Below are 70762 nucleotides of genomic sequence, written 5' to 3'. Positions count from 1 at the left end.
TGGCTACTTTTTATAAACTCACACAAAGCATATCACCACATTTTACGCTTTTTGATGCAAGAGTTTTTTTTTTTTAACAAACAAATAAATAAAGATAATCCATAGGAAACGGTTATTTGATACACTTTGTGGGTCCCATCGACATTAAATAGGTCGTTGGATCCATATCAAAGTCGTGTTTTGTATAGGAAAAGGATTTATATAAGGGAAGGAGCCTCTAGAAGTCAACACAAGGGTAGAAGCATTTTGCTCAATTCGAAAATAGATAATGCATTCAAAAATATATATATAATTTTGTTAGCATTCACTTCAAAAATACCAAAAAATAAATGCAATTTACATTACCCAAAAGAAAAGTCATTTTATTTATTTTATAAAATCACTTTAATATAAATTTCGATTAGTTCAACTAGAAAAAATCAGAATCCATTAGTTAAATTTCCATTGTATTTATTTTCTTTATAAAAAAAAAAAATCACTTTAACATGTCTAACATCTCTTCCTAAAAAAAAATAGTCTAATATCTCTTTTTTTTTTTTTCAATCCATTAGATTATTATTTTTTTTTAATTTCATGTCTTATGGAAAAAATCAACCAACCACCACCATCCTTTGTGATCATCCCATCACAAAATTAGACCAACTAATCAACACAAAATCCAAATTGCAACCCAAACTCAAAATCAAATCAAATCACTCAAATCCACAAGACTTGCAGCGGCAACACGATAGCCCACCGGTCTTCAAGACCCAAATTAACCCAAATCAACAACCCACCAATCTTTAAGAGATTTGACATGCAAGGGCCAGTACCACAAGCTGAGATGTTTTTTTTTTTTTTCTTATATGAGTGACATGAGATGGGCAGTGCTTGGCGGTGGTTGAGTAGTTAGAGAAATCTAATGTGGGAGAGAGACCGAAGAATGAGATTGAATAAAATATGCATTTTAATATTTACATGTTGTTAATTACAATGATCATCTATATTTAGATAATACAATTATAATGTGTATAAATTTGAATAGTAATTAAGCACCGCATGCGGTTGTAAATATATTTTTTTGGGCTACAATATGATGCTCAGAAGCACAATTTTTGGGCAACTTGTTAGATTGATTTGTTGTAATTAAATTAATACCATTTTTATACGAATCATCATTGAAATATTTTTATTAAAAAACTCATGTATATCACGTTGTTAAATTTTTCTGTCAAAGGCTATATAGTTGAATTGGCATTTTTTTATGCATAAAGTGCGGAGTTAACAGCATGTTGTAACTATCTCTAAAAAAAATTAAAATTTTCTTTTTGTTTGCTAAAATATAGGGTCTTTAATGCAAATTTATTGACCCCATATTTCACAACAGCAATAAATAATATCAATTATACCACTGTAGCCTTTGATAGAGCTATTATTACATTGATACAAAGTCGTTGGACTTATTAATAGGCAAATTAAGATGTTGCATTACCTGTATGTTTTATTTTACCGGATTATAGGCTTTTGATTTAAAGGAATATGGGATGGGAATCATGGGATTCTTTTTTTTAATGTTTTTTCTTCTAGGAGCGGGGGTTGTTGAAAATTGAAGGCATATCAGAGAAGGTTTGCTCAAGACGTATTTTCCTTGAATGTTTCAACATTTTCGACAGAAGTAGCACGAATCCAGCTTTTGCTTTTGCCTCTTTCACAGGCCTGACTCGTATTATGGCTTGTTGGAACAATAAATGAAAGTTCTCAGTGGCGGTGACACCGTGACAGTGGCAGTCTTGAAACATGTCAAAAACATTGCTTTCAAATCTTTTTTTTGTCAGCTAAAAACAGTACACTTTTACGTTTAGCTAGGAGAGATAGAGCTGGCAATATCTTGTGGAAAAACCAAATGGACCCCCCATATTAGTCTCTGAAAAGATATTAATCTAAATCAGGAAAAATATTTTAAGCCACAAGTAGAAAAATAGAAGGAAAAAAAAAAAGATTCTTTACTATACCCTTGTCATCATTTCGATTCATCATGTATGGGTCGTTGCAGTACAAAAAAAAATTATCTGATGCCAAAGACCCAGAAAAAGCAAAACAAAACCAAACAAAGGACACCATCATGACAGTACATGTTTCCATCAGCATGTGTGTACTGTGTACTTCTCAAAAAATAAAGTAAAATTTGCCTAATCCACCTTTGCTTTTTTTTTTTCTTTTTTCTTTCATTGTTTGGTGCTTTTTCTTGTTAGATCAAGAATACCTCCATGCTATGTTCCTTTACAGCATTGCATACGGGACAAGAACCAAGAAAAGCTTCACAGTAATTGCACGAACAGAGGTGTCTGCAAGGTAAAAAGAGAACACAAGAGCGCCGAGAGAAGCAGCTTTTACAAGTCATGTTGTTTTTTTTGCTACTACTTCTTTTCACCACCACCTTTTCTCGTGCAATGTTACTTTCATCATCAGCATCATGATCTCTCTCACTTGAACCACAAAACGACGCTGTATCTTCGGCTGTATTGCTGGCTAAGACCACTCTCTCTTTGACTTGCTCAAGCGTGTTGTTTAGATCTATGACCATGGCTTCGTTGGATTTTGCTAGTCTTTGCCACGTTTCCCTTTCTATCTCTGCTTTTTTCAAGCATTCTTGGAGCTCCAATGTCCTCATTGATGCTCGTGCCAAGTCTTCTTCTTTCTGCCTTAATAAACTCAACGTTTTGGATTCTACATTACTCAATAGAACTGCGAGCTCTTGCTTCCTTTGCTCTTGCAATGCTATTCTCAACCTTTCATTCTGCCAAGAAAAAAAAAAGAAAAGAAAAAAGCAGTAAGAGAGAGACCCCCAAAAAATAAAAGCACATAAATATTGAACCTCTACGCCAAAAGACAAAAACACAAGCTCTAAAAAATTAATTTGAAGAAAACCCATACGAGATTATACAATAATATTAAAGATTTTTACCTGTAATTGAAGAATGCAGTTTATCTCATGGCGGTGCAACTCAAACTGAGCATCCAAAGATTGTAAAAACGCCATGGGATGAAAGCTATTGCAAGTGGAAGATGATGAAAACGAAACCCCTTCGTTGTAATCAAGCGCCAACTTTTGAGTGCTTTGAGGAAGATGAAAGTGAGTGGTGGCTTGTTGGGGATATTGAAAGCTAAAACGAAGATCATCAACAACTCCAAAAGCAGGATCCTGTAAGCCACACATAGGCAAACCGATATTCTCTGAATAAAACTGTGCCTGAACAGCCATGTTTAACCACTACCAGAAATTTAAAAGCTTTTGACACCCAAAACGTTCCCTTCTCCTTCACGTATTTGATGGGCTACATTAATAAGAAACGAGAACTGAAACGAAATGGGGTAGGTTTGAAACAAGAAGAGGGTTCATGTTCCTGTTATATCAGAAAAAATGCATGACCTTTTCTCTCTCTTTCTCTCTTTATGCTCTCTTTATTGGGCATAAGCATAAACTTTGCCTCCTTTGTTGCTGTGGTTTCTGGTTTAACTGAAAAAGACCAATTTATTAAAAAGACACCCGTGGTTTGGTTTATTTATAGTGGACAAAAAAAAAAAAAAAAAACTGACTTGTACCTTAATACAAGCAATTATAAATAACAAATGAGGTTTTATGAATAATAATTTGATTGCACCGGCTTAATTAGGAAACTAAAAAAATGAGAGTACAACAAAACAGTAAGAAAAAAAAAGGGGGGTTAGAGTTTTTGTTTTTCATTCTATCTTAATTTTTGTGAAATCCCAAAAGGGCTTCATAACCAACAAAGTAGCATTTATGAGACGGAGATAAGAGGGTGGCGCGAAAACGACGACGTACACATGCAGATTTTGTGACAGAAGTCACAGAACTCTCGGGTCAGAGTGATTTTTTATCAGAGAGAGAGAGAGAGAGAGAGTGTGTAAAAGCTAAAGAAATGTAGGTGAAAGAGGAATTCACTCAATTGAGGCGTGAATACTGAATATAGGGGTCAGACATTATGGAACGAAATTCAGAGAATGGAGAAATATTGTTGTCAGTTTTTGTCATTGGGAAAGGCTGAAGAATAGCAAATTTGTTTTTATTATTTTGAGAAAAGTTTGAATCCTATTTCCACGTTAACTCTCAATAAATACAAATTTTCCTTGTATCCGTTTCAAAAAAACGACAAAACTTTTCACGTAAGACTCTACTATTTGCTGCATTGTAAATTGTACAAGTGGATTTGATATGTGTTCCCTCCTGTCGGTGCCACGTGGATGCTTTTTAGCCCTCTGGTTAAATGCTAATCAAATAATGTCTCTTAATATTTTTTCAAATTATTTTATTTTATTTTTTTTTTTTGAGAAAAATATTTTTTCAAATTAAAATCAGCAGTAACTTACATGTAAATATAAATGCATTTGTATAGGTTCATATAAAAGTTCATATCTATTTTAATATAAGGATATATTTTTTTTATTTTATACACTTACTTTAATCTCATATTAGATTATATCTATTTTACATGGTACTTTATTAAAATATCATTTTTTTCATATTTTTTTAAAATCATTTCTTTTTTTTACACATAATGATTATAATTTATTATCTTCCTTTATTCTCAATAATAAAATAAAATAAACAACTAAATACAAAATAAATAAATAATATAAATATAAATTTACAAGCCAGGTGCAATATCCATGTGAACGAAAAGCTTTTTAGGTAAATCGGTCAATATTACTGCGGGCTAATAGTTAACTCAATGAGTTAATCAGAGCCCCCATGTCCATGTCCATGTCCATGTCCTGTCATTAGTGGGGTGGGCTCTAGAGTCCAGACAGTAGAGGAGCTGGAACCACATTTGTGGGTTCAGAAATCAGGCTTAATTAAGCTTAGCTCACTAGGACCACTAGGTGCTATGATAGGCATTGATAATAGAGACTTTTGTGATCCATTAATGGGGGTTGTGTTCATACTTCGTAAGGATAAGCATGGCCACAACTCAGGGAAGGATTTTTTGGGTAGGTGGGTGGGTCGATGGCTCTGCCAACACAGTTACTACATGCAAAGCTGATTACACCTGGAGAGTGGAGAGTCTGAACACTGGAGACACACATCATGGGAATAATAAAGTACGAGACGCTCAAAGAGTCATAGTTTAGCTTAGTTTTAATCTTTTTTTTTTCTTTTTTCTTTTTTATGGGAAGTTTTAATCTTTTTTTTTTTGAGATAAATAAATTAAACATATTACACCTTTTAATATTGACTAATGTACTAATGTAGTCCTCTTGTTCTTGTCAGTATCCGTTCAAACTGTACTGTTTATGACCCCAAAAAGAATTGATTTTGTAAATTTAGTATTTCTCAATACTGAAAAATGGCCTAAAATTTGTTCTCCCAGAATTAAAAAAATGAAGAATTATGGGTAAGAACCTTTTTCAGATCACTAAAATCAAAGACATTGTTGAGTGTACTTAATTTCAAAAGCCACAAAAATTGTTTTCCTTGCCTTGTTCGTCTATTCAGGACGGAGCAGGCAGCTCACATACATGAAGAGAGGAAGAAAGGGGGGATTCCTTGAGATTAAGGTGTCAAGGCAGTCAAAGAAGGCCACAAGTGGAAGGAACCGATGCTTTGATCATTCAGTTGACTCCTTGCTGCCAATCCTGAATAGGGATGACCATACCCATTGGGTAATGGATATCCAACCCTACCCGATCCAAATGTTTTGGGTAATACTCGATTCTTAATGGGTAGAGTTTAACCGGACAGGGTATAGATATTATCCAAACCCGACCAGTAAAAAAAAAAAAGACTAATTTAATATGCTCCACTAACTAAGGAGTGCCCCATCAGTAAGGACAAGGAGTAGAAAGATTCTTGAGAGAAATTGAGGCATATTCCATTCCCAAACTTACGGTTAAGACTTCCTCAAATCAAAATTCCCACGAATACAAATCCAGAAGCCATTTTACAAGTCATCATGGACCCCTCAACGTAACCACAACACACAGAGTTCTAAAGCAAATAAGATGGAAATCTTTTTAGTGCTTCTTGGACACCATTGAGGGCCATTTGTGAGAATCCAGGTGGAAAGAAAAAAAGCCCAATAACAAGGGCAACAGAGAATTGACAAAACAAACAGCAAAACCATTAGGCTCAAGCGGCAGGAATAATGGATCACAGGCCCAAGAAATAAACAAATGGGTCTTAAAGAGAAGAGGCAAGTGGGCTTAAAAAAGCCCGGAAAGAGAGAAATAGCATCCCATGGGCAGTGTATGAGGTAGAAAAGCGAGAAAGGGCCGTCGCAGGTCCAAAGTAATGCAAACTAAGAAAGTAAGGGGTTTATAAGGATGAGAATAAGGTTATTGGGTCAGGGAAGCCCAATGAAGTTAGTAAAAAAGCCATGGGAATGTAGAATTAGCAAAAGGGCCGAGGAAGCCCAGAAAGCAAACGGGCCGAGGATGCCTAAGGAAAAGCCAAAAGGGACATAAGAGCCCATAAATAAAAGCAAACCAGTGGCCATGCCAAGCCACTGAGAGAAGGAATAAACGGCTGACCTAAAAGAGGCCCAGCAGGATTAAGTTATTACAGCAGAAATAACAGAACGACATTGCAAGAAATAAAGGAAACCAAGGAATGGGCCAAAGAAATGTAAGACTCATCATCAAATAAAGCCTAGCTCCTGAGAGGAGCGAGAAAACAAAAAGCAGCCCACATAAGAGGTCAAAAAATACGAACGGCGAGCCTCCAGACCACGGCAAACGAATAGGCAGCAGGCAAGTTTTGGACACATATGGAATGAAGGCACGCGCAAGGCCTAGGCACCACCAACCTATACCCAGCCAATACAGAGCATGGTGAGGTCGAGGGGTTAGAGGATCAGAGGGCATGGTTTGGTGGTGGGGAGAGGAGAAAAATCTATTTTGATGGTTCCGGTTTAGGCTCTTTCGGGGAGGTGTCCTGCTGGGATGGCTTACTACCCAAAAGAGGCAAGCTGAGTTGGAACCATTAGGTGTATGCCATGAGGGATAGGAAGAGAGAAATAACCTAGATCGTAACAGGAAAGGGTGCTACGGTAGACTAGCAAACAAAATACTCTTCCTTATCTGGCGATGGGAGTGCGACACACAGACGGAATAGTAATGGTCGGCCAGTATACCCAGACCAGACAAAAGGAGTTAAGGATTAAAACAGTAAAATCGGGTCACGACAGGCACTATAAAAAGAGGGTCTTGTCGTGAACAGAAAAGGGGAGGAATAACGAGAACTTTGACTAAGAAATAGAAAACTTAAAAGAAATAGCAAAGAAAACGAAATGAGAAGAAAGAAAGAAATAGTGAGAATTAGAAAGGTGGGCATGCACCAGTAGATTGATCCCTTTTTTCCCTCATGAAATCCGGCCCTCTGTAAGAAAACTCAAGAGCATCTACGCAGAAAACCACTCAGACCCGTTTCCCTCAGGGTGGTTAACATCTACGACATGACTCTTTTCTAAGAGATTGATTGCTTTGAGGAGGAACGTTCTTCCCTTTGTGGTTCTGCTCCTGCAGATTGGATTTCCGGTCGATTTCCTCTAATATTCCGACTAACCCATGCTTATTAACATTTGATGTCCTCTGTTATGCTTTTTTTTTTTTTTTTTTCCTCTTTTGTAAAAAAGAAAACAACTAGTATTGCTGCTGTAATTGATTTTAGGGGCTATTTGGTCAATTCCCCATTAAGTGGCTAGATATTTTCTATTTATTTTATTATTATTATGTCTGCCTGCCACGATTTGTCTAAAACAGTTTCGCCTGCCGTGAACACGTCCCTGGCAGATTTGGCCTAGTTTGCGCACAAGCCAGACCAACTTAAACTGAAGCTGGGCCGGTCCTGACTCTCTTATCCATAAAACTTAGGTTTAGTGCAGCAAGAGGCAGCCCAACACCACTAGCACAGCCCACCCCCTTACAGACACATGCACTGTAATTTTCTTGAAAATTTTATTTCTGGGTCTAACCTATTTAAGAAAAAACTTGGATCAACACTGTAATTTGGATCTTCCGCAAGCCCAGATCCATGTTTACCAATTAGCAAAAGCCCAATTCAATCTCAAAATATTAAAAGAGTCCCATCCCCCTAGGAGAGGTAGCAAAGCATAGCACAAAAAATTTAACATATCTGAAGATTCTTTTAGAGAAAAATTTGAGCCTACCCAAGCCAAGAAATTTGCACTTTAAAGGGCTCTAAGCCCAATTCAACTCTTCCTCAAATCAAATTCCATGGATCTTCACGCCATTGTGTTGGCAACCATTTTTTGCCAAGTCATCGTGGACCCTCATTCTCCAAGGTCTAGTAGTTTTGAAATTATTAAAAAAAATAAATAAATGGGTTTCGGGTAGGGTATGGATATCCATGGATAATATATTCAGGTAAGATTCGGGTATGGATATTAACGAGTATTGATAATCGGGTATTCATGAGTAAGCTTTTCGGGTCAGGTATGGGTATACCCGATCCGTACCCTACGCATGGCCATCCCTAGTCCTGAAGAAAGAAAAACTCTTAGATCCACAATAATCTAGAGCTCAAAAAAATTTGTGAATGACCTAAGGGGTCTTGGATATGACCTGTTAATGATGTATCTAATGCTTGAACTAGTTTACTAATAATAACAATAACTACCAATTTATCTAAAAAAAACTAATTATCTATCTAATTATTTATTGGTAAAAAATAATTATAAAGATTTATTTTTATATTTTTAAACATTGATAATTTGGATGGTGAAAGATTTAAACTTTGGATGTCTCTATTAGAAACACCAAAAGATGTATTGGATGGCAAAACCATTGGTGGACCAATTAAATTCAAGCATTAAGTTGGCAATCATTAATTCATACTAATTATATATTCCCCCCAAAAAAAACTAATTAGATAAGAGAAGATAATCCTTAGCATTCTAAGGATTATCTTTTATTAAAGTAGCTCACATTCTAACTCGATATACTTTACATATTTCAAATTTTGCTACGTGGATGGAGGATGTTCTACCACAAGTTTCTCATGTACTCTAGGCTGATTTAGCTAATTACTTTCAATAATAAAAAGACTGAAAAGTCTTGTTTCTAAATAAATAAAAGGTTTGTTGAGTTAGAATTATTGCATATGGTGACAACGCTCTTTCTTTGCACATCAATGATGTGGTTGTAACTTTGCATCATAATTGGTTATAAATCTATGTCGAAACTTTGGTTGAGGTTCGAAGACTCTGTGGCATCAAATCTGATGTTTGTGGAGGTTAAAACCGGTAGTAAGCGAGAGAGATTGCTGTTTAATTTTTACTTATGAGCACAACAATATCTAATAAAACTTTCACAATAACCTTATTTGAGTTTGAGGGTTAAAGTGTAATCTTTATTTTATTTTATTTTGACTTGCGATGAACTAGACAATTCAGTTTATTGCGAAAATTTGAGATTTTGTTGTTTCGATAGAAAGACTCATATGTTTTGAGTGACACATCAACTTGTTGACTTGGTATGAATGTGTTCTTCTTAATTTTTTAACACTATATCATTGGTCTATTGTAGGAATTATACATTCTGTATGTAGGTGATATCTTCCATGAAAATTGAAATAGTATTTAGAATGTTTATATGTACTTAAAAAATTCTTAATAAAAAGGGTGTACTTAGAACGTAAAGTTCACATTTTTACGTGGATTGGGAAAACTGATTAGTAAGCAACATCAACTTTTAAAAAAATAAAAAAAATAAATTGGAGACAACTTGAACACATTATTTGTTGCTTTTAATTATATCAACTAGTATGTAACCCGTGCTCACGCATGTGATTGATGAATTGTAATAGTGTTATTAATGTTAACTTGAGTTATTAAACATATATGATATAGTTTGACCAGGATATTTAGAGGTATTAAAATAGTTTTTCCTTGCAATTTTCATTAAAATATTTAGAGGTATTAAAATAGTTTGACTAGGATAATTTTGAAAATCACTATTGGATACTATATATGCAATATCAATTCATAATTATTACTTGTGAAATTCTATTAAATACAACACAAAATAAAATAATAAATTGATCAAATAGTATCTCCTAAATTGAATGGGGATACGTACTGAGATCGTTCAGCTCAATTACAGTTTGTTATGTTCAATAACTTTGCATACAAAATATCTGAATAAAAACTGTATAAAAAATATGCTCATTAGTTCAGAGAAAAAATAACAATAAAAACCTAAACAATTTAATTTGTATGGAAAGCTAACAAAAGAAAAATCCAATTTTGATTCTAATTGAATTTTTTCTAAACTTTGGTGTGTGTGTATATATATATATAACCCAATTAGTAATGGACCATAAACTAGCATGTAACTCATGCAAACATATGGATGTATTTAAAATTAAACACAATTTTTATCATAAAAATATAAATATTTAGTCAATTTTTTTTTAAAAAAAATAAATGTAATTACTCACATAGTAAAACTCTTACTTAAATTTAATGCTAATTATGATCATTTTTTTTCTAATTTTTAACAAGACAAACATGTAGTGATCTTTGTTGTGTGATGATTTTTATTGAGTGTATGTGATTGGTTTTTTTATAATTATTATTTTTATAGTTCATTAATATTAGATTCTTAGTATTTTGCATTCATTAACTCGCTTGGTACAAAGATTAAAAAACTTAAGTGAACATATGACACAAACTTAAGTAGATAATTATGGTGTAGTCCCCACATAAATTTACACATGACACAAAATTGAATTCTAATTCAAATTCTAATTGAATTTTTTCTAAGTTTTACCTATTAATATGTATTGTGAGGGCCAGTTAGCTAGAATGTACTATTAAAATTATACGAATTAGGCCTATGGCCCAATCCAAGGAGATTAACTAATCTGAGGATGGTCAAATAAGGTTATTATGGAAATTGTATAAGAAGAAAAAATAAGGATTGTATATGATAGTCCAAAATATGTCCAAGGAGAAAAGTCATCTCGGAAACAAAGATCCGAGATTAGTAAGAATGTCTTATCATCCTGGACATCCTTCAAAGTTGCATTACGATTAAAAGTCGGACATTGGATAAGGGAGGCAACAAATATCTTCAAAAGCTGCTACCTCCACATTAAATGTATCCCAACTAATTCTCTGCCTACATTAATGTGGAGGTGATATCTGAACAGTGGTTAAGCAGTCTTACAGCTGCTAGTTGAAGGTTCTGGGAGGTGTTGGATGGGACAATAAGGAGTTCCTAGAAACTAACCTATACGTGTATGGTGGGGATGATATCAAAATTATTGTATATAGCATGGAGAGGTGGCCTAAAAAAAGGAGATCGAGAAGTCAAGAAATCTTTGTAATAATCCTTTGAACTCTTGTAACATTGATCATCAACTGGATATTAAAATATAGCTCCTCGGACTGTGCCGAGGACAAATTTTCTCATTTCACTTGTGTTTGATTCTCTTAAATAAACAACTGTTATTGTCTTTCTTACCAAATAGAACTAGTTCTTTTATCCACGCTCTACAAATTCATTGTTTTGGGCTTATTGGGCTAAAACTCAATCCTATATTGGGTCTAATCCAAATTCAGTCCTTACATGTATATATATATATATGATTTATAATCTAATTGGTCTAGACTCTTCGGTTTTTGCACCCAATAATTTACTTGCCACAAAAATTTAAAAATTAGATGAGACACATCATACAAAATTGAACTTCAATTAAAATTCAATTTAGAATCTAATTGAAATTAGACTTTTTGGTTTTTGCACCTAATAATTCACTTGACACGTAAATTTAAAAATTAGATGAGACACGTGGCACAAAATTAGATATGATTTAGAATTTAATTAGATCTAGATTTTTTGGTTTTTGCATCTAATAATTCACTTGCTACAAAAATTAAAAAATTAGATGGGACACATGGCATAAAATTGAACTTTAATTAAAATTCAATTTAGAATCTAATTGAATTTAGACTCTTTCTTTTTTGCATCTAATAATTCATTTGACACACAAATTTAAAAATTAGATAAAACACATGGCGCAAAATTAGACGCAAATTTAGAATTTAATTGAATTTTCTTTCAGTTTTGGTTATTAATAAATATATAGATGACTTATAAATTTGAATTGTTTTTAGTTGCATGATTAGATTTTTTTTTTTTTGGTTTATTTATATAGAACTCATATTTTATACTAAATTAACTCATTTGGTATAAAAATTAAAAAACTTAAATTAAATGGGACACATGGTGCAAAATTAAATTTTAATTGAAATCCAATTTTTACACTAAATTAACTTACTTGGCACAAAAAATTTAAATTTAGATTAGATGGAACACATGACACAAAATTAGACTCTAATTGAATTCAAATTTGAAACCTAATTGGATTTTTTTTTTCTCTCTCTCTCTCTATATATATATATGTATATTATTTTTTAGATCTTACCTAAAAAAAGGTCATAAAATGAGATATTAGTTATATTAATAAAATCTTACCTAAAAAAGAAAAGAAAAGAAAAAGAGATTTCAAGAAAAAATGTTTTTTTTTTTTTTTGTTTTTTGTTTTTTTTGAGATCACCGTACGATGACATTGAATGATCAAGGATGTGAGAGTTGTCTATTTTTTTTAAAACTAAAATCGAATATCAATTCTTTCTTATAGCAGAAGAGTAGTATTTAGAAGGAAAGAAAAAGTCCACAGCCAAAAAAAAAAAAAAAAAAAAAAAAAAAAAAAAAAAAAGAAGAAGAAGAAGAAGAAGAAGAAGAAGAGAGAGAGGAAAGAAAAGGTTATCTCAGAAATTACTCTACTTGGGGCAAAACTCTTGTATGCAAATGAGATACCGTCTCCTAGATGGTTGTACCTCCAATGAACCAGAAAAATAACTATTAGTTTTATCATCATATTCGTATAGAGATGGTTCCATTTTGTTTTAACTTGTCTTTATATCTTTTTTCCCTCCTTAATAAGTGAGCTTTGACCTCAAGAGAGAAAGGAAGAGAACCGAACTTGTCTTGTTTTAAGTTAATTATATAAACATTATTTACCTGTTAGGAGGTGTTCATTAGATAGGATTTTGGAACAACTACATTTTCATGAGTTCTATAAACTGGAGTTATTCGTAAAAGAAAATATTATGAGAAGATATGTGAAGCATATGTGTATTGCTCCTACTTTAATGGCCTATTTGGAAGTTTAGAGGGAGGAGAGTAGAGGGAAATGGTTATCCTCCACATTGTTTGGATGTTTTTAAAATTAGTAAGGGGGAAGAGAGTAATTAATTCTTTCTCTTGTTTGGATGTTTTTAAAATTATGATGGAAATGAGAGGAAATGATTTATGTGGGACCAGAGAATTTGTGGTCCCGGCCCACTTTCCATTAGGGCCCAAGGCCCTCGCTGAGAAGAATGGTTGCTGAGGACAAGTAGTGAAAGTTCAAATGGCTTAGAGATGCAGCCGAGGATGACCCTGTCCTCGGCATCCCGAGAATTAAAAGGGAATAACGACACGTCATCAAAGGCAGCCTCCAAAGCGCTTCCAGAAGAAAAGACGAGTGGAATGGGACTCGCACGGGGGTACGGTGTGGGAATGGTTCAAGGAAAAGACGTTACCTCCACATTGAATCCGCCAACAAACTCCTAGCCACATTGATGGAAAAAGACCCCTGAACAGTGTGATTTCGGTTATTGCAACTAACAAAAAGTGGGGGGAGGCGACTGATGGGATAGGCACTCGAGTAGTTACCTACCTGATTGACAGATGGAAGGTCAGGATCAACTGAAGAGGGCTATATAATGTAAGGATTCATGCACCAAAGGAGGGAGGGGGAAATAATTGTACCCAGAAAGTGAAAGGAATAATAAAAACAGTAAGTTCAACGGACAAGGTCCATGGACAAACTTAGTTCACCCCTGTGCGTCCACCATGAACACCATGATTTGTCACTGTCCGACGACCAAGGCCTAGCCTTTCAACCCACGCTCTACAAATTTTATTGTTTGGGCCTTTAACGCACAAACCCAATATCATTTTGGGATCCTTACAAATTGAGTCCTTACAATTTAAATAAACAAATTTACCCCTATTTGAAATTTTTTTTTAATCTAATTAATAAAGCAAATTTTTTTTTTTTTAATTTGTTCTTTCGTTGTTTGGATGCCAAGAAAATGCCATCCCATACCTGCACCACATTTCACCATTCCCTTCAATTTCCACATTTCAACAAAAACTCAGCTGAGCATAAAAACTCAATTTCCGATAACATTCTACGTAAATATTAATTCAAGTTATCAGTTTTTTTCTTAAGAAAATTTGTACAGTTTCCATCAAACCAAACAGAAACGAATCAAAAGAAAAAAAAAATAAAAATAGACCTGCTCTCCAACATCATGTTAGAGGTGACAACGAAACCAATCAACAGTGCGTGAAATGGCTAGAGATGAAAAACAATGAGACAAAAAATAGTGTTGTGGAAATTTTCAAGCTCTGTGAGAGTGAAAATATTCCTGAGATGTTTCACCAAAAATTGGCTTATTTATATATAGGAGAGAGCAATGTAACATTGAGTGGTTGGTGAGTTGGCCAACGGGTTAGTTGAAAATTTTCGACGGAGAGATTGTTGTAGAAATCGATTAGACTGACGATCAAACCAATCAAAAAGCACAACAGCCATTTGATAAATATGTACTGGAAAACCTGCACTTTGCCATTTCATAAATATGACTTGGACCTGGGGCTGTGTTTGATTCTTGAGAATATGCTTTGATAAGTTTTCAAAGTCAAATAATTGATTGTCAGTTTGATTACTGAGGAAAATAATTTTTTAATTAGTAGTTACTGAGAAAAAGAAAAGAAAAGAAGGATCTATGTTAATTTTTTGGTTTGTAATTTTGTTAGTCTAGAAAGGGTAAATTAGAGAATTCATTTGGCCAATAATTTATCTACTCTATTCTCCCTTCAAATTTCTCCAATTTGGGAGAATTAAAAATGAGGGGTTAGAGGTAGTTGAAACCCCTCCCCCTCCCCCCCTTCTCCTTAAAAAATTTTCAAATAAGGTAATTAAATTATTCACCCTTCCTTTATTCGACTCCCCCTCCTTTTTTAAACATCCAAACAGGCCATAAGAGTTAAGACAATAAAACATATAATGTAATATTTGCGGCAGCACAAGCATCATTGCCCTCCAAAGGGGTTTGAGTAACCTGAGAATTTTGTGAACTCATCCTGATACCCTAGCTATATTTTCCATGCACACCTGCCTTTTAACCTCTAGGCTACTATCAATCTGTTTTGTGTACACATTTTCAAAGAAGCAAAGTTTCTCCCTAAATTAGTTTGGAGAGAAACTTTTCAAACTTATCATATATTTCTATTTTGGATGTGAATTTTGAAAATCTAACCGTTGAATTTCATGTTCATTATGTTCTTAACATACATATCAAATTTCGTTCAAATTGGATATTATTTACAATTTGATCAATTAACTTATTTTTTACATTAGATCATAAAAACTTGAAATTATAACATTTATTTGATGATATAGCAATTGATTTTTGATTTTCTTGAAATTTTGTAAGCATTAAGAATGTAATAAGAATATGCAATCTAGCGATTAAATTTTCAAAATTCATCCTCAATATAAAGATATATATGATGAGTTTGTAGGGTTTCTTTGAAAATGTGTACACAAAACAGATTGATAGTAGCCTAGTAGGTTGAAAGGCAGGTGTGCATGGCAAATATGGCCAGGGTAGCGGGATGAGTTCACAGAATTCTCAGGTTACTCAAACCCTTTTGGAGGGCAGCGATGCTTGTGCTGCCGCAAATATTACATTATATGTTTTCCTGTCTTAACTCTTAAAGTAGGAGCAACACATATATGTTTCACATATCTTCTCATAATATTTTCTTTTACGAATAACTCCAGTTTATAGAACTCATGAAAATGTAAATATGTACTGTAACTAGTTTGGAGAGAAATTTCAAAGCGCTAGTTCAAACATAAGGAAGATCTTTCTCAAGTAAATATGTACTGTAGCTACCAAAAACAGAAAGTAACAATATGGCCACAACTTGTTCACAACACCAGATATTAAACCTCTGCCTGTCTATTGAAAAAGAGTTTTCATTTTACTTCAGAATTTCCTGTAATAATAGTTTACTAGTTGCATATCAACTTAAGATTTATTCAACAAACCCGATGGCTGAAGCAGATAGCAAAGTCCAACCAATTAACAAACCTTTTCTTTTCTACTTATGCCTTGATTCTAGAAGATTCTCCTACTACGCTTTCCATTCCAGTATACCAATCACCAATCCGTGTATGCTGCACCATATCTTTGCCAGACTTGAGGTGTCGGATGGGCCTCAGAACACCAAAGACAGCAAGATCAGCTAAATTAGGATTTGACCCCCCTGTTCAAGTTGAGAAATATCAAAGTTAATTCTAAAAAATACCATATTCTGTTAATTTAACCACATCATGCTGTCAGTTAAACATACCAAGAAATTTCCGGCCCTTCAGAGCATCCACCCATGTTTCAGCAGCTTCATACAATGCTGCACGCTCATTTGTGATGTTGTGTTTCTTCTTTAAGTTTTTTGCCACAAAATACATAGCTGCTGCTCCAGCATACTTTGCTATTATCCTCTCAGTGAAACTGAAATTGCCTGCATAATCATTGTGAATTATGGTCATTCGCTAAAGTTAACATCGACTCTTTTTTACCACCGCATACCCTTGGTGTGATGGTCACTCTACAAGTATAAGTGCTTGTGGGGTGTGAGGGGCAAGGGTTGGAAGTCTCCAAGAGGGAGCTTCATACACATGCACTAAAGATTAAGCTAGACGAATTTCTATTTTGTAAAAAAAAAAAAAAACACACACACACACACACACATCAACTCTTTTTTTGATTGGTTAAATTTGACACCAACTTAAACAAGAGAATGCAGGAAACAGCAAGTCAGAACTGAGTGAAGAGTGCCCTGCCCTAGTAAGCACCTACTCCTATCAAAATGACATAGTCACTGTAATCAATCAGGATTCAGGAACCTTTACTAGGAAAACGTATAGGCCTTTTCTAGCTTGTTAATTTCTTCACATGCTTTCACTTGCCGAACAGAGGCAAAAGTAGGCCATGGTGATTTGGGAGTCCCGTATGGAAGGGCTCTTGCTCAATCAATCATAGGGACACTGGGGATAACAGTTTGACGACTTCCAAGAGCTCTCACCAACAGAGTTGTTTGGCACCTTGATGTCGACTCATCACATCCTTGGGTGAAGAAGGTCCCAGGGGCTAGGTTTGCAGATTCAAATGGTACGTAAATTGTGTTTAGAATTCAATTCTCAAATCCTATCTACTGTTGGTGTTCAAAGAAGAACTGCGTGGAGCCAACCCTAGTAAAAGTCAACTAGGTTGAGTGCTAGATTTCAGTCTAACATTAACTTAATCAATTTTAGGGTTTAAAACAAGATGATACGTTTCAACAAATTTTGGTTAAAAATTAAGCACACTGGAACAAAAATCAAGTAGATATTGCTCCAAAATTATAAATGCTCTAGATGAGGAATGACAAATCATATAAAGCAATGTTAGTTTTAAATTAAGCCCACCATCCCATTTGGGTTTATTCACTTCCCTTTTTTGGGATATTCATAGTGACATCCTAAATGAGACTGAGATTGAGAAAATCAACAGAATGCAAATTGAATTGCTGTGGTTACCAGCAAGAGAAGGGCAATGGTGATGCATATATGGAGAGGAATGACATGGCATGATGACACATGGAACTAATGACATGGCAGCATGTGCCACGTGGAATATGTGGAATGGCCTGGGATGACAAAATTTGACACATGCCATATGGCTATTGTAGCTAAATCTACATGTGCCAAGTTTGAAGTAGTATTTGAAAATTGGAAGGAAAATTAGTTAGAGGCACATGCACATGCTAGATTTTAAGAAGTTAGAAAATAGAAGTAGAATCAGTGTGCTTTATTATATCTAGCATGTGATTAAATGTTACAAATGTATTCTAACATGTGATAAATGTGGGCTAGTTAAAGAAGCCATACGCTATAAATATCCATGCACATGCATTGTAATTAATAGATTGATTTAGTAGATTTCAGAATTTTTTGAGTTTAGATTAAGTTGTGAATTCCCTCTCTCTCTTTAGAATCTTTCTCTCTCTAGAAAATGCAAATGTTACTTTTCTTGCATCAAATGGGCTTTCCAGCATGAAAGCCTGATTGGATTTTTCTATGGTTTCTTGAAAGTAGTTAATTCGTGTCCTACATTGGATTCAGGAAGTTTTATCTGCAGAGGTTATCAGTGAGGTTAATAACTTGGACTTTGATATATATATATATATATATATATAAGACAACAATCAAAATATAGTAAAACAGTGAAAACTCCTTCATACATTCTATAGCATGGACTTGAAAGGATAGACAAGCGGGATGGATAAAGATTTATCCAAACAATCGAGAGTAGACCTGGCTTGATGAACAGAAATGTGCAAAAAGCAGCAGCTAGTCAGATGACTAACATGAGTGCCCTTCTTCCAGACTTCAAGCCTTGGAGAGAAATTTCATTGGTTGCAGATGTTCTCTCTAGTCTAATAGAGTGAATTGATCTCTTTGCCTAAGATCTCCTTTAGTCTTAAAGGACCATGTAATTTTACTTTACAGAGGACTGGAAAAAAATATAACCAAATAAACAAGGTCATTAGGAAACCAACCTCTAATGATCATGAAGGTTGATGCAAAACTTGAGATAATCCATGATAGACTTTGTCTAAATCAGATTCAACGGCCACAGGACGCCCCCAATATCATGTATGGCAGAGTGAATAAACCCCTGAGCTATGTGCGTAGCAGTAGTCCATAGACCTTCGTTGTTAAATTGGGTTGAGGGTATGAGCTCAATTACAGAGGGTGTAATTGTGTTGGCCAAAGCTTAGGTAAGGATATCCTACAGAGCATTGAAAGTCCCTAGGGCAAAACTGAGTCAGGAGATCAGGTAAAAATCGGTGGAGAAGGTATAAGAGACATGCGCAGAACTTTTTCCTTATTCAAAAGCTCACCAATCCAAATAAATATGTTAAAATTCATTTCTTCTGGAAACTAGCCTTTCTATATAGCAACTTCATGCCTGAATAAATCAAGCACTATTACTTTTTTACTCATACCAAGGCAAAGAAATATTTGATTGGAGCAGGCATAAGTAGGAAAACCCTAACAAGTGCAAAATTTTTACTGCAACATAATAGAAAGGTTTCTCCGAATTATAGTGAGATTTGTGCCTTTTCTTATCTGGGTGGAGTATTGAAAAAGCATAGAATTGTATTGCAATTCCTAAAATGGGTCTAAGATTTCAAGTCTTAGCAAAACCTGGTTCCTACTTCCTAGTAAATTGAATTTAATGTGGAAAATAAACCAATGCTGATTGTAACTAAAATTTGCTTGTTTAAGTAGAGGGGTGCTTTCAAAAGATGCTTTAAGATGATACATCAGAATATTCATAATACCAATTTCTAGTCTCCTCACTTGTTATATTTACTAATATTAAGACGTACAAACACTTAACTAATTCTCATATGAATTGCTTTTGGGTGGCCCTTACAAATGATGCATCACCCTCCTCCTCTAGCTAGGTCAATGTTTAAATCATAGTGCAACAAATTCAGTCCTGACACTGACAAATACCATATTCAGTTAGTTTAACACAGCAAAATCATGTAAAAAGGCTAACTCACTACTGTGAGCAACTTAAGTCTAAACAAATTCAAAACAATTCCCACATTGGACTAAGATGAAAATTTCCAACAAGTAATGAGTAAATTGCAAGTTAACTCGTTACATAAAATTAATGATTTTGAGAGAGAGAGAAGGAACCAAACATCACAGTCAATGTTTGCTTTTGGTGTCCAAATAAATTAACAACTACAAAACTAATTTAACACAATTTCTATGTGATAGAATAGAAGTGTTAAAGAAAATATCTATGATGGATCACAAGCAGCAAACTACCATGCTTTCTGGTGTAATATTACATATTAAGAGGGGAAAAAAGGGAGGGTGGGGGTTGATGGAACCATAAGTTGAATTAATGTGAGATGTGAGATTAATCTGGTAACATACCGTGAGTGGTGATATAGTCAAATGATTCGATAGCTTCAGAAGTAGTTCGATATATGTTTGGAGATAAAACATGTACCAAGTGATTATCCACCCACCTAACATTTTCAATAACAGCATGTCATCAATTCATCTATGTCAAAGGCTATTTGCACTACAAAAAAAAATGACTTTAGATACAGCAACATTTAGAATAACAGTAGCACACAATTCATATAAGAATTAAGAACTCAATTACGCAAAACTCTTTCTTATAGCACCTACAAATCGGTCCTCAGCTCTGAAATTTATTACAAAGTAATTTACATAAGAAATTCAAAAGATAAACCACCATACCCACGCCACTTTGTTTCTTCATCACCACTTGCAACAGGATTATCAGGATGAAGTTTTTGGAACAGTTTATCAATTATGTCTGCACAAGTAAAACAAGCTAAATTAACAAAAACAACCACAAGATATAAGAAAGGAACTTGGGTGATAGCCTTAAATTTGCACTTAAATCGCAAACAATATAAAAAGGAAATCAAGCAAGACCTGAAGAATCAACCATCTGTTCACCATCAACCTTGAGTATAGGCACTTTCTTGTAATCAGACCACTTGATCTCCTTTTTGTTGATGGGATTAACCTCCACTACTCCGTATGGAATTTTGTAATAATCCAAGAACGCTGAAAGAATACCAAACTCCAAATAAATAAATATATAAAAAGTACAAAAATATCAAAGTGCATTGTTTCAAAATTACATTGCTAATCATTTGTCCATCCATTCTCAATTTCCTGAAAACCATACTAACATACCATTTTTTTTTTTTTTTGCTGAGGGTTCCATTATTTTATTATTTAAGTGCATTTCTATCAACAAACAACCATATCAGCTGTATTTTTAGCTAGAAAAGATCATCAAATGGAATGTTTTCTGCATTTTCTAGTAGTTTGTCCACGCACAAGTAAACGGAAAACATTTTCTAAGTGTTTCCAACAGAGACGTAAAATACCGAATTAAACTTATTGTATAAAGACCGAAACCAAAGTTCATTTCACACCAAAAAGCAAATAACAAATACTCATTTTCTCAGCTAATCAATAATAATACTTATAGAGCAACATTGATTGTTTCTACAAAGATGTGAAATTAAACTACTACTAGTAATCAAAACGCACCGTATAACCGGCAAATTGAATTTTGATTTATACCTTTAACTTTGTTGCAGAAAGGGCAGGCTTCGTACTGGTAAAGAACCACGTCTTTGGGTGAGAACTTGTGCGCGTGTGCGTGTGCGTGCGCGTGGTCCTGAGCCAGAGACGTGGCCGCCGCAGAGAAGAACTTTGTCCCTGCGACACAATCGTTTGTGACAGAGGGAGGAGCAGACCGTGACGACAGGCCAAAGCGCTCGGAGTTGAAATTTGAGCACGTGCCGTACAGCGCCGCTTGAAGGACTCGATGCCGATTGGCTGACGCGGCGGTGGCTCCGCCTCCGATTGCTTGGCCAACGAGGACGGCGACTCCGTTAACGTTAACCCTTCTCATTTTCACTCTCAAGTTACGTGGGAATAGGAGGGACTCTCCTTGTTTGATCACGTCGTTAGGCTTGAGCTTGAGTTCATGACTATAGGGTTCAGGGTTTTGGGCCTTTTTAGCTGCGTTTAATACCCGATTCTTTTTTTTTTTTGTTTTTTTTTGAGAAAGATACCCGATTCTTTAATTACTTTACTTTAACAATTATTTCTCTATATACAGACCAAAATTATATAATAAATTAATAATTAACAAATTTTCGCAAAGAAAATAAACTAAATTATAATTTCAAAGTTTGGAGTAATTTTTATTTTGTTCTCTAAAACATACCTATAGGGACACAATTTGCAGCCCAAGCCCGAAATGTATGAATCTTAGTTCAATGAGCTCAATACAACAAATTTGTTGAGAATGAGTTGAAGAATTAGGCCTTAATGAATTTAACAACAGCTAGTAGGGATTTGAAAGGTAATCGAGCAAGAACAAAGAAAATAAAGCTGAAACACTTCACTATCTGAGGAGGTTACACTTATATAAATTGATCACAATGGGGTTCTATAACCATTTAGATTGCTACAGTGTTCTCTATCTCTTTTTCTCATTCCCTTTACTCATGGAAGATCTCTAAACGCTATGACAAAGAACCGACAGCTCACGAGGGAAGAGGAGGCCGAGTTATCCAGAAGCACAAAAAAGGTCAAGGACATCCATCACGCTGGTTTCAAGGATGGCTCAGGTGAAAGTGGACAATCTTATGACTATCAGAATACATGGGGTGCTTCTAAGAGAACGTTCAAAGAGAAGCTGGTGGGGGAGATTCCAGGAGCCTATGCCGAAGCTTTTGATTTTTTGAACCTTTTGGACAAGGAGGCAGAGTCAGATGACGAGGTAGAAGAACTTCGCGAGGGACTAGCAGCGGTGAAGCTAACCAGGGAAACAAAACTCCGGATTAGGAAGCCTTGGGCAAATGCTTTGATTATCAAGTTGTATGGCAGAGGAGTTGGGTTTAACTTTCTTCAAAGCAAACTAAACCTCCTTTGGAAGTCGACTGGAAGGATTGATTTTGTAGACCTTGGAAAAGACTTCTACTCAGTTAAATTCTCGACGAAGGAAGACATGAATACAGTCCTTAAAAATGGTCCGTGGTTTGTTGGAGGACACTTTCTATCTATTCGTCCATGGGAGCCATTTTTCAAGCCGGACTGTGCAAGTGTTTCATCCATAGCAGTCTGGGTTCGTTTTCATGCGTTATCGGTGGAGCTGTATGAGTTTGAAGTTTTAAAGCAGATAGGAGAATCCATTGGCAAAGTGCTCAGGATTGAAACCCACACAGCCATGGAGGCCAAAGGGAGGTATGCGAGACTTTGTATTCAAGTGGATTTAAACAAGCCGTTAATTGATACCATTCTTATAGGGAGGTTCGAACAACCTGTGTCATACGAAGGCCTCCATAAGTTGTGTTTTTCATGTGGAAGAATAGGGCACAAGGTTGAAACATGCCAATACACCATTAAATGTCCAGAGATGCCGGCGGGTGGAAGTCCGGTAAAAGCAGGGGTGGATACTGCTTCAGACCAGAGTACCAATCCGCGTGGGGTGCATGATTTGTCTAGTACGTCCTCAGGTAGTGGCACAACAAATGTCAGGGAGCCAAGTGTGGAAGACGACAGATATGGGCCTTGGATGCTAGTATCACATAGGAAGCCTGGGAATAATAGGACAAAAAATGCCGTTACTCCTGGAGAGTCATCAAATCCTAGAATGCGCCAATCTTCGTTGGGACATGGGCTGGGTTCTTTCAAGGGATTTATGGGATGGGCTGGAACAAAGTCTAGCGTGGAGAAAATTGGGTTTATGAAAACGAATAGGAGTGTTGAGGGAAGTGGGCTTGTGAGGGTTGGCCTAGAGACAAAATTCGCTAAAGGAGGAGTTGAGGAAGGCCCAGGTAAGACTTCCAGCCCATCGGTCAAGGGAAAAAAAGATATTGCTAGGAAGAAGATTGTTAAGATGTTGACTAAGTCAGACTTAGCTGGGAAGCATTTGCACAACACTGAGAACTCCTTTCTCTCTCGGAGCACAAAGGGCAAAAGAGACCATGATCTCTTCCAGTTCAAGGCGGATGACCGAGCTGTCTCATACCAGCATTCTTGATGCTCGGGTTATGGCGATCTTGAAGCAGACCGGCGTGTTGAGCAAGGTGAGGTCCTAGCTGCCGGCGACCAATACAAAGAGGACGAACCCACCATGGATGTCACTGCTCAACGACATGGTTATGGAGGTGAAAGTATGGTCACTGATCAACCTTATGGTGATGGAAGTGGGAGTATGTTGGGCTTGGAGGAGTTTGATTCTTCTGCCCAAGGAGAAAAGGGCACTAAGATTAAGGGGGACTTGGCGCTTCACCAAGGTTTTAAATATGTCCAAAACACCTCTAGAAACCAGCACCAAGGCCACGGCGAAGGAGCTGAGTTTGGAAGTGCTGGAGCTTACTCTGGTTCGGCCTTAAAGGAAGGGGAAGTTCAGGTAATTGCTGGTAACATTGGTGATGATAGGATGGAGCTTGAGGAAGGCAGTAGAGCTTCTGGTCATTCCTGTTGAGTGTTTCTTCCCCCTTTTATCATCCAATTATGAATATTGTAGTCTAGAACTGTAGGGGTGCTCTGAAGCCCAATTTTCAGAGTCATGTTAGGGAGTTAGCTAGGAACCATAATCCTGATATTTTGGTGGTCTTGGAAACACGTATTGGGGGAGTTAGAGCCAGGGAGATTATTGGCCGGCTTCCTTTTGATGGTGCTATTCACACGGAGACGATTGGTTTTTCTGGGGGCATTTGGCTTCTGTGGAATTCAGACAGGGTGGAGGTGATTCAGTTCGCTACCACGGAGCAGGAGATTCACGTCGAAGTGAAGGTACTCCCTTATAACCTGTCTTGGATTTTTTCTGTTGTTTATGCTAGTCCTAGATACACTGAAAGGCAATTTTTGTGGGAAAATTTGTCTAAAACTGCTGACCTTCATAATAAACCCTGGATTATAGCTGGGGATTTTAATGAACCTCTTGCTGATGAGGATAAGTTTGGGGGTAGGTCGGTGAGTATCAATAGATCATTGCTTTTCAAAGAATGTCTAGATAATTGTAACATGGTGGATATGGGTTTCAATGGTCCAAAGTTCACCTGGACTAATAGAAGGGAGATTAGTAGCCTTATTCAAGAAAGGATAGATAGGTTCTTCATGAACCCCAGCTGGTGTCTATTGTATCCGGATGCAAAAGTGACACATTTAACTAGGTGCCACTCGGATCACTGGCCCGTGCTGATGGAAACCAATCCCTGTAGACCCATGCAGATGAATAGGCCTTTCAAATTCCAATCATTTTGGTTGTCCGACCCTTCCTTTCCATCTGTTGTAAATCAGGCGTGGAGACATCCTAGAAACCTTAGGGAAGCTAGATATCTTCGCAACTCAAGCCAACATGTGGAATAAGAATCACTTTGGCAATATCTTTCATAAAAAAAAAAAAAAAGAGAATCATGGCTCGTTTGAATGGGGTGCAAAAGGCTATGGCCAACCAGCCGTCATCCTCTTTAGTCTTGCTGGAAAATCAACTTTTGAAGGAGCTGGAGGTAATCCTAGAGCAAGAAAGGGATTTGTAGGCCCTTAAATCCAGAATTAACTGGATGATTTTAGGGGATAGAAAACTTCCTTTTACCATGTCTCTACGCTTGCTCGTAGGAAAAGAAACTATATTTCTAGAATTAAGAATGAGGTGGGGGAATGGCTGTCTGAAGAAAGGGAAGTGGCCAACCATATCAGAGAAGGGTTTTTGAAGCTTTATACTACTTCCCAGGAGGCAGCAACCTGGGAAATAAGTCACAACCAACACTGGCAAACCAAGCTGTCTAATGAAGAGAGGGATAGTATAAGGCATATGGGTTCAGATGAGGAAATTTGTAATGCCCTTTGGTCTCTAAAAGCTTTTAAAGCTCCTGGGCCTGATGGTCTTCATGCGGGTTTCTTCCAAAGGTTTTGGCTCACTGTGGGGGGATCGGTCAGAGAAGAGGTAGCTTCGGTGTTCAGGGAGAAAAAAATTCCAGACTATCTTAACAAAACCAACATTGTTCTCATTTCGAAAATTCAGGGTCCAGAGACTATTGGTAACTATCGGCCTATAAGTCTTTGTAATGCTGTGTACAAGATAGTTTCCAAGATCATAGTGGGTAGAATTAGACCTTTTCTAGACCAACTCATCTCTCCTTGTCAGGCAGCGTTTGTTCCAGGGCGTATGGGGTGAATAATGCGATCATTGTTCAGGAGATTATTCACACTATGGGAAAAGCTAGGGGTAATTGTGGTTATATGGCACTAAAGATTGATTTAGAGAAGGCGTACGACAAACTTGAATGGAGCTTCATTAAGGGTATGTTGAGTAGGTTTAATTTTCCTGAAAACCTCTCTGAGCTCATCATGAGCTGCATATCATCAGTGTCAACTTCTCTTTTGTTTAATGGGGGGAGCCTTGAACCTTTCCGGCATTCGAGAGGCATAAGGCAAGGAGATCCCCTATCCCCGTACATCTTTATATTATGTATGGAGTTGTTAGGTCAGCTCATCCAAGAAAAATGTGAGGCTAAAGTTTGGTGCCCGGTTAAAGCCTCGAGGAGTGGACCAGCTTTTTCCCACCTCTTCTTCGCCGATGATTTAGTTCTCTTTGCTAAAGCCAATGTAGAGAATTGTGTTGCTATAAGGGAGGTTCTTGATACTTTTTGCAATCTCTCTGGGCAAACAGTGAGTGAAGCTAAATCCAGGGTCTATTTCTCCCTGAATGTAGATCAAGATGATAAGGAAGCTTTTAGTGACATTCTTGGTTTCCTTCAGACAGAGTGCTTGGGGAAGTATTTAGGCTTTCCTATTAAACATCGTGGAGATCGGGATTTTGGGTTTGTGTTGGATAGAGTCAAGAACAAGCTTGCGGGTTGGAAAGCTAGTCTTTTATCTATGGCAGGGAAGAAAGTGTTGATTCAAGCTTCTTCATCAGCTATTCTGGCATATGTCATGCAAAGTAACTTGTTGCCTAACAAGGTTTTGGATGGTATTGACAGGGTGAACAAAAATTTCCTGTGGGGTTCAGTTGAAAACAAGAGGAAAATGCATTGGGTGGGCTGAAATAAGATAACTAAACCCAAAGAAGAAGGGGGTTTGGGTTTGCAAATAGCTAAAGGTAGGAATACAGCACTCCTAGCCAAGCTAAATTGGAGATTTCACACGGAGGACAAGGCCCCATGGGCGAAGGTGTTAAGGCTGAAGTACTGTAATCACCAGAGGCTAAATTCAAGAAATGTGGATAAGCTTCCTAGCTCTAGAACTTGGAAAGGGTTGGTGAAAGGGGAGGAAACCTTTAGGAAAGGGACCAAATGGCTACCAGGTTTCGAAAGCAAGATGGCTTTTTGGTATGATAATTGGTCTAACCTTGTTCCCTTGAGAAATATCATTCAAGGGCCTTTGACTATGGAATCAACTAAGCTGAAATCAAAGATGTGGCAGATTACACAGGTAGCTGGAATTGGTATGTTCTTCAAATGGAACTCCCGGAGGAGATCATTTGTGAGCTTAAAGCCACTCCCATTCCCCTCTCTAGTAGGTTGGAAGATAGATTGTTCTGGAAGTGGTCTCCCAAAGGTGCCTTTGATCTTAAAAGCGCTTATGGGTTAGCCTTTGAACCCATGAGGGTTATTCCCTTTAAAGGCTGCTGGATTTGGAAGTTGAAAATCTTGCCAAGAATTCAAGCTTTCGTGTGGAAGTGTATGCATCACAGCATAGGGGTCAATCAATGCCTTTTGGCTAGAGGAATGCAAGTCAATCCTAACTGTTTCCGTTGTCATAGTGAGGCGGAGTCTATTTTACATGCTTTGCGTGATTGTCCTTTGAGTAAGAGTGTTTGGGTTCAGCTAGGGAGGCGGACATCAGATCCTCCTTTCTTTAACCAGAATCTGCATGACTGGTTGAATACCAATGCTACTTCCGGTTAGCAATATACAACAGGTCAGATCCCTTGGAACCTTGTTTTTCTCTTTGGAATTTGGCTTCTTTGGAAAGGTAGGAATCAGCTCCTTTTTAATAACAAAAACCAGAATCCAAATTTGGCAAAGGAAATTGTTGACCGTGCTGCAGAGTATCATTTCTGTGCAAACATTTCTTTAGAGAAAAGGCTGGTTTTGAAGAGTGTCAAATGGGAAAAACCGGGGTATGGTTGGGTAACTTTGAACACAGATGGTTCGGTTGCAGGAAACTTTGGGGTAGCTGGAGGAGGAGGTTTGATTAGAGATACCAATGGTGAGTGGGTCACGGGTTTTGCAAGAAAGATTGGGAAAACTTCTAGCTTCTAGGTAGAATTATAGGCTCTTCGTGATGGGCTTCACCTTTGCTTACAAAACCAAGCCTAAGTTGTGCTTATTGATTTGGATTCGAAAACCTTTGTGGATGCCTTGAATTCACAAGACTACTCAAACTCTATTGTCTCTTCTATTATGGAGGATTGCAAATACATGATTAGCCGGATTCCCCAAACTCGTTGTAGACATGTTTATAGAGAGGCTAATAGATGTGCAGATTTCCTAGCTAAAGTAGGTACCTATATTGAAGGTGATTTTATTGTTTTTCATAGTTCGCCTGTGGACTTACTTAGTCTTTTGGAGGATGATGCCAACGGTGTCCATGTAAACAGGCTGTGTCCTGCCCCTTCCTTTGCTGTGTAGTTTTTTTTAATTCAATTCCAATTTACCAAAAAAAAAACAAAAAAAAGAAGATCTCTAATATTATATAGCTCCTTTCGGACCATCTTGATCCTACACTTGTTAATTATTTGATCCCTTACTTGAGTATCTGTCCCACCAGACACCCTCTTTGACTTTCTGTGAGTTGTGATAGTCAAGACAATATTGTTCAAAGGTCTTTTCCACATAAATACAACCAGAAAAGTAGCTGCAGTGCATTTAATGTGATGGTAGCTTTTCCTTGAATATTTTTGGGTTTCCTTCCTTCTCGTATATTCATGAGGCACGTCCCTATCATTGGAGCTTCCTGAAGGGTCATTCTAATTACTGAAATAGATATTTGAGTTGCATTCATCATATCTGAGGAGGAGTTCCTCCTCGGACCTCCTTCCATTCGTTTTTTACTCATGAGACTTCAAATTGGAACCCCTAATAACTATTTGTTCCTTTTCGGACCACTCAGTGTCCTCAAAAAAAGCTCAAGGCCCAATATACGATCCTGTGCCCTTATCCTTACAATACCTGTGGGGACGCAAGCCCAAATATATATTGGGCCTTGGGCTTGTCTGAGGAGGCACAGTGGTCTAAGAATAGATCAATAGTGAGGAAAAAGCAAGACTTTGAACTTCATGAGCAAGCTATAACTGTAAAGATTGGGAGAGGTAGGTCAAGGAAGAGTATCTCCTCAGCTAAATGAAGAAGGGTTCAGAAAGTGTGTTCTATCATTCAGAATGACGTTCCAAGAAGTTCTATTGATAAGGATATGCACTGCAAACGTACAGTACAAATGGGAGCCAAGAAATATCTAAGAAAAAGCTGCTACCACCGCATTGAATGCTCTGCAGCTAACTCTCTAGCCGCATTTATGTAGGGAAGATCCCTGAACAGTGTCATCTTGGTTACCCCAACTCACAGAGGGCCTGTAAGGGTGTCTGATGGGACAAACACTCAAGTAGTGGCTTGAATGATCGACAAGTGGAGGGCCAAGATCATTCAAAGGGAGATATATAATGTAAGAGACCCCTGAGGAAAAAGGAATTGAGAAATAAAAAGATAAACATTGTAGCAATAAAAAATTGAACTTGTAATCCAATTTGAGAATCAATATATAAAAACTGATCTCCTCGCACTGTACCGATGACAATTTTCTTAAGATTAAATTAGTCAATCTTCATTTTCTTGTCATTTGAATCCACTTTACCTATTATCTGATTCATTAAAGCCCAGTTTTCCAACCCACTATTTATAAATTCATTGTATTGGGTTTTTTGAGCCTAAGTTCATTTATCCTTTGGGTTAAGGACTCAAATCTGGTCCTTACAATAGCCCTAACATAAGTTTTGATTTAATTTCATTGGTGGATATGTTGGAATGCAACATATTCTTTAGTGTGGATTATATATATAATTTGATAATTGGGGAGGATTTGAACCCTAAATATATTTGTTAAAAATGTTAGGAGGTGTCTACAAACTCTTGGTAAACCATGTCATTTTTCTTTACTAAATTGTTATTTACATTTATAATACTATCGGATTCTTTCTCAAAATAAATAAAAAATTAAAAAAAAAAAAAAAAAACTATCGGATAAATTGGACCCCTTCTGCCATTCCCGCTTATGTATATGAGATGTTTTAAGAAGTGAACATATTGTTTTAGAAGTGGAGTATGGGGGAAATAATAGGAAAAGTCATTAAACAATCATTTTTGTGAAGATCCTACAAGTCCGATGCAAAACAAGGCTTGATTATTTGTGTGCCCACTATACATATTTTGTAATATATTGTATTGTTTAAAGCATGGTTTAGAAGTTATGATAGGGCTTATTTAGGCTTTCCATGGACCCGATATATGGACTTCATTATGTGGGTTTGGGTCACTTGCAAAATCTGAGGATTCGCGAAATGAATTGTGCACCATTTTTCATGAGACTTGTAACTTCTGCTCTTTGTTGCTAAAGTTTCAGTTTACCATTTTTAGCCCCAAAAAAGCACTATTGTTTATTGTTTGGTTTTTGACGAATTATGCCACGTTAAGCCGCTTCCATAGGATCGAAATAGTTGAGAAAGTGCAACCAATCAAGTTTAGTCCTCTCTAAAAAAAAAAAAAAAATCAAGTTTAGTCAACATATGTCCTTAACCATGACTAAAACAATTATTTTCTTTGTTCAGGCTAAAGGAAATTTGAAACTTATCTAACACAAGATTCATTCATAGTGACTGAAGAGGTGAATAGTTGTGTAATAACTGGAGTTTAATAGTAGTAGTATATTAAAGCCTAGGTGAACATGACAGCATAACAGAACTCTTTTTCTCTCCACTTCTCTTGACTTTTCATAGAATGGTTTAACTTTAATGCATTATTCATGTTTCTTCATTGTTTTTATCTCACACAATTATATTTTTTATCAGTCTCATTTCGTAAAAGTTAGGAATACTGCTTTTTCTCCTAGACAATCCAAAATGGCGGGCTTTATGCCCTTCCCTTATTTAGGGGAAAGTCGTAGTCGGCAACGGTTGGACAAGATGCACCAGACCTGAGTCTTATATTTAGTGCCCGTTTGGATTGTCCGTTTCCTGGCGTCTGCGTTTGGTTATGAGGTTTTCTCTTTTTTTTTTTTTGGTTCAGCCCGCATTTGTTGACTTTTGCACAGTGAACAGTGCATTCATGCACTGTTCACGGACCCACAAATTCCACTTTTCAGCAACTTTTTCATTAAAAATGGGTCCTACAGTACTATTCACACATTTAAAAATTATTTTGCTACAGTGTTTTCAGTTTCAGTTTTCAGTTTCAATAAAAATAAGCTCAATCCAAACGGACCCTAAGACAAAGAAGTAACCATGACATGATTTACAACTACTCATTCTCTTACTAATGTATTCACTTCTCTTATCAAATCAACTGTATAGGTTGGAATATTAACTAAGAAATGATACAAGGATGAATAAGATACAAAACATGAAGAGTAATGGTTTGAATTCTAGCGGGCCGACTTAACACATTTTGTGGCCTGAGACGACAATTTAAAATGAGATATTTTGTGATACTCGTTGAACTCTTATTTGCAAAATGCATCAATTTGATACATGTTTTTTAAACAACTTTAGCATAGATTAAATTGGTTTTTTTTTTTTTGAGTATATCACTACACTAAAATGCCAAAATCATGAAATATTAATCATGTTATTGGGATGTTAAATGCATTTCAAGCAAAATATGACCACATTTCTATGAAGATTTTTCATATGTATAAAGTATTTTAAATATAAAATAAAAGCTTTAAAATTTTGTAAATTCTAAACTACGTCATTTCTATAGAATACCTCAATTCAATTTCAGACGCATTCTTTTAAAACCTAGTTCAAATTCACGATTTGCAAAAAATATGGCATAGTCTAGGGAACATATTTTGGGACTAGGCTCAAATGTAAAATGTATTATTACTTAATATTTTATAAGCAATACATGTATTAGGGAAAAAAATCCAACATTTTTATATAATTTGAGACATTAATTGGACTATTTTCATATACTTATAAAATGTGTAAGGACCAGATTTGAGTCCCTAGCCCAACAAATAGATGAACTTAGACCCAAAAAGCCCAAAACAATGAATTTGTAGAGAATGTGTTGGAAAACTAGGTTCTAATGAATTAGACAAACACAAAAGTAGATTCAAATGACAAGAAGATGTAAACAGACAGGTTTTTGATGAAGAAAATTGTCCTCGACAAAGTCTGAGGATATCTGTTCTTATATATTTCTTTTAGGTTTGATTACAAAGTCAGTTTTTGATACTACAATAATTTTCTCTTAGTTTCTCGATCCCTTCTTTCAGTGCTCTCTCTTTCTTTTATACTCTCTTCCCCTTTCATCTTTTCGCTCCACGTGCATGCCAGATAGTTGGTGTTGATACTTGTCCTATCAGCACCTCCCATAAATCTCCACGTAGTAGCTGTAATACTGAAATCTACTGTTCAGGTATCACCTCCACATTAATGCAGCCAAAGAGTTAGCTGCAGTGCATTTAATGCAGAGACAGTAGCTTTCTTTTTAAATATTTTAGGACTCCTCCCTGTCTGATGCCTCTGCAATGCTTATCTGCACCAACAGAACTTCCTGGAATGTTACCTTGGTCGACAGACTACCTCTTCGGATCTCGACTTTGGTTAGCTGAGGAGACATTTATCCTTGGACCATCTTGTTAAGCCATTATGACCAAAATTGACTTCTTTATTCACCAACATAGTCTCTTCTGACAAAGATTCCCCTTCTTCGATAAAGCCCTCGTCCTCGGCTTGAGCCACAAACCCAATATTGTTAGGAATATGAAATAATTGTTGTAATCCCTTTAATTAGGTAGTTAGTTGGGATTAGGATGAGTTAGTTAAGATTTGGGCACATGTAGCTCATTTAACATGTGGTCTAATTCATAGAGCACATGTTGAATTAATTAGCCAATTATCTTAAGCCATGTGGACCAATGAGAATAGAGCTAATCTCATATAAATACATAATTGTAATTCAACATTAGATATCAATGAAGAATAAACCAATTTCTTAGTGCATTAGTGCATCTCTCTCTCTTTTAATCTCTCTATTTCTTTATGGAGGATGACTACCTCGAATTAAGTCAATTTCCCTACAATTCCCGTCCATTTTCCTATAATTCCCATCAATCTCCATTAGGAACTACTGGGTTTGTAACAAGTGGTATCAGAGCCGTTGATCCGGAGACGAGCAATTGTGATCAAAGAAAACTTTTGAAAGAAATACAGCAAATGTTGAACAAAGCCTTAGAAGAAGTCAAGGATATTTCAAAGAAGATGAAGGCCTTGGCTGAATTAAACATGGCCATGAAGGAAGAACTTTCAAGAGTGCAGGAAGATCTCGAGAATATGATGGAAGAGGAGTTACAGCTTTTTGAAGGAACAAGTGACAAGTTTCAGGTTGTTGAATCAACAAAAACTACCCTTGACAGTGAAGATATGGCTGATCTTAAAGAGTTTCTTGATTTAAAGGAATTAGTACTAGAAAAACACAATGCTTTCCCATGTCCAGTGCAGTCCCCAAGAATACTTTGCAACCAACCATACTTGGTCTTGGACAGCCTCTCCGTGCATAGCCTGGATATAGTGTATCCTAAGGTCTCTAAATTCTATAATGAGCTTCACACTAGCTTAGCTTCATGTGGAGTAAATGGATTTAAGGTTGATCTTGGACTTGGCTACAGTGACAAAGTCTCTCTTTTCCTTGGTTGTCATCAAGATGGAGTCACATTCCCTTCTATGTTTGAGAATTCCGCACTTACATGGCGATTTCTTGGTGGCAAGCCCAAGTTGATGTTCCTAGAAGGTCTCTTGGCTACACTTATGGAAGCCAACATGTATCCCAAAGCCTTCACACCAACAAATGGTGGTGACAACTGTGGGATAAATGATGGGTTCCACAGCCCAATTGATCACAATTTTTATAAGAAATTATGTTTAAAGTCAAGAGCATTACGTACTTATTGTTTAGATGATGAAGAATGGAATGTCAGGCTATTAGCAACAACACTGTCAGATCTTCATTTCCAAGAAAGAATCACTTCTTGCAAGAAACAATATGTGACGTCTTTTCCCAGTGAACCTCGTGAACTATACCAATGTGTCCTTGGAAGCAAATTACTTCTCGCAAAGCATTATGTGATTATCTTTTTGTACTACATGTCAAGAAATGGTGCTCCTAGACAACTTTACAATGAGACCAAGGTAGCAGGGGAAGGTTCTTCTCAAAGAAAGGACAAAAATTATATCATTCAGTCATGGCCATGTGTTAGTAACTACCCCGAGTTCATTTTTCAGCAGCATGTTATTCCAAGATTGTTGTCATTGCTAGGCTTAATCCATCTTGAGGATTTAATGGTGTGGCCAACGAGTCTCAAAGGCGAAAAAATCAATGTGACTGCTACAGTTTATTAATGGGTTGTGATTAATTGTTTGGAAATATTTGATGAGTTCAACAGTCAAGATGCTTTAGCGTATTGGATTAGTGGTTGGTTTCCCCTCATGAAGGTGTCACTCAATAACAACACCTTTGTGGGCAAGGTGTTTTTAAGGGGAGGGAAATGTTAGGAATATAAAATAATTGTTGTAATCCCTTTAGTTAGGTAGTTAGTTGAGATTAGGATGAGTTAGTTAGGATGTGAGCACATGTAGCTCATTTAACATGTGGTCTAATTCATAGAGCACATGTTGAATTAATTAGCCAATTATCTTGAGCCATGTGGACCAATGAGATTAGAGCTAATCTCATATAAATACATAATTGTAATTCAACATTAGATATCAATGAAGAATAAACCATTTTCTTAGTGCATTAGTGCATCTCTCTCTCTCTCTTTTAATCTCTCTATTTCTCTCTGGAGGGTGACTACCTCGAATTAAGTCAATTTCCTTACAATTTCCATCAATTTTCCTATAATTCCCATCAATCTCCATTAGGAATCACGAGGTTCATAACAAGAATATACTAATAGATAATGAACTCTTGGGCCTAATACCCCTACAAGACGCATTTTAAAACTTTTAATTCTAACAATATTGAAACAATCAATATCAAAATAAATATAATATTTTAGATGACCATTATCTCTTTTGGCAATGTTGAACTTTGATTATTAAATAATGGATTTCAGAAATAAATTTGCCTTGGGATTTCAAAAATAAATTTGCCTCGAAAACTATTAACTATAATATTAATTTTGATAAAGAGAAATAGGAATAATACAATTTTTGGAAGATTGAAAATTTGTACGTTCTTAAACTATTGAAAAAATAGTAAAATGTAATAATAAAATGTTGAACATTCGAAAAGAGTGTAATATTTAAAAAAATGATTTTTATTTATTAATTTTTTGGGCCTTAATTAAAATTTTTATATCATAAGCTAGATAAACAAAACATTCTATTAGCTAATAAAATATGTTTTTCCCCCTAAGTGAAAGACCCTATTTTTTTTGTTTTTTTTTTTTGTGCAATATTATAAGACAATGAAATATAGTATGTTATATTTTAGGGGGCCTTGTTCCGTTTGGGAGCCTTAGGCCATTGCCTAAATGTCCTAATGGTTGAGCTGTCCACTATGTAATATGGATGATATTTGTTCATAATGATAGTAAAATGAAATGGACACCTCATCACAATGCATGGACGAAGAACTTGTATCTAAATGATATGCAATACTGGAGCATTCACATTAGTTCATATAAAATTTATGTCTATTGTGGCATACAAATTTATTTTTTCTATTTTATATACTTATTTTTCAGAATACCCTACACCATATTTTATATCTTGCACTATATTTCATTAAAATATAAATTTTTCTTGATTTTTGTAATTGTTTCTCTTTTTTTTACACATAACAATCATCATCCATTCTCTTTTTTCATTATCAAAATATGTAAAAAAAGAATAAAAAGCTAAATGCAAAATGAATAATAAAATTACACTAGCACTATTCATTTTGGATGATTATAGTAAAAAATATATATGTATTTTCACACAATTTTACATAATATGATGTAAGTGAATTTTAGAATTGGTAGTTAAAATGTGATAATTTGTATATTATGCAAGCACTTAAAAGGATAAAATCAAAATTACCTAAAACTTCAAGTAAGAAATTGCAACTTAGCGTGCGTTTGGATCGCACGTTTTCAACGTGCAATCCAATGTTTGCATTTTGGGCTAGGTCTCATGGCACTGTTCACGATCTAGTCAAAAACGCAAAAACGCTCATACTAATGCATTTTTAGGTCCTATGACATTATTCATATCTTTAAAATTATTTTACTATAATATTTTCAACAATAAATTTTTAATTTTTAACAAATAAACAGTATCCAAATAGATCCTTAATCATTTATATTCGGTGACAAAAATTGATTAACAAAATTTCCACAAACCAAATTTATCAATCAAGTGGTCTAAGAACCACGTCCTATTAAAAAAAAAAAAAAAAAAAAAAGTAAAAGTGGTCTAAGAACCACGGGGGTCGAGTGGTGGAGTGCAAAAGCATGAGTGACAGGTCCCACTTTTTTGTGTGGCTTATTTCGTTCGGGAAAATCTCATAACAACTGGGCCGCGGCCCACTCGATTTTCAACTTATTTAAGCACTCTATTCCCATTGGAGCGTGCGAAAAACGCGACTCATTGGGCGTGGGTCGGTTATCGCATTGCGTGTAGAATTAGGAGTAAGAAACAAAATACCCAAAAAGGGCCGCAACAAACTCACAAAAAAGTAGAGATCTAGGAGATTTCCACCAAGGGCATAATGGGAAATAGGAACCGACTCGGAAGTCGCTGAATCTGGCTCTATATAAAGACCCCTCTATTCACCCTAGAAAGGACATTACGCGTAAATCGTCTATTTCTTCATCTCTTGCTTGGGTGAGCCGCCTAGAGAGAGAGAGAGAGAGAGAAGCTTCCTCTTCCTTTTAGGGTTTCAGATCTCCTTCGATCTAAACCCGATTAACGTTTAGATCGAGAAAAATATCGAATCGATTTACCGCTCAAATCTTTTTTGGGGATTGATTGTTGCGAAAAATTCGAATAAGATGTCTCGGTGTTACCCTTACCCACCACCAGGGTTTGTGAGGAACGAGGCGGTGTTGATCGAATCGATTAAGGTTTGTTGAGCAAAATCTTGGTTTTGCGTTTATGCTCAACTACTGCTCTCTCTCTCTGATTGTTTTTGAAAAATTAGAAATAAATAAATTAAAAATTAAAGATTTATACGAATGTTTGATTTTGCGAAATCTGATCTTGAATCATGAGATTTGTGCTCAATAGTTCTTTAATTTAGTATTTTTTTTAAGGAGTGTTTGGGTATAAGTGTAAGGTTTTTTAGTTGGAGAATGACAGTAACCAAGTTATGTATTTGTTGGTTTGGATACTAGGAACTTTTAGGGTTAGGGTTTTGCTTAAGGCAATAGAATTTAGGTTTATGATTTAACTGAGGTTTTTTGGTCTTACAAGAAGTGGGGTTTGGAGGATTTGATCTTTGGAGTTTGTACAAACAAATCTTGGTGTCTATGTAGTTTTAGTTTTTAGTTGTATCCTGTAAAGTTCAATTTGAGGAGAGGAGACAAGACCAGAACCCATGTATATATCCATACAAATAAGGTTAAGGAGAGAGTGTTATAAGGCGAAAGTGGGAATGAGAGAAAGGAATATGTTGTCCTATGAAGGTTACCTTGTATGGATTGAAAACGAGAAAGTCAGTCGATGAATGAACAACCATTGTGATGTAATTCGCGGCATGGAGGAGTGTTTTGGATTGTCAGATTTGATTACAGTTTATTATGGTTGGAATTGGAGTTCTCAATGGAAAGTAAACTTGATTGTTCACGAGTTAGTTTGAGAGAATATGAGGAAAGATGCTCGATCCCATCCGGTAGATGAGTTAGTTCCTAAGAAAAGAGGGTGTACTTTAGCATTTGGCTTACCCATTCATTTGTTTGGTCTTATTACCATTTGATTAGTGCCTTGATGTGTGCATATTTTTCGATCTTGATCGTTTATTCATGCCTGTTTGTGTTTGGTGTTATTGTCATAGGGTTTTTATAAGAGGAAAATAAATCTTACCCTCATTGTGGTTGGGTCTTAAAACATAAAATCTCTCTGAAGTTAGTTTGTAACACAAATCTCTACCTTCTCAGGTTATAAGGTCAACATGTCTACTTTTTAACCAATCACATTAAATCATCTCACATGTATCTTCATATACATGTTACCATCCTGTGTAGCCAAGTGATGATGATGCTGATCATTGTGAAAACCCTGTGATTTTGGATAAACATTATACTGAACAGCTGCAATTAACATGTACAATGATCTGGTATTTTTTGATTGGTTAGGATGTGATGTGTAGTTTATATGTCGACTTTACACCTGAGAGATATTGTGTTACTAACTGAACTTTAGAGTGGTTTTATATCTTTTGACCTTACCATTTGGGTTGTAAATGCATTTTCTGTATGATTAATGATTTGATTCCAAATAGTGTAGTTTATGTTGTATTGGTTCTGACCATGTCTTGAAGTGGAGGTTTGCATGACTTTGGTTTTGATTAAATGCCTTTTGTCAACAACTGCCTGACAATATGGTTGAGTTCACAAGTAGTAGAAATATGATTTCTTGTTACCAAGTGTTGCATTTTCCAAATGAGAATGGTAACCTTGAAGAATGGTACTCTATGGGTACTTATTTAATGCCGTGCTTGTGTGTTTTTGAAAATTAAAAAAAGAAGAATTTCTCATTTAGCACTGAAATGTAACCATTTCATTAGCTTGGCTGTGCTTGCCTCTTTTGGGTGTTCCTACTTCCTAGCCCTCTGTTTTTAAAATTGCTATTCTGGTGCTGTATATAGCTCCAAAATAAAACGGAGAAGGACAAAACAGAATCTAAGAAAGAGAAGAAGAGGGAGAAGAAGGAAAAGAAGGAAAAAAGGAAAGCACGGAAAGAGAATGAGAAACTCTCCGATATTGGTGATGTCAAAACAGCAATAAAGCTCAATGATAAGAAGTATGACCAATCAGTGCAAAGTAAAGCAGAGTCATGTGGTGGCAATCTTCAAAAGCCAATTGAAGATGAGACTGAGCAACTGGAAAGAAGTGGCCTTACTGAAGAACATGGGCAGGCAGTCTGTTCTCCAAATGTTAGCTACTTATCTGACAGCACTCAGAAAAGCAACAAGAGGAAGAGGGAAACCTCACCATCTAGTGACATCTCCAGTCATGGTGAGTTTTAAGTTTAACCTGTCATTTGGGGATGCAACTGTCAGTTGGATTTCTCTAACTTCTGCACACAAAAAAAAGTCTTTTGCATATACTAAAATATCATTTAATTTTTTGATTCAAACAGGAACCATTCTTCGGTTACGGTTGCCATTGAAAAAGCACAAAGAACTTGATGCATCGCGAAGCAACAAGCAGCTGTGCTCTACTTCTGGAAGGGTAGATTCTCCTGCTCAACAGAAGAATGGATCTACCCCTGCTCAACAGAAGAATGGAATTGTTGATGTACGGAGTCAAGAAAAGGACCGTTCTATCAATTCAACTAAAAATATACTTGCCAAGGAGCTTACTCATGGGCCAAAAAAGGTAGTGCCCGGCCCTGTGCTAAGGAAGATTGAAACAACACCAAACCCAGAAAAAGTAGTGCCCGGCTCTGTGCCAATGAAGATTGAAACAAAACCAAAACCAGAAAAAGTTTTGCCAAGGAAGATTGAAACAACACCAAACCCAGAAAAAGTAGTGCCTGGCCCTGTGCCAATGAAGATTGAAACAAAACCAAAACCAGAAAAAGTTTTGCCAAGGAAGATTGAAACAACACCAAACCCAGAAAAAGTAGTGCCTGGCCCTGTACCAAAGAAGATTGAAACAAAACCAAAACCAGAAAAAGTTGTGCCAAGGAAGATTGAGACAACGGCTGGCCCTGTGCCAATGAAGATTGAAAGAACGCCAAACCCAGAAAAAGTAGTGCCGGCCCCTGTGCCAATGAAGATTGAAAGAACGCCAAACCCAGAAAAAGAAGTGCCCTGCACAGTGCCAAGGAGGACTGAACTAACATCACATGAAAAAAAGATTCAGAGGAAGGAATCAGCGTATAAAACTTTATTTGAGAACTGGGTTCTGCCTCCGCCTCATTACCAGGGAGATGATTTTGGTGATGAAGATTGGCTCCTTGGGAAGAAGCAGGCAGATACAAATGGGTCTAAAATATTGAAAGCTGGGAATGATGTTTCGAGTTGCAGATGTCCCACTTCGTGGCCACATGCCCATTACTTACCCGAGGCTGAAATACATGCGTTACCTTACACAATTCCATTTTGAATTTTTGAATTTTTTTTTGACACTTGCGGTTTGTACATAAAGTTGTTTTGAGCAGTGAGCGCTAGCCAGAAATTTTTGAGAATATGTACGGTGCTTAGTAGTTTTGCGAAGAGCACCTAAAGCACATTGTAATTTGTAAGCCCCATTGTTGAGGATTGGAAATTGTATCAAATTTTCAATTTGAATGAGTCAGTTACAGCCATTAATCTTTAATATATTTGTAGCGTGCATCCAAAATGTCAAAATTTTGTCATCAGCTCAGCTCCTCAATGACTACCCAAACCAATGTTTAAATTAACAGATGAAAGAATGTACGTTTTAAATTATAATAACTGTTCTAATTGCAATCTTCAATGATTCTCAAAAACAAAAAACTGAAATTGTTTGCCTTCCTCACACACTCTCTCTTGATTGTAGGGAATTCATCAAAAAAACAAAATGTAGGGAAAGCTCTGTGATAATAAATTTGAGTGTACATGTATACCGAAACTCTGCATTCTGCAAAATCCCTCTCATCTTCCCTGTGATACTTAAACCCCTCATTCGGTTTGCCAAATAAAATACAATATTAACAAGAACACTCTCACTTTACACTAAACTTCCACCGGCAATGATAATTGCTTAGTATAGGACCTTCCTTTTCTATACACAGTATGTATGGTACTGAGCTCTCCTCCATTTGTGAACTTCTAAGTTTCATGGCATCAATCATTGATGATGATGATGATCAGTCTTGCCGTTCTTTCAAGTAGTCCTTCAACATGAAGTGTCGGGTCTTTTCTGCACTATGTATAGACATATCACTACTGCTTAGTGAGCCGCTGTTGCATTCTGTTTTAAGCAAAGTGGAGCCCATGTATTGTTGGTTGCAATAAAATTCTGGAAAAATGTCATCATCATCTTGATTTTCTATTTCTTTGAAATCAATAACATTGGAACTGACACAATTATACGCATCCTTCTCTCCTGTTAATAGCTTTAGTATCTGGACCAGGGACCACACAAGTGTCAGCTAGTTAAATGTCAATCAATATCAAAGAGAACCTCAACAAATTGAAACAAAACTCGAAGGTCAACATGTTTGCTACTAGCTTTAAAAGTCCGTTTGAAAAACAACCTTGTAGGAAATCTTTTAAGGGAAAATAATCTTAATGTCCAAAGTAATGAGACAAAGCTTTGAAGTAACAGCAGAAGTAATGAAATTCAATTAGCCATTTGAAGCCAACAACATGGTGTTGATTGTCATCTCATCTTCATTTTGACAAAATTAGTATGAAATCGTGTTTAGGGTTGTAACATTAAGAAATAGTTACATGTAACTTCATTCTGACCCTTAAAAAAAATATCAATTCTAACAACCATATAATTGTATTTTAGTACCTGACTTATTTTTGGACGACGCCGAGCTGACTGGCGAACACATAGGCTTGCTGCCAAGAACATTCTATGCATCTGATCAACATCGAAGTTCCCATTTAACTTTGGATCCAACAGTGCTTTAAGATTCTCACTCTCTAGTAATGGTTTTGCCTAGATGAATGCAATTTGATTACACAGCTATAGAGAAAAAAAAAAAAAAAAAAACCCTAGTATGGATGAAAGTACGTAAAGAATAAAGTTCTTACCCACTTGACCAAACTCTTTTGTCCTTTCAGGGTCTCAGAACCAATTGGCCTTCTTCCTGATAACAGCTCAAGAAGAACCACACCAAAGGAGTATACATCTATCTTATCACTGACCCTTCCACGCATGAAATATTCTGGAGAAATATATCCAAAAGTCCCTACCACATCACTATGAATCACATGAGTTGAATCTGTGGGTCCCCATACAGCAAGCCCGAAATCAGATAACTGCATTCAAGAAATTAAATTAAACCTGCATCAGCATGAATGTTGAACTTATAGACATCTCAAAAGCAACTAAGAAAACTATTCCTATAACTTTGTTAGTTGGATTGAAGATTTTAATCTCTACATTTATCAAAATTTGTGAAAATGTGAAATTGCTCCTAGTAGCTTTCTATTTTGAAGTACATCTTTTCTTCCTGAACTTGGACAGAGCTGAAAAGTCTATATAATTCTTGTGGCTTAGAGCGGGAATTTTTATAGAAGTTACTTCCATAAAAAAGAAAGGTGGAAAATAATAAATGTGATCGACCCTGAAGTCTATTGAGGATCTATAGCTGATCTCAAAATTTTGGGACCAAGACCTGATTGCGGTTGTTGTTGTACTTTAAAGAACAATACAAATGAAAGCATACCTGTGGCTGAAACTCATTGGAGAGGAGAATGTTTGAAGATTTTATATCTCTGTGAATAACTGGCCGAGAACATTCATTGTGCAGGTAATTTACAGCCTCTGCAACTGCAACTGCCACTTTAAACCTCACTTCCCATGACAATACAGATCTGTTACTTTGACCTGCATTGCAGATTCAAAATGCACATAAGTGACTTTAATGGAACTTCTTAAGTGAAGCAAATTACCTTGCAAGTCATAGAAGATTACCATGTAAGCGTTCCTCTAAACTCCCTAAGGGAAAGAAGTCATAGACAGAGATAAGATAGCTATCTTCGACACATACACCAATAAGAGATGTAATGTGCTTGTGCTTTAATGTGGAGATGATATCCATTTCTGAGTAGAAGTCATTCCCAGCTTCCTTATATGATTTTAGTATCTTTACTGCCACTGTTCTGCCACTGGGAAGATATCCTTTGTATACATTGCTACACCCTCCCTCTCCAATAAGATTTTCTGTCAAAAAACAAAATATTTAGATAGAGAACTATGTTGAAAGAATTTTGCCTCAACCAACAAAGCCTTATATGCCCAAGAGGAAAAAAGATTTAACCTGAGGAGAAATGAGAAGTAGCATTATTTAACTCCTTGTGGCTAAACCACCTATAGCCAGATAAGTTTGTTCTAATGAGAAGCTCCAACTCCTTGAGTAGCTTTCCTGATGCTGTTGAACCATTCTCACTATTTAAATCCCAAGAACAACTACTCTCTCTTTCAATAGGACTTTCAGTTTTATTAGAAACAAAACTAGTCTTTTTTTGTGGAGATACTGAAATTGATCGTTTAGGCAGGCTCATTACCCATTGAACAACAGACATTTTTCTAGCTTTAAAATCTCTAGAAGAATTTACATTTGCAGAAGCTGCAATCCGAAGAAGAGGCCAACCAGGCTTTGATTGTGGAGGTTCTTTTATATGGACAGAAGCTGAACTTGAAGGGACCTCCATTTTGTTTTCACAAACAAGTCCAAAGTTCTCTTCTGTTCTTTTGCTACCATGAACTGTTTCAAATTCAGAGGCCTGAATCAATTGGGGCCTAGTTCCTTCCTCATTCTCTCTCTCCTTATAGGAATATTTGATAGCCTTTCTATCAAAAGACATATCGGTTTTACTTAAATGCAAACCAACCTGGTCCTGCAAACTTAAAGGCATGGATCGATGAGGTAGGTTCATTGCCCATTGAACTACAGACATCTTCCTAGCTTGAGATTTTCTCAGAGCTTTGTGACTCATGGGTACAGTTTTCTTGAGAAGTGGCCAACCAAGTGTTGATTCTGGTAACTTCATTGGGAGAAGAGGTAAGCTCAAATTAGCTTCCTTCTTGTAATGATGATTAAGGCTAGAATTGCTGATTTTGGAGGCCCCGTTACCATCTCTTATTACGAATTCAGATTTCCGAAATGCATGAGATTTAGCTTTTACAATTGCTGGTGCACCTGCACGTCTTAAGGTACCATGGCTTTCACTGAAATAAAAATCAGGCCTCAAATCTGACTCCAAACCTGCAAAACTGAGAGAGTTCAGATTCTTTTTCATACAATCAAAGGAGTTTTTCATATGAATATAGTTCAAACCTCTTGGTTGGTCAACAGAAGGCCTTTCAAACATAGGCTTTCCCCTGTGGACTGCCAGATTGGCGCAATATTTGGCATACGAAACCCAGCTCCTAAATACACAACGCATAGTTAGGACTTAGGAACAAAATTCACAATATACTTCAATGTTTGAGAGTTTATAGGTCAACTTACAGGGAAGCACTTTCTCGTTTTGTTCTCAAAATCACTGTCTTAGCCGCAGAGTGCTTTCTCACCCTCTTTAAAACGTTTTTAGATGAACTTTTTTGTGTTCTTGCACCATCGAAATTAATCTGAAATTCAAGTAGTGTTTGAATTTATATATGTATTTTTCTTTTCAGAAAAAGAAGATGAAGAAGAAGCATGACAAACTGATGAGAAAGCCAAACCTTTTTAGCTGTATCAAAGCCTTTGCAAAATTTCAGATGATCTAGAAAGTAGAGTGTTAGTTGTAGTAATTCAAAAAAAAAAAAAAAAAAACCAACTCAGTTAATAAGCTTTTGGTGTAAGATAGATATGCAAATAATACCTGGTAAAAGATCATAATTCACAACCAAATAGCGTGCTAGTTTTGCAGGTTGTACTAGTGCAGAGCTTAAACATTCAACACCATGGTTGTTCATTAAATTTCCACATAAGAACTGCTTCTTTCTGTCCCATTTTCTTGCTTTATTTTTCTTCTTTATCATCATTTCTACTTTGATCAAACCCTTATTAATTTGTTGACTTCGCAGTATTCTACGGGGGATAAGTAACCCCTTAAAGTTTATGCATGTCACAATTCAAGAACTATATGATACTAGCGCCTACCTCTACTGTTCCATTCATGAATTCGCTTTGAAAATAATACAAGGAAGAAAAGTTGCAATTGGAAGTGACTTGTACAAAATTATAAACAAATCACAAAAAAGTTCTGTATATCATTTAGAAGAAGAAAAAGAAAAAGAAAACAATGTGGAAGATAGATTGTAGGCTACACGGATGTTGCTTTCCTTAGTTTGAATGTTTTTCAACTTTGGTAATTGGTACATTTCCTTAGTTTGAATATTTGACTGAGGAATTCTATCTAACTCGCCAAATTACTTTCTTTTTAAATATTGAGTGGCCATCAAGCAGACGTTTGAGTACAACTAATTTTGGTGAAGTCAACGTTCTTCCAAGATGGCTAAGAAATGGAGTCAAGAAACGTGAAGAGAATGTTATGTGAGAAGATATTCAAGTGGTCCGAGGCAGACATACTTTTTATAAGCCAATAGTTGGTAACCATGCGGCGAAGCGCAGAGGTAATCAAGATATTTATGGAAGGTTAATTATTGTTGCATATATCTAATTGCCTACCGCCTTTGAAATCGTGTTTTAAAATGCGAATTTAGTTTTAACTTTTAATTGTGAAATAGTGAAACAAGTTTTGAAAACATGATATCATAATTTTAATTAAAATCTATGCGGTAGACAGTGTGGGACAATCATTACTCTTAATTAGTTTGTAACCTCATACATATGTATTAATACATTTAAAAATATATAATAAGATGCACAATATAATTCATATATATATATATAATTTAAATACTGTTGATAATCATTTTTATATTTTGTTAACTCTTTCAAAAATTTTGTAAGGATATTATTAGGTATAAAATGTAAAATGTCCATTAAAATTATTGTGAAACACTTTTTTTTTTAATTTTTTTTTATGATTCATTTATTCTAGACTCTTTGATTTTTCTACTTAATAACTCACTTAAATGAATATTTATGATGTGGTCTCACGTTTGATTCTAAAATTAAGAAATAAAACTCTTTAAGAATAAATAATTTAGGACACATAGCGCAAAATTGGAATTCTAATTTGAGTTTTTCTCAACTTCTCTTATTATATATATATATATATATATATATATATATATATAGATGGGTAGGGATGTTCATAAAAACTACACTACCACCGCCATGACAACCATGACTCGAATTGGTAGTGGTAATCGGTGATTTGTTTTGTTTTTATATTTTGGGTCATGTTAATGGGTGCCAGACAATTGTTAATAAACCATTTTAGAAAAGTTTTTAAACAACTTTTATAAGAAATTGAAAGTGCTATCAAAACATTAACAGTTTTTTTCTTTTTTCTTTTCTCATAAAAATGTTCCTAAAATGGATCACTAACATATGCCTTTAGGGCATTCATTAACTTTTCTCTTATTTTTTTAATAATTGTTATCACCACCATCGACCTTGTCCTTTTGAGCTTTTCAAACCTTGTGATATAGTGACAATTTTTATTTTGGAGAAACCCTGTCAATGCAATGTAAGAATGTCTTTGAAACCCAACCAGGCAAACACACAGATGAACATCCCATTCCCTGACCTTATTTTTATTAAAGATTGCCCAAAGCGGCAGCCTAAAAGGCAACCACTTCTTCACCTTGCCACAAATAATTAATAAATGAACATCAACAAACTAATCAATTCAATTCGATTTAAGTACGACATGACTCATGAGTGATTCAAAACATTGAGGTTGTTCAAACTTTGATCTTCCAACCCCACACTTTCTCCCTTCTTAGATTTGCGCCAAATCATTTGGCCAATCAAAATTTGCCTAGCTTATTGGTGCAAATAGGTCGGAAGAAGTTTCATTTCAAGTCATGTGAGACTGACACACTGAGAAGGAATATGTATATATTTGATATATGAGATACCTTCTCTACTATCATGTTTCGCAGTCAATGTCGCCAAGTGGTGCAACACAGCATTTTCCAAATGTTTTGCCTTTCTGACAGTAAATTGATAGCGTGGTTCCAAGTTAAACTCCAAAACAATGAAGTTATAAACCAAACGACTTTGCCCATGATTGTAACCCAAGATGTACATGCACGTAGGCACACACATTTTACTGCGAATGATTGAGTATTTAAAAGCATACAAATATAACAATTAGGAGATGCCAATCTTAGCCCCAAAAACAGCATATTATTTGATGAAATAAAGGTTCGAGAATAGAACAGTAGAGGAATCAAAAGGCGAGCCACAAACAGTGAAAACTCACACAAACCCTCAAACCAATAAAAAATAATTTATTAATTACCTTTTAAAAAAATAATAATGAAAATGGTCGAAGGGGAGAAGGGAAAAAAGAAGGGAGGCGGAAGAAAAACCTATATATGAGTTCCTGTCAAGGTGCAGGCATTTTATACAATTGTGCTCATTGCTCACCTCTCCCCATCATTTCCTTCCTCTCAGCCCCAAACTTGCTTGTTTATATATCCAAACTTTTCAGTAGTATAACTTAACACATAATAAGTCAAACCTTGACAGAATCATATTTTTCTCCCATTGCACCGCCTTTCTGTTTCTGAAACTGGATGTAACGCAGCGTGCTAGCAAAGAAAGCATCTGAAGCAGCATTGGGGGCTGTAGATTCACTTTGCATCTCAGTTGTGATTAATTCTATTAGACCCTGGATTGCTGCACTTGTAATTTGGGGGTTTCCCTTCTCAAAAAAATAAAGGTACCTGATGCATATAACGACCCATGAATCAAAAAATAAACATAAAAGCTATTAACCATGCGTGTATATCAGCAAAGTTCAAATTGGTAAGACTCTAAACCACTGACTTGTTCAGTATTTCAACAAAGAGTGTGACTGGCCCACTGTTACCCCGTGTAACATTGGCCATCTGTTGAGCAGCATTTGCAATCCTCAAGGCACGCTTTAAGCAAAGCAGGACCCTGTAAATAGAAATAGCACCAGTAGTTATGTCCTCGTCCATATATGTGGCAACTCAGGTAAACTATGGATTACCCCTAGAAGTGAAAGCTTAATACCCTAGGAAGCAAACTGCTTAATAGCAATGATAATAAAAGATCAAGAACTACCATGTTGCTTCCATTATCAAGAATACTCAACAAGCAGAAAAAAATAATGCCAAAATAAAATGCCAACAAATTGACACATTAAGACAAATGAAACCAGGCAACCGGTATAGTCAGATATATGGATGTAAAATATCTCGCAGTGTACCTTTCTCCATCCTTAATTCCATCCTGATCATCAACCCAAAAAAGATGTGAACATGCATAAACCGCTCTGCACTGATCAGGTTTCTTTAGAAGCTTTGCTGAATACTGACACAAAACAAAGAAAAAACATCATTATGAGTTTTAGTAGGAATGGGTAACAAGAGCACATTAATTAGACAGCAATTCAAGCATCATTACCCCTGTGGCCTTGTGTGTTAGAGTATCTCTATTCTCAACACCAAATACATTCAACCTCTGAAGGGTTCCAATTATCAGATGTATTGCAGTCACCTGGGCTTTGGAGTCCTAAAAGAAAGGTAAATACTCATGTAAATAAAACAAATATGGCCAGGCTAAATGTGAGACACTGCTTATTGATTAAAACATTTGACGACAAATGGCCACTTCTTGTCAGTAATCCAAAGCAAACTCAATCACAAGAAATTATTTCATGGACAATTACCGCAATTTCTTCTTCATATAATACAAATGCCTGAGTGAAAAATTCATAAGCAACAGGCTCAAGACCACAGTCATTAGCAGCCTGATCAGCAAGGAACAAAAAAACAAAGAGTTCAGAAACATACAGTTAGTCCCCCAGCTACAGATATCTGACATGACATTAAGGCTTTCTTTATCAATGGAAAATATAATCAAGATAAAATGCATAATGATTCTATTTAATGAAGTGTGAGTAAATTTATGGTAATGGCATTCTAAAATTTCATGCACAATAAGTAATAGAAATGTTCACACATGTCATGCCATTGTAAAATGTTTCACACAAATCTATTTTAACAAGTAATAGAAATTTATTACCACTTTGCCACAAAAAGTAAAAAAAGCCTTCTCCCTCAATCTTGAAAACTATTTTTTTGATAATTTGGTAGTTACAATGAAGCAGGGGGGAATCTTGAAAACTATATATTATTTTTAAAAAGTATCATTATTCATGCTCCAGAAAAGAATTCTAGGAGCTACCAAAAAATTATTTTCTGATCTTGTTTTCTGCAGTACCAGACAAAGTCAAGGCATACCTCAGCACATTGCAGGTACAACCTTAATGCCAGTTCAGGAGATGGAACAGCGGAAAGAGATTCAATCATCTGAAACAAAACAATTATAATGTCATATTATGAGTACAAGCATGCAACATAGAAAATGAATTTATAAGGAGAGGAGAAAAAGGGAAATAAAAAATAGAACACACTAAGAAAAATCCATAGTTACTTTAGTGAAAGAAGATATATAGGAAACCAGATAAGGAAATTTTAAAACAGAGTTTTTGTAATTAAATTGAACCATCCAACAGACATAACAAAATGGACAACCCTGTCAAGAAAGCCTATAAGGAAGTATTTTTGTCTACAAGGACATGTCTAAAAAGTTTCAGTCTTGTAAGAATCAATATGAAACATTTGACATTGTCTTCCACATCAGTTCAAAAGTTACCTCATTTAATATCTGAAAAATTTTCTTCGGAGTTGCAGGCACTTCCTCTCCCGCTACGTCCCCATCCTGACCTTGTAATTGCCTTATCAACTGCAAGCCACAACCAACTTTCTGAACAGTCTTTCAAAATTAAGGTTCATTTATAATAAACTATCAAATGTGAACTCCTATACACAAATTCAAGAGGTAATTACTCCACCAAAATTGGGTAAATCAAACTCAAAAGAGAAAAAGATATGTATGCTGATTTTTTGTATATAAATAGCATCCAAATAAAAACTACCAACTACAAATACTGTGCAGTGGTCAGAAAGAATTGACTTTTTCAAGTGCACTTCTTTATCATCAGCTCAAGTTCTTGCCAGCAAAATTACATTTCTTTCATATGTATTCTTTCACTTGACACAATCACACGTAGTAGAAAATAGTGATATTTCTGCACAATTTGGGCCTTCTAAGATTTTTGGTTCTTTTATTTTTCTTCCTTTCTTTTCCCAAGGCAGATGAAGTTTTCGTAGCAATGGTAGTTACAAAGATAGCATAAATAACAATTTCTTGATACTTGTAAACCTTACATGTAGGGATTCAACTCACCTTTGAACCAAGTCCTTAGAGAATCTAATGACTGGATCCATGTCATAAACTAGAAATATAGAGTTCCTTTCTTCATAAAAAGAAGTTAGGAACTTGAAGTGCACTAAGGTTTAAGTATGTCTATTTTCCAGAACACCATGATTCATTTAATGTTTTCAAAGTTCTATTGCATATAATATGTCATCTTTTATAGATGCTTCAAGGATTCTGGGCCATTAGGGGTGTACAACAAGCTGGACAAACTGAGACTGCACCGAAGAAAAACCCTGTCCATAATCCCAAATCCCAAATGTAATTTCCAAAATTTGTAAACTAAACCCTAGAATCTCCTTTTTTTTTTCAAATAGTTTATTTTCTTTGTTTTTGACCAATCTTTTTTTAAAAGATATGTAAAATATGTGATACAAATGGCTCAGGGGTGTTATCAATGTAAAAGAATTTTTGAGAGAAAAGTATTTCCCGTATTCATCATTTAGCTTTTAAAAAAAAAAAAAAATTCATAGCATTGAACTAACTGGCCAACCGACCCAATCACACCAATCTGAGCCGATTTGGTCACTGACCCCCTTTAAGATGCAGTGTGGTGAGCAAACCAGGAAGCTGACCATGGTGGTGCAGTGAAAAAAATTGCCTGTAACTGCAATGCACCCTTTTACACCCCTAACTAGCACGCTATGTAATTTACTTGGCCTTAATGCTTTGAAGCTGTTAAATTGAAATTTTCAATTTGCATATATTATCTAATTCTAGTTTCTATGAGCACATGTAATTTTTTTTTAATAAAAAAAAGCTTCTGATATTAGTCTTGAGTTTAAGGATTATGCCTTAGATCTTGAGTTTAAGCCTTAAAATTATGAGTTCTAAATTCCCAACTATATGGCTTACTTATTGATTAAGAACAGTAACTTATAAGAGGCTCTCAGAAATACTCCTATATGCACCTTAAATGGGTTGACTGAGAGCACAGACTCATAAAATGTGCATAGGGTACACAAACTCTTCTAAGCTGATTGGTTCAAAGGAGTAGCAATCATTAAAGTCCTCAGCAAAAATTCTAGAAGTCAGATTCACAATCTTGTTGACTATCCATAATATTATAAAGGTGCTAACAAGAATCTGACAACAAATTTCCACTCCAGAAATTCTTTCTTCGTTCACAGTCAAGTCCAGACCGAAAAGAAAAAAGTACTCGATGCAATTTTTTCACTCATGTATATCTTGCAATAGAAATTGCATGCATGGAAAAAAAGAAACAACAGTCTGCCATAATCAGGAAGAAACATACCCTGAGTGCAGAAAATATAAGAGGAGGAACAGTAAAAGGCAGGCGTCTTGGTCCTCCATTCATTATACTCTTCTTCACGGTACATATGATCTGAAGATCGGAGAATAAGAACATCAGAAAACAATTCTTAAGTCATAAACATGAGGTGAAAAATATACCAGAACCTAAGATTTATGGAAATGGAAACAAGTACTGTAGTTTCAAAAAGACATGGGATGTTCAGCACAAAGCCCAATATTTTTCACATATGTCTGAACAAATGTCAGACAGACGTTTACACAAGCCCTGCCATCAAAAAAGTTGAAACACCCCAAAATCTGTAAGAGTTTTCCTACAAACTGTAGACCAAATTAACATAATAAAGAGTTGGACCAAGGCACTATTGCTTCATGGGATATCTCCTAGACAAGATAAATATTCGCATTAGTATATAATAATAATAAAAGGCTGAAAATAAGTTGAGGGTTCTGATTCTTGAGGCTTAAAATTACAATTATTTTATATGTAGCATTACAATATCTTAAATAATATTAATTTATTGTTGGCACCCAGTATTTTTATTTGCATTTCACAAGGTGTGTGCAAACTTTGATTGACAGTCCAAAGCCTAGGATTTTTGTACTCTCCATTGTACATAACAAGCTGACTTTAGATTCTTTATCTCTTTTATTTCTATCAGCTCGTAGCATACCCATTTAATGACCACCAACAATAATATCTTTAAAAAAAAGAGCATCCAAGGTATTTTATAAGATGTTAATGGATTTAAGGAGATTCAAGTAACATTAGCATCAAAAGAAACAATGCTGATGCAGAAAATTTTCAAGACATCAATTACTTACCTTTAACAATTCCTCTGGGTCATCATTATAAAGCATGTGAATGAGCCGAGCAACAGAATTTTGTTCTTCGTTAAAATCCTCCTCATCAAGCTATTGGTAGGATATAGCAGGAACAAATCAAGGAGAGAGACGTAAAGAAGAAAAATCATTATATGTTTCTAACAGTAAAATAAAGATTAAATATCCCAAATAAAGAAAGAAATAAAAAATAATGTGGATCAAAAGGTGTTGATAGCAGGCTACCAAGTGAATTTTAATATTCAAATCTCTATCTTATAAGATGAAATTCTGTTTGCAAAAAAACTCTTTATATGCACCTCATCCGCAGCAGTTCCATCCAAGTCCTTGATGAGCCCTTTAATTAATTCGAACAGCACCTCAACCTACAAACAGCATATTAAGTTATTAACCACACTCCTCCAATAAAAAAAAGTTAAGATTGTAGAAAAAACAGAGAAGAAGCCCACCTGATGAGCAGTAGAGATGCAAGTGTAATTCTTCATGATGCTTTCAATAATAACCATTGCCATGACTTTATTTGTTTCATTATCAAGGTGATCCATCACACGGGGGTAATTAGAAAGTGTCAGGGCCATGACAGCATCATTGTATTTCTCCAGTGGAGCACTCAGAAGCGCAACGACTTGTTTTTTTGCTCTTTGGTCTTCAAGTTTTGGTTTGCCAGAGAGTTTCTTAACACATGCTCCCTGTAATAAAAATTCAAATAAAGAACAACCAAGTCAGCATAACCTTGTCAGAAAAATCCATTTCTAAACAGAACCTCAAAAAATTTCCATCCATGTTATATATCTACTCTGACCAGAACACCTTTCATATAAAATTTCATGCAATAGTTAGGTGGAACCAATAGGTGCTCTAATCATTGTTATAAATGAGCTTCAAGAGACAACATACCAGTACTTGATCCACATAATCAAGTCGATCAGGATGAACACGGAGAGTAAATGTAAGAAGAGAGACATATAAAGTTATGGCTCCAACAATAGGCATGTTGACCTGTGCTTCTATCACCTGCCATTGCATGTAGTTGATCAACATATATAAAGCACAATTCCACATTTAAATTAAACATATGCATAGAATGGAAAAAATTGAAAAAAGGCTTCTGTTAAATTAAAGAAAGGATAATAAATGCATTTGCATGCCCAAGCCCAACACATGGAGTCAGTTGAGCAAAAAAATGTAAGGCTCTCTTTTCCCTTCAAATATGAATACCCCAACTGTGGTTTTATGAAAAAACCAAAGCCCCTAATTAAATTTCTTTACCCACATTCACCATGTTGACACCCACAGCTCTGACTCAGCATCTCTTTCACAATCACTAGGCACTTGTTGCTGCATTGCCCAATTGCCTCTAATCTGTGGTATTTTCTCTTCTGCCTAGTTGGGATTTCTTGGGTAATGCCAAACTCTGTTGCTTCAATGCTTAAATCCTGGAATGGTAAGTTGGGTTCTCGTAGATATGGGACAGTAAGGGGGCAGCCTGGTATGTTTGATGTGGTGCAGTTGGGGTGAAAGGAATTGCCGCATTTTAAAAAGAGTCCACTGTACCAAACCTCAAGTTTTATTTCTGAAGACTCTTTATGAATGGGGATTGAAGTCCTCCACTCTGTCCACGTTTTCTCTAATGGATTTCCTAGATACTCTACTTTTGTGCCATTAATTAGACGGCTGGTTCTGTGTATGTTCTTTTCTAGTCTTGTTTTGCTTTACTGTTTTTCTTTGATTTGTTATACTCCCTGTATACACTTTTTTTATTTTTAAACATTGAAGGATATTTAAACAATTGCAATTACCTATCAAAAAACTCCTTTTTAATATATATTTCAGGATTTATGTACCCTATTCTCCCATTGCAGATATATAATATGGGGTGCATGCTCTTTTCAGGTTATATGTCACCATTGCTAATATATCAAATGGAGTGCATGCTCCAATTGGAAGTTATAATATTAGATACCTCCTTAAATTGTTTTAGGTCATTCCTTTCTGATTTTGAACTAAATGCTGCTTTTTTTTTTTTTTCCCAGCATGAAAGAACATCTCCCATTTCCGTTGAAGAAACAGTGCACAGAGCATGAAATATGAAGGCAGTCCAATGATATCTAATTAAGTTTTTGCTACGCCATGTTAATTCAGTACACTGGATATCTGGGATATCAGTTCTAGTTTTGTATGAAAATTTCAAGAAAGCAGTAGCTAAAGGTCAACTGTTTTTATAAGATAAGAAATTGCAGTCAACATAAATTTACCTGAGTTTGTGTAGCACTTCCAAATTTGAATAACAGTCAACATAAATTTACAAACTTAGGGAAATCTTACCCTCCCAATAGCATTGCTCAATTTTGCAAAAGCTTCCACTTGCAGAAATTCAGGTAACACCTGGCACAAGAAAACCATGATCAAAAAAATGAGAAAGCATATATCACAAAGACAGCATATAGATAACTAACATCTGTACTTGAAGCAGCATAATTTGATAATCTCTCCATTAATTGCGATAACACTGTCTTGACATCAACTGTTGGCTGCAAAAAGAAACATATTCAGATAGTGGTTAAGGGAAAAGAAGAAAGGCAAAAGGCTATCTTAATGAGTTTATTGCTTTAATCAGAATTAAGAAGAAATGCAAAACACTAAAAATTTTGATATCAAAGATCCTTCACATATGTATTATGCAAAAGGGTAGACATGCATGTGTTTTCCCAACCTAGTGTTGTATGTTTATCATATAAGGAGACAATTTTCACATGTTCACTTCAGAGGCATTTAATAATAATTCTTGCACCATGGTTAGTTCCTAGACAATGTTCATGTTCCAAAGTATGCATTTGTAAACCACTTAAAGGATGCATTTGTAGACTGCTTTTACAAGGGTTTAAAATATTAAAAGCTAAAGTTACTTGTAGGATGTTAGGTAACCTCAGCCAATTAGGTCGTGCTCAAATGGCACCCCCCCCCCCCCCCCCCCTCTTCAAAAAAAAAAAAGATGCTATGTCAACTAGGGCGCTTCAGCTTTTTACTGATTGTGTTAAGATGCTTAGGCATTTTAGGCTGTTTTTGAGAAGCCACCTAGGACTTGCTTCCTAAAAAGCTGAAGCTTCCCATAAAAGCTACAGCTTTTAAAATGCTCCTGCCCTCCCACACTAGACTTGAATAGTCCTCCTAAGGACATGATATCATGGGCAGCATGGCAACTACCTAGTGCAAGGGGTGTGCAATGTGTCTCCAGATTGGAATTGTTGAACTATGTCTTCTGTGTCCCCCACACAAAACAAAAACAAAATAGCAGAACAAAGCCAAATGTAAGAACTTATGCAACCCTGAAAAAGAAAATAATATCCAATATGTCATGACACTCACCTGAAGCTGGGGGCAAGCACCCAATAATGTCTCAAGGGTCTGTAAATGGTACTCATCAGGAAAGACCTGAATTATGCAATCCATCAGATAATATTGAGCAAGGTCATCACTGCAGTTGACAATCTGCACAACCCAATTTTGTTACTATTAGAAAGTTGATCAGAGAGGGCTTCTCGGGTGGAAATTTAGAAGAAAATTTAATAAATAAATAAATTAATAAAACCTGAGAAAAGAATAGATTAATAGACCTGCTCTAAGACTCTGGGAAGAACAGCATCTTTGTACATTCCAAGGTCCACGCCCTCTATTTGACCGAGCACATGGAGATTTTTCCCAACCTAGTAAATCAAATAAGAAAAACAGAAATTTTATTACTCTACCAAATCTATTACACAATTTCATCTGGTGGTAGTTTCAGATATTACCAGATCACGGAGCTCGCTCCTTTCCTTTTCCAGCTTCTCTCTCACCCGACCAGGTCCCTGCAGACCAGAAAGCCCAATTGAAGTCCTCAACTCAGGATCGCCAAAGAGTATGAATGATTCACAAGCACCAAAACATCTGCATGGCCAAAATCATGCCATCATGGCTCATTTTTACCTCTGTGGCATGCAAGTTCAGTGGTTCTATGCATGTTCAAGCATGAAAGCAGATAAGGATTTGTAGAAGTCCAACGAACCTGATGCTGCTGTCGTACCCAAAGCTTATTCATCTCAGTGAAATTCTGGAGCACAAATTCTACAGAATCCATGACAGAGTCAGCATCTCTGCAGAAAGATAATGGCACAATTCCATGAATATTGAACAGATTAAAACACGGAGCAATCAACTGCTGGAACAGATGACTTCATTTTGAAAATGGAAATATATGTAATCAAGCAACCACCTTACCCTTCATATTCTGAACCAATATCAGGTAATTTATCTCTACTGATTTGAGCAAGATAACTTCTTAAAAAGAGCCCACGGATTGGATGTTGAACACCACGACACATTTCCACGAGATCTTTAAGGACATCCTTAGCAGGAGCCTCCTTAGATTTGATGTACACAGATCCTACTGTACATAGGAGATACCTGGTAAATCAACAAAATGGACTTCACATGCACTGACAAAAATGTGATATCTGAAATAACCAAACATGAATAAGCCCATCTAAAAGAAATTCATATTTAATTGGAATGGGAAGGTAACAATGAAAAGCATCTCACCTTTTTTTTTTCCAAAACGTAATTGAAATTTTCAAATCATATTTGACCTATTAAACCCTTAGCTGATTCCAACACATCATAATAATTTCTGATTGAAGTATATAATACTTCCCTCCTCATGAAGAAGAGGATAAATTTTCCACCTTAAATTAAAAAAATATGACCTTCTATTTTCTTTTGCTTATATCAACTTGTAGCCCCGAAATGTGGACAAAATTAAAGTTAAAATTATATTAGAGCATACCCATGTTGAAATCAGTAAATATTTGAAGTTAATACACAATCATGCAAATAAATAAATCAATGAAGATTTTTGTAGCCAAATATTATCTAAGAAAGACAAGAGACAAGGTTATGGAAAATAAAGTTGAAATTAAGCAAAAACGAGAACTGCCTTCTGGACCTGTCAAAAAAAAATTACCTATAAAAATGACTATTTGCAAAATTTATCGTCTTCTCATAAGGTACAACCACCTACCCATGAATGAGTAGCCTTTCTAATTCAACTATCAGTTCTGGTATTAAGATAATGCCACCTAACACGATCAAGGATTCTTTCACAGTTATTTTTCTATTCATTCTATTTCTCTTATGCTTGCAAAGAAATACTTTATTTTTGCTCTAGTTTCAACTTGTATATGTGAGAAATATCATTTTTCCTTTACTATTTGTATACAATTGGATAAGAATCAGGCAAAAAAAGAAAAACCACTCCTCTCTCAAAGAGACAAAACAGTTTTTAATAACTTGTTGATCCCTATCAATTGTAGATTCAAAAAATGCCACATTTGCAAAAGGTGATCAAAATATTCCATATGCAATTGAAATGACAACAATTGAAGCATGATCAAAAGAAGCTTACATTCTAGGCAAAATGTTGCCAGCGTGCTGAACAAGTTCATAGAGATCCACAATCGAAACCCCGTGCCTGCTTTCGTCTTTGAAGAACATCTCCAGCTTCCTCAATTCATCGAACGCTCGCATATCTTATAATCCAAAATTCAAAATATACTTCACAAATTAAACCCATACTAATCATATTGATTGGCAATTTTAGAAAGAGAGAGAAAAAAAGAAAGAAATTTACAGAGTTCGTAGTATTTGTGAGGTGAGAGTTTCGAAGTTCGAAGCTCCGATAGCATCTGAGCCGAGTACTTTAGGGCTTCTCGGAGATTATTGGCGTCCTGAGACGATCAAAAAAAAAAAAAAAATGAAATCAAATTAAAATTAAAAGAAATTGTGGAAATTAGGGTTTATGAAATAGATTAGGTTAAAAAATGGGGAAAAGTAAAGAGAAATGAGAATGAGATTACGAGAGCGCGGTGCATGTAGAAGGCGTTGTGTTGAATGGCGGCGATCCCTTCGGCCAGCCATTTATCTTCGTCCTCAATTCCGTTTATCATCATCTCTCTCTCTCTCTCTCTCTGTGTTCCCTAAACTGGTTTGGAAAGTAAAGGAGTGATGAGGCAATGAATGTAATGAAGGTAGAAGAACGTAAACGAACAAATCCTATCGAAAAAAATAAAAACAGGAACGTTAACGACTAACGAGAGTTGAACGTTTGGTAGGGAAGTATTAAAGTGGACTCACAACAGCTGTGATTGATTTGTAGTTGCAAATATAATAGTAGTTTTTTGGAAATGAATTAAACGACCACGTTCAGCTGTGATCGGAAGCATACATTTGAAACTAGGGATGGTAATTTTGCCTCACTCCGATTGACCCGTCTCTTTCCGTTTCATTTTACGCGGGTTTTTCCTACCCCATAAAGGTGGCGGGACGGGAATGGGTTTAAACTTTTTAGACCCACCCTACCCTACCCTGCCCTACATTAATAAGGATTAAATTATAAAATTTTTACACCTTAAAACCCTACTATTTAAACAAACATATTATGAATTTATTTTATTCTACCTAATGTAGTTCTCTGTTTTTTTTTTAATAAGGTTGGAAATAAGGGAACAATTTTAACGTTTTCTTTTGTCTTTATTAGAAACAAATTTATATACTATTGAATTATTGATTTTGTAGTAAAAGATTTTTCTTTTTATTGTGATATTGTCTTGTAAAACACTTGGATAATATTATTCAATTTTTGCTAAAAATTAGTTTGATTTGATGAGATAAATTTATTTGTAATTTCAAGTATATTTTTATTAATGAAACATGTTTTATTAAAAAAAATTGTAATAATTGTGGGCAAATCAACAAGAAGTAGAGTTTTACCGGATGGAGTGGGGCTTCGCAGGGCCCCAAGGGGCAGGGATGAGGTAAGAAAATTTTTCTCATCATGTAGGGCGGGACGGAGATGAGACAAGACAAAATTATGCGAGGGGAGGGTGAATATCCCATCCTTCAGCCCCGCCCCGCCCCTTTGCCATCCTTAAGCAAAATAGGGTGTATTTTTCTCAGGACTAAAGTGGGCGAGTGGGATGGATTATAAGGGTTTAAAAAATTAATAAATAAATAAAATAATGAGGTGGTTTAAAATTTCAATATTAAATAAGGCATAAATGAGAGAGAAAGGAAATGGATAATCATTACAATACCAAGAGAATAATGAGGTGGTTTCGGGGTTTTTTTTGTTTTGTTTTGGTAAATAAAGGATATATGATAGATTAGTTATTGATAAGTTTGTTACATGTGTGCTTAGTCATATCAAGAGCCAGCTAATGCTCCACCACACTTGGTGGTTTAGCAACAGATACATAATTAGATAACAAAGTAATTCATATATATTCTCTTGGTTTAGTAATTCATATAAATAAGGCATAAATGAGAGAGAAAGGAAATGGATAATCATTACAATACCAAGAGAATAATGAGGTGGTTTCGGGGTTTTTTTTGTTTTGTTTTGGTAAATAAAGGATATATGATAGATTAGTTATTGATAAGTTTGTTACATGTGTGCTTAGTCATATCAAGAGCCAGCTAATGCTCCACCACACCTGGTGGTTTAGCAACAGATACATAATTAGATAACAAAGTAATTCATATATATTAGCAAGTGTATCAGCACACTAGTTAGCTTTTGGAAGATATGCCTAATTTTCTTATTGGGTATAGCATGGATCATGTTTTTGCAATTAGTCAAAAGAGGTCCCATAAGAGCATTTGTAGAGAAACTAAGCATCAACTTGACCATAGCACTAGAGTCAAGTTCTACAAATAAGATATGAAATTTCAAGGTCTTTAGCCAATAATAGCCCATCACGTAGAGCCTAGATTTCAACCGTGATATTGTTGGTGCTACCCATGTATCTTGCGAAGCCTTTGATCTATTGCCCATTATGGTTTCTAATAAGCGGGCCCCCCCCGGCGGCAACTCAGGGTTGCCTTGGGAAGCACCATTTGTGTTCAATTTAAACTTATGCACTTTGTTTTAAGCAATTTTCATAGATATTCTGATCAATAACTCCAGACCTGAAGATGTAATTATTTATACGCTGTCATATGCCAAAGGGAAAAAGGATGTTCCGAGGGATACTCTACTTCATGGGGATATTGTGAGCTAAGGCGTTCTCTTCCAACCATATATGAAAAGACACAGAAAGAAGACTGCATGGTGTGAGGACTTCCAAGCTTATTCCAGAAGTCCTAGTCTACCACACAGTCAGAGAGTATGCGGATTGGAGATTTAGAGCCTGTTTGGCCAAGGTTTTTTCATCACTCAATTTCCATCACTTTTAATTTCCATCACTCATCACTCATCACTCAATACTCAATTTTTCACACTTGTTTGGCATTATCACCCAATTTCCATCACTCAATATTTTTCACACTATTTGTGGGCCCCATACCTGTCAGCCAATGCAACTTTTTCTTTTTTTCTTTTTTTTTTTTGGTTTTCAGTACCCAAACTCACCGAAGCTAAAAAAAAAAAAAAAAAAAACCAGAACTGAAGACCGAACAAGTGAAAAAAAAAAAAAAAAAAGTCAAAAGGTGGTCAAAAGTTGCGGCTGTGGGTCCCCTATGTGTGTTTAATTACAATATTGTCGTTGAGTTATGAGTTATGGAAACTGAAAACAGCCTTTGGTTGTTTTCAGTTTCCATAACTCATAACTCAAAAATCAGAGAATTGAGTGATGGAAACAGAGTTATCGTTTGGCCAAACAACTTTTTTGTTATGAGTCCCACCATTTTTGAGTAATGAGTTATGAAAATTGAGAATTGAGTTATCAAAATATTGAATCCAAACAGGCTCTTAGTAGCCGAATCACGTAAGGAAATTGTAATATCAAGGATAAAACCCATTGAACCCAAAACTTCATTGGAAGGAATGCTATTCGGGCAACTAAGCCAAAGGAAGAATTTAATGCAGGATTAGAGACAATGGTGAAATTTCTTAAAATAAAGATATAAAGTGGCAAATAATGATATTTTTATTGTTGGATCTTATGCAAATTTTAAGGTTAAAAAAATGTATAATTTATGTGAAATTACACCAAATATAACTTCTTCTCCAAAAAAAAAAAAAACACCAAATATAACTTAAACCTCTCTCTCTCTCTCTCTCTCTCTCTCTCTCTCTCTATATATATATATATATATGGCGGGATGGAACAAGTAAAACATGTTTCTGCTCTATCACCTCTTCAAGGGAGGGAAAACTCGTTAACCTCTCTCTCTCTCTCTCTCTCTCTCTCTCTCTCTCTCTCTCTCTCTCTCTCTCTATATATATATATATGGCGGGATGGAACAAGTAAAACATGTTTCTGCTCTATCACCTCTTCAAGGGAGGGAAAACTCGTCCAGATTGGACAAGTTAACCATAGCTTATTTTCCTTTTATTTGATTTATATACAAATTTTTAAAGCTTTATACTTCCAAATGAGTTTCTCAAAAAAAAAAAAAAAAAAAATCAAAATGAGCTTTACTTATGTACACATTAGAGGACCATAAGGCCATATAAGGAATTTTCTTTTTAGGCAAAAAAAATTCTAAATTTAGAAATTAGACCGATCAAGTGTTTTTTTTTTTGGGGGGGGGGGGGGGGGTGGAGAGTGGGGAGTGGGGGAGGGGCTAACTAATTTTATCATTCGATCTTGATGAAAAAAAAAAAAAAAAAAAAAAAAAAAAGGCAAATTGAAATTTTAAAATAAGGCAGTCCTACAAATAACCAAAGTCTGGGTATCATGAAAAGAAGAAAGAACAAATTGTAGACCTCCGAATCAAATTACTTCCTCAAAGATTTCATAATTATTTATATTAAGAAATTTATTAGGGTCTACCACAGACGGCAATGGCTAATTCATCTTTGAAAAATGTTCAGACGTGGCAATCATAAACGCCCATGCATATTTGATAGCACCTTGGTATAAACCCCAACATTCAATGATAACATGATTCAAAAAAAAAAAAAAAAATTCAATGATAACACATCCACCATACCATATGTATAGTTAATCACGTTAAGACATGCACAGCCAACTCAGGTTTCCTCATTTGCGTGATCACAGACTAGACTGTATTTGTCAAAAGAATAAAAACATACTTTTTAAAAGCATCCAAAACTTGCAGTACCACACAGAAACAGTAGAAGATTAAGAACACAAATTACGAATGATATAACCAAGTTCACTTCCTCGCATCTGGTTAATACAGGAGACAAATTTTTAAACACGGATACGTGTACATGGGGTCAACAAGGAATACGCTAGTTCACCAGAGTTACAGATCATGAAAACAAAGGTAAAGCCAGAAACTAATAATTTCATGCTTTCACATTTGATCCCTAGCATGTCAGTCAAAGAATATACACCACAGGTTGCTGCTTCCTTAAAAGAGGACATGGTCGCATGGATATAGAAAAAAGAACAGAGACACAAGGACTGACTTGACTGACTGATATGGAGATGTAAAATAGGCTCGTGGGTCATTGTCTCCTATGTCAAATACAATCCCTCCTCTGAATCACAATATGGAACAACCCTTTTGTGCCTTTTTCTTTTTCTTCTTTTGCTTTGGTGGCTGTAGCACAACCTTAATGGCTGCATCAAAAACTGCCTTAACATTCTGCAATTACAATATGACATGAGTCCAATAAGTAACAAGGGCGTAAAGGCAATTTTCCAATATTATTAAGCACAAATAAATGAAGAGAATTGTGTAAACCTGCTGTGTTTTTGAGCTACACTCAATGTAGGCAGGAGATCCAATCAGTTTTTTAAGCTCTTCTCCCTTCAGCAAAAAGGGAATATAAAACCACATGTTAAGAAGGTCATAGATCAACTAAAACAGATGTGTAGAGAATAAAAGAGAAACATTGAGGGTGCAGAAGATTTTACCTGAGCCGTAGTGATGGGCACCGCACCTGGATGATCGATAAAGAACTGCTTATCATCCCTAAGATCTGCAGATAGATGGAACTAATTATGAAAACAAGTACATCTTTCATGAATAAGGAATAAAAATTTAAATAGCAACGATAAAACAAAACTCCAGATTATGTATTAACAAACAAAGTCAAATCAGAGAGTTCTTAAACATACTTTAAATAACCAGAAGCAATTATATTCAAGCAAATACACTCACAAGAGATAATCCCCAAAAGAAAATCCATAACCAAATAAAAACAAGAAAATAGAATATGTATACACACACAAAAACAGTGTAAAACTCTCAAGCTACTTATGATCATTACAGATGTAAAGGCCAGTTAGACATAGACCGAGTACAAAAGTTGCAGTCTTTTTGCAAGAACCAAATATTAACACATATGTAGCGGCACTAAGAGTAAGAAGGAAACAATAATGACAACAACAACAAAGCCTTATTCCCAAAATTTTGGAGTCAAGTATTGATTTTCAAACAGATTGGTTAGGGTTGACCACATGTATTCTTTTCTTCCATTCTATTCTATCTAAAGTCATACTCTATGCTAGTTCCATAATTGACATGTCTTTTTTTATTACAATTTTTTTTGAGAGGGGGGATAGGTTGGGGCGGGGGGGGTGGGTGGTGGTTGTATATAAGCATTCTAGTTAGTGTCCAGAATGCATCAATAGGAAAAGAAAAAATTGGTAGGTTTTTCATAACAAATCTGATGACCAGATCAAATTCTGGTTATACGAGATCATGATTTTTTTTTAGATAAGCAGGTTATATAAGATCATAATGATGCATGGAAAGAAAAGAAATTAGTTAAAAGCATGTAATTGGCATCGTATAATTTCAAATGATAACAGTGAATTTTCCAGATTTATGAAGCGAAATTATATATCAGCACAGATAAAAAAAGTGAGTATGATGAGAACGTAATGGCAGATTAGAATCAAGTGGACAAAAACAATTCTGATGAAAACATAACTTTGAATAATTGAAAATATAAATCTCCAATAACTCAACTTTCAAGTGCTATTACCAAACTGAGGAGGATGATTGAGTGACTATTAATTTAAACTTAATATTACAAATAGAGAATATTTTTTTTTTATGGGAATGAGCGACCAAGAATCTACAAAACTATCTACATTGAAAGATAAATTGAAACCTGCTTATTCCATCTTATGCTAAATTATTACATGTAATTCTTGCTGACTCCAATATGGATTATGATCAGAAAATTGACATGAACCTAACATATAGCCATATCAATATAACTACACTCCCAAAATAGCTGTATTGTTCATGGTCAATCTTTTCTGGTTGGAGTATGGAAATTCAAGGCTATCAAGTTAGTGCAAACAAAGATAACAGGACCTCAAGATTTGAAGGGTAGTGTTGTGCATGGCTTAAACTAGGTTGTACGATAATGACTTGCCTTGATCAAAATAGATTTTAAAGACAACTTTGAATTCATAGGAAGTCATGCATTGCTTGTTTCACAAGTCAAAATCACATTTATGTTCTTCCCATAGAAGTTACTTATCAAGTTTTCAAGTCCCAACTATGCAGCAGTATTTGGTTTAGTACTTTGTATAACCTCTTGAAGACTCTAGGTTTTGTTAACCTGTTCCCTAGTTTTGGTCCATCACAAACCATCTTCTGCTTGAATTTTTTTTTTTTTTTTAAGTATCTTCTGCTTGAAAATCTCTATTCCCTTACCTCAATCCACAAGTACAGAACTCAACTTGCCGGCTGCTTGACAAGCACAATATTTAAAATTTAAGCTCCCTGGAGCTTATGTTGCATCAGAACTAGCCTCATTTGCCAAGTAACATGTCACGCTCAAGCCCAAAGACAGAAGCATGAACCTGAGAAGACTCATAAATCAACATTTATATAGGAATGGCAAATAACATATTCCTTATATCTGTCTTTTCAATAATTGTTCTACCGTTATAACTTCAGTGATGTAAATACCCCTTTCCTTCTTCCCACACCAGCATCCATACCCCTACCCTAATATGTGGGCCCCCTTTATCACTGAAGGCCACAACTGCAAGAAAATAGTTCCAGATCATTTCAGGATCCTCCAGATGAACCAGATATTTGCTTGAGTTCAAGCTCCTAAGAGTCAAAAGGATCTTCAATTTGTTAACAGATTGAAGTTTGTTAACGTTGAGAAGGGGGTTTGTTTGGACTTTATGAACAAACAAGTGCAACCTTTAATACCATAACTGCCATGAAAATTATATGTGCCTTAGTAGTATCACTTGCTGCCATTACATCAATAGCTACTAGAAACAAAGAAGTATGAAACGAAGTATGCCTAACTTCTTGACAAGAGTCACTGACCAGAAAAGGTGGCGATCAATCCATGCTGCCGTGTGTCAAACTAGGTAGCAAACAACAACAACAAAATTCTATTTCCAGCAACAGAACATAACTGAGTAATACAATTGCTGGAAAACATACCTACGAGGATGATAAGCAAATATCCTACTAACAAAGATGACCTCCTAAATTAAACTTACACACAAGAAGCCATAGTAATTTATGAAAAACATAGGAAAAAAAAGAGAGTAAACAGTCCTACCTAATCAATTCTAAGACCTAAGAAAGACACTACCAAAATATCTGATCAAGGGTTTGACTTTGAGCAAAAACCCAACTAATCTAGGATTCGAATATTGAAAAACTGGAGACAATTAAACCAAAACTGGTCATTGAGTACCCAACCAACCTTCCATCCACATTCCACAAACACAGCTGATTACAAACAGTATCAATCAAGAATGCATGTAAATGGAATGTTGAGAATAAATCGTACCGAGCTTTGTTCCAACGAGGATTATTGGAACTCCAGGTGCGTAATGCCTTAATTCAGGAATCCACTGAAACAGAAAAAAATAAAAATAAAAATCTCAGCCCACACAACATAAAAATGAATATATTTTATAAAAAGAAAAAAAAAAAGACTAGTCAAGATTTTGAAACCTTTTTTGCAACATTTTCATAGCTGGCTTTGCTTATGAGAGAGAAAGCAAGAATAAACACATCTGCACCTCGATAGCTCAAGGGTCTTAACCTATTGTAATCCTCCTGACCTGTCCAACAAATCATTCATTAGAAACCTATAATTAAGAAGGGAAAAAAAAGGAGGAGAAGAAGAATATAAGCAAATCCAGGAAATCTGAAAATGATAGTTGTATAATTACCAGCAGTATCCCATAGCCCAAGGTTAACGGTGCTTCCATCCACAACCACATTTGCACTGAAGTTGTCAAAAACCGTTGGCACATAGTCCTATTATCAATGAAAAATGACAATATAGTTAACAACCAAAAACTTCTAAGTTCTAACCCAAAGTACATTCACAGAAAGCAAAAAATGTCACGGAAAACTCCTCATGTGTCTATGCTTAGATTAGTACATTTCGTTCTAAGCTGGTCCCAGGTCCAGAAAAATGAGGGGGTTTAGTCACTCTATTATGAATGGATCCACACTACAGATACATATTGGGGCGCCTCTGAAGAATACATTTGGCCTTGGCCGACCCTGACTAGACTGTTGAGGATTCGCGACAAACCCAAAAAAAAATTTGGGACTAAGGTTTAGTTGTTGTTGTTGGAGAATAAAATGTTACAATTGAAAATAAATAATCTTACAGGAAAATTATTAGCAAAATAAACAGCAGACTGAATATTTTTCGAACAATAAAAGCGATAAAGTGACGAATATTTCCTACCACACAAAACCAAGAATCAACCAACAAATAGTGGAAGTGCTCTACTCAAATTTCCAAAGAAGATACATCTCTCTGTGTACATAAGTTCCTATGTTACTCAAAAATACGAAATTTAAAGTACAATCATAATTGATCAATTATTGTTATCTTAAATTGGCCGAAATCAGGTTTAAATTAATTATCTTTGTAACATTCCAAACCCCAAAATACAATTAACATACTATCAGCCATTTCCAAGAATAATAAAATCGTCCAAAAAAAAAAAAAACTCAAATTTTCGTTTCTTTTTGTTCCAGAAAGATCCATGAAAGAAAATGAGCATACAAAAAGGACGAAATTGAAGGCAGAAATTACGAAAAGAGGAACTCTAAACTGACCGTAGGGAAAGTATTGCTGGTGTAGGAAATCAACATGCAAGTTTTGCCGACAGCGCCGTCGCCGACGGTGACGCACTTGATGAACCTGGACGCACTCATTTTTCCAGCAGCGAAGCACTGGATCTCTCCTCCACCCCTAAAAGCTAATTCTAATCCAACAATGATAATGCCTATTTCACTTCACCTCAGTTTTTCTTTCTTTCTTCAGAGAGAGATCATCTTCTAGACTCCATTTCTTGGGGAAGAGCTTTCAAGAGAGAAAGAATCGGAATTCTTTGAAATTGAAATCCCCACAGAGTGTGTCGCTTTTTAGCTTTAGCCCTAATTGCTCAGAAAAGGAATTGGAATTGGAATTGAAATTGAAATGTGAGATAGATTAGAGAGAGAGGGACAGGACGATGGGTGAAGTGGGTGGGACCTGAGGTTTTGAGAAGAGACGAGAGAGAGAGAGGGGAAAAGAGAAAAAGGGGAAAAGGAAAACAATTTCACGATGGAAAATAGAAATCCAAAATACAAAATACAATAGCGGTTGAAGCGATCGCTGACCTAGACAACCTTTTGCCAGCTTTTCTCTTTTTCTTAGAGGCTTACACCTTACTGCATTACAGCTGCTCCTTATCATATACCGCTCATCCTATTTAAAATTTATAAATACCACTCTTATTTATTTATTCTTTTCCACCTTTCTTTCCCTTTTCTTTATAATTGATAATTGAAAATTAGAAAAACAAAAAACAAAAAAAAAAAGTAATTGAGACCATATATTTCTAAAAAAATAAAAAATAAACAATTGAGACCATAAAGGTGCAAATAAATGTTGACTATATCTTTTTTTTTCTTCTCATATTCACTTTTTTATTTTTTATTTTATGAAAGTACTTCTTGATGTTTCGAATTAAGATGTTCATAATTTAAATTTTTCTCATTTTAATGTAGTTATCAAATTATCCACAATTTAAACTCCTCCTAATGTAATTATTGAATTATCCACACTGGAAAAAGAGTAGAAATGCTGATAGGATGAGCCATGAGAATTCATCCTTATCCTATTTTAGTTTTTGAAACAAGGGAAGGTGAAAATATTTTGTTATTTCTAATAAAGTGACAAGGGGGTATCATATGTATCGAGTGTGTGGAGTGAGATACTCACAGGTTGCAACATACACATGAAATACAGAAAATACTTTTTTCATAAGGTGATTCTAACATTTGCTCGAGACAAATAAGAGAGCAGTGATGAGAATAGTAAAAATAGAAAAAAAGATTGTTTTGAGTTAGGTTTAAGTTACACAAGTGCAACTTTAAACAATGTTTTACTACTCAACATTTCTTTATTGGATATAAATTTTGACAAATTTGCCATTAAATTACACTTTTTTCTTATATCATCCATGCTTGCAAAATTTTAAGATAGACTAAAATCAATAACTATATGATTTTATGGATCAAATAGTAAATAATATCATATTGGCACAACATTTAGCATGCATGTTAAGAACATAGAGATCATATAATCCAGGCAATGAGATTTTCAATATATAAAAAATTAATTCAATAAAAAGTTATTTGGTGGTGTAATAATACTTAAAATTACACCAAATATAACTTTATCCTAACTTAGTTTATATATATACACACACGAGTTACTTTGCCATTCCTATCAATACATATTTGATTTATGACCAAAAAAAAAAAAAACCCCTTTCTGTTAGGATTTTTTTTTGCGTGGATATGATAACGTTTCAAATTTATTGATAAATGGTAGAAAATTTGTGTATAATCATTCCTCTTAATATAACATAAATATAAGAACAAAATGTTTGATTTGTTATAAATTGAATATGTAGGGTTGGGTCAATTGTCCAAATTAAAAGCTCAAAAACCAAATTGATACTCATGCAAAATTCAATGATGAATTGTAAACCTCTTTTTTGGGTTATATTATATATGGACTTGTTGATGTGTAGGTTTCACCACACTACTAATAAAGCTAATTAAAACTGCAGAAAACACAACATCTTATTGGTCGAGAATAATAAATAAGAGAGAATTTTTTCTTTCTAAACTAATTCGGAGGAAAGCTCCTCTAATCTAGTAACTTACTGCTTATTAACTCAAAAAACCATATGCAAGGACACAGAATTTGTCCCCTGAGGTACTCGCCTCAAAATTCTACTATAATAGTTCACACAACTTAAATACAAATAAATAATAAGGAATAAATACTCCACAATGGGAAACACAAGTAGTGGATTTCTTTGACTATTCGTGTTACAATTATAGTTACAGATGTTGTTATAGGAAACTTTCTTGTTCCCGCGGTGACACCCTTACTGTTTCTCTCTCTTTCTACTTCTATTACTCTCCCTAGATAGACTTTTCTTCTTCTTCCAAAAAGAAAATTGCCTCCTTCTCCACTGAACTTTCCTCTTATTTATAAGCCTCACTTTTGCTGCTATTTTTACAGCTGTTACACTGCTGGCCTAGTTTTAAGAGATATTTTTCTTACTTTATTGGTTTCTTCCCCTTCCTTATCCCTGAACTTTGCCTTCAGTGAGATATTTTTACTGTTTGGCTGTCTTACATGCATTTAATGCGGCAAAGGTTAGGTGAGGGCTCCCAAATTGAGGTAGAGATAAAAATCTTTAATCTTCTTGCATGTTTTGGAAGTTTCCCGTAGTTCCTAGTGCCATCTGGTGGCAGCATGTGGATCATCCATGCAACTGTCTAAACACATGGTTATCCTTCCATTCTCTTCATGGGAGTCATTATACCGCGGCATTTCCCTTCTCAGGCGTGAGGTTTAACCTCCTTTTTCTTACAGCCTATTCCCTTCTTAGACTTCCCCCTTGCAGCCAAACCTAGCCCAATCTTATTCCTATGGCCCATTTCATTTGTGGGCTTTAATTTGGACGGGGATCTTTCCACTGACCCCCAGGCTGATGAATGCTTGGTGCAAACTTTTGGCATTGATCGCACTTTCTGGAGTACTCCAATGATTGTCTCTACATGTTTGACCACCAATACCCCTGAGTAAGGGCTCAGTGAGCCAACAATCTCCCTTTCGTGTTACCTTCACATATTCCCTCATGCAACTTTTCTAGAAGTGTGTCAACTGCCTTGGGATGCACGCATAGTAGATAGGGTCCTGAATACGATCTCTTATATAATTTCCCTTCCTCGGATAACCAATACCATGGAGACCTACATCTGATCCACTCAAACTTTTTCTTATCCTCAAGCAAAATCTCATTTCGGAGATAAACTATATTTGGATCCATCCAACTTACGGACGAATGTATGCTTAGAACTAAGTTCTT

The 70762-nt window shown here is 35.6% G+C and overlaps 6 protein-coding genes across 9 annotated transcripts; 1 reads left to right on the top strand and 5 right to left on the bottom strand.

The window, feature by feature from the left end:
• Positions 1-2178: 2178 nt before the first annotated feature.
• On the bottom strand, positions 2179-3514 carry LOC126712439 (probable BOI-related E3 ubiquitin-protein ligase 3). Its single transcript, XM_050411766.1, has 2 exons — positions 2945-3514; positions 2179-2776 (listed from the first exon to the last, which is right to left on the bottom strand). Exons 1-2 carry the CDS (start codon positions 3239-3241, stop codon positions 2228-2230), a joined length of 846 nt encoding a protein of 281 aa, XP_050267723.1. The 5' UTR covers positions 3242-3514; the 3' UTR covers positions 2179-2227.
• Positions 3515-15992: 12478 nt separating this feature from the next.
• LOC126712438 (uncharacterized) lies at positions 15993-21778 on the bottom strand. Its single transcript, XM_050411765.1, has 6 exons — positions 21347-21778; positions 20684-20818; positions 20483-20561; positions 20150-20244; positions 16501-16668; positions 15993-16413 (listed from the first exon to the last, which is right to left on the bottom strand). Exons 1-6 carry the CDS (start codon positions 21678-21680, stop codon positions 16253-16255), a joined length of 972 nt encoding a protein of 323 aa, XP_050267722.1. The 5' UTR covers positions 21681-21778; the 3' UTR covers positions 15993-16252.
• A 15067-nt stretch (positions 21779-36845) lies between these two features.
• On the top strand, positions 36846-40537 carry LOC126712436 (uncharacterized). Its single transcript, XM_050411764.1, has 3 exons — positions 36846-37117; positions 38860-39229; positions 39354-40537. The coding sequence occupies exons 1-3, from the start codon at positions 37046-37048 to the stop codon at positions 40322-40324; spliced, it is 1413 nt and encodes a 470-aa protein (XP_050267721.1). The 5' UTR covers positions 36846-37045; the 3' UTR covers positions 40325-40537.
• Positions 40538-40765: 228 nt separating this feature from the next.
• Positions 40766-45199, bottom strand: LOC126712435 (protein kinase STUNTED-like). Its single transcript, XM_050411763.1, has 10 exons — positions 44731-45199; positions 44591-44631; positions 44376-44494; positions 44202-44293; positions 43182-44129; positions 42836-43084; positions 42588-42748; positions 41950-42177; positions 41705-41854; positions 40766-41309 (listed from the first exon to the last, which is right to left on the bottom strand). The coding sequence occupies exons 1-10, from the start codon at positions 44891-44893 to the stop codon at positions 41052-41054; spliced, it is 2409 nt and encodes an 802-aa protein (XP_050267720.1). The 5' UTR covers positions 44894-45199; the 3' UTR covers positions 40766-41051.
• A 2059-nt stretch (positions 45200-47258) lies between these two features.
• Positions 47259-58576, bottom strand: LOC126712434 (vacuolar protein sorting-associated protein 35B-like). Of its 4 annotated transcripts, XM_050411759.1 has the most exons (22): positions 58307-58576; positions 58081-58177; positions 57856-57979; positions 56673-56858; positions 56461-56548; positions 56207-56263; positions 56030-56119; positions 55782-55904; positions 54872-54946; positions 54741-54800; positions 53313-53429; positions 52865-53104; positions 52715-52780; positions 52398-52487; positions 51556-51645; positions 49677-49766; positions 49262-49330; positions 48688-48768; positions 48423-48530; positions 48226-48329; positions 47820-47933; positions 47259-47716 (listed from the first exon to the last, which is right to left on the bottom strand). In XM_050411759.1, exons 1-22 carry the CDS (start codon positions 58397-58399, stop codon positions 47506-47508), a joined length of 2373 nt encoding a protein of 790 aa, XP_050267716.1. In that variant the 5' UTR covers positions 58400-58576; the 3' UTR covers positions 47259-47505. The 4 variants fall into 4 exon arrangements, with proteins under 4 accessions (XP_050267716.1, XP_050267717.1, XP_050267718.1 ...); XM_050411760.1 differs by lacking the exon at positions 58307-58576 and having other exon boundaries at positions 56673-56841; positions 58081-58183; XM_050411761.1 differs by lacking the exons at positions 57856-57979; positions 58081-58177; positions 58307-58576 and having other exon boundaries at positions 56461-56519; positions 56673-56811.
• Positions 58577-62536: 3960 nt separating this feature from the next.
• On the bottom strand, positions 62537-68019 carry LOC126712433 (rac-like GTP-binding protein 5). Its single transcript, XM_050411758.1, has 7 exons — positions 67443-68019; positions 66536-66623; positions 66315-66424; positions 66148-66211; positions 63281-63345; positions 63108-63173; positions 62537-63008 (listed from the first exon to the last, which is right to left on the bottom strand). Exons 1-7 carry the CDS (start codon positions 67539-67541, stop codon positions 62907-62909), a joined length of 594 nt encoding a protein of 197 aa, XP_050267715.1. The 5' UTR covers positions 67542-68019; the 3' UTR covers positions 62537-62906.
• Positions 68020-70762: the final 2743 nt, after the last annotated feature.

This window comes from Quercus robur, chromosome 2, assembly GCF_932294415.1.
Source record: "Quercus robur chromosome 2, dhQueRobu3.1, whole genome shotgun sequence".
NCBI classification, from domain to species: Eukaryota; Viridiplantae; Streptophyta; class Magnoliopsida; order Fagales; family Fagaceae; genus Quercus; species Quercus robur.
The sequence above is the reverse complement of the archived record's forward strand: the minus strand, read 5'-3'. Positions and strand labels throughout refer to the sequence as shown.

Excerpts from the sequence above, each read along its gene's own strand:
- LOC126712439 (XM_050411766.1), bottom strand. The coding sequence starts at position 3,241 with ATGGCTGTTCAGGCACAGTTTTATTCAGAGAATATCGGTTTGCCTATG. Across the intron at positions 2,777-2,944 it reads ACTGCATTCTTCAATTACAG|AATGAAAGGTTGAGAATAGC; the intron begins GTAAAAATCTTT and ends TTTTCTTGGCAG.
- LOC126712438 (XM_050411765.1), bottom strand. The coding sequence starts at position 21,680 with ATGAGAAGGGTTAACGTTAACGGAGTCGCCGTCCTCGTTGGCCAAGCA. Across the intron at positions 20,245-20,482 it reads GAAGAAACAAAGTGGCGTGG|GTGGGTGGATAATCACTTGG; the intron begins GTATGGTGGTTT and ends TGAAAATGTTAG. Across the intron at positions 16,414-16,500 it reads GAAGGGCCGGAAATTTCTTG|GGGGGTCAAATCCTAATTTA; the intron begins GTATGTTTAACT and ends CAACTTGAACAG.
- LOC126712434 (XM_050411759.1), bottom strand. The coding sequence starts at position 58,399 with ATGATGATAAACGGAATTGAGGACGAAGATAAATGGCTGGCCGAAGGG. Across the intron at positions 55,905-56,029 it reads TTCCCAGAGTCTTAGAGCAG|ATTGTCAACTGCAGTGATGA; the intron begins GTCTATTAATCT and ends TGGGTTGTGCAG. Across the intron at positions 52,488-52,714 it reads ATGGAACTGCTGCGGATGAG|CTTGATGAGGAGGATTTTAA; the intron begins GTGCATATAAAG and ends TCCTACCAATAG.
- LOC126712433 (XM_050411758.1), bottom strand. The coding sequence starts at position 67,541 with ATGAGTGCGTCCAGGTTCATCAAGTGCGTCACCGTCGGCGACGGCGCT. Across the intron at positions 66,624-67,442 it reads CCAGCAATACTTTCCCTACG|GACTATGTGCCAACGGTTTT; the intron begins GTCAGTTTAGAG and ends CATTGATAATAG. Across the intron at positions 66,212-66,314 it reads ATGAAAATGTTGCAAAAAAG|TGGATTCCTGAATTAAGGCA; the intron begins GTTTCAAAATCT and ends TTTCTGTTTCAG.
- LOC126712435 (XM_050411763.1), bottom strand. The coding sequence starts at position 44,893 with ATGATGATAAAGAAGAAAAATAAAGCAAGAAAATGGGACAGAAAGAAG. Across the intron at positions 44,495-44,590 it reads GCTTTGATACAGCTAAAAAG|ATTAATTTCGATGGTGCAAG; the intron begins GTTTGGCTTTCT and ends CTTGAATTTCAG. Across the intron at positions 43,085-43,181 it reads TACTTCTCATTTCTCCTCAG|AAAATCTTATTGGAGAGGGA; the intron begins GTTAAATCTTTT and ends GTTTTTTGACAG.
- LOC126712436 (XM_050411764.1), top strand. The coding sequence starts at position 37,046 with ATGTCTCGGTGTTACCCTTACCCACCACCAGGGTTTGTGAGGAACGAG. Across the intron at positions 37,118-38,859 it reads TGTTGATCGAATCGATTAAG|CTCCAAAATAAAACGGAGAA; the intron begins GTTTGTTGAGCA and ends TGCTGTATATAG. Across the intron at positions 39,230-39,353 it reads TAGTGACATCTCCAGTCATG|GAACCATTCTTCGGTTACGG; the intron begins GTGAGTTTTAAG and ends TGATTCAAACAG.